The sequence below is a fragment of the Clarias gariepinus genome, chromosome 24 (assembly GCF_024256425.1).
Source record: "Clarias gariepinus isolate MV-2021 ecotype Netherlands chromosome 24, CGAR_prim_01v2, whole genome shotgun sequence".
Taxonomy (NCBI): Eukaryota; Metazoa; Chordata; class Actinopteri; order Siluriformes; family Clariidae; genus Clarias; species Clarias gariepinus.
This window is the reverse complement of record NC_071123.1, coordinates 14317023-14389111: the sequence shown is the minus strand read 5'-3', so window position 1 is coordinate 14389111 and position 72089 is coordinate 14317023. Positions and strand designations below refer to the sequence as shown.

At 37.0% G+C, this 72089-nt stretch overlaps 2 protein-coding genes across 6 annotated transcripts in view; one reads left to right on the top strand and one right to left on the bottom strand.

The window, feature by feature from the left end:
- garnl3 (GTPase activating Rap/RanGAP domain like 3) overlaps nt 1-34673 on the top strand; it is a 102083-nt gene extending 67410 nt beyond the window's left edge. For 2 of the 5 annotated variants that reach the window (XM_053485288.1, XM_053485289.1), the window contains exons 4-31: nt 2493-2592; nt 3390-3508; nt 3927-3991; nt 7276-7339; nt 7504-7530; nt 7608-7683; nt 7838-7936; nt 8074-8177; nt 15515-15623; nt 15740-15785; nt 16280-16386; nt 16660-16775; nt 18103-18225; nt 18416-18490; nt 18771-18885; nt 19295-19321; nt 19578-19682; nt 20605-20721; nt 22270-22445; nt 22935-23093; nt 24012-24078; nt 24393-24500; nt 25005-25123; nt 27510-27645; nt 27883-27942; nt 30029-30247; nt 30451-30568; nt 32521-34673. In XM_053485288.1, coding sequence (XP_053341263.1) covers nt 2493-2592; nt 3390-3508; nt 3927-3991; nt 7276-7339; nt 7504-7530; nt 7608-7683; nt 7838-7936; nt 8074-8177; nt 15515-15623; nt 15740-15785; nt 16280-16386; nt 16660-16775; nt 18103-18225; nt 18416-18490; nt 18771-18885; nt 19295-19321; nt 19578-19682; nt 20605-20721; nt 22270-22445; nt 22935-23093; nt 24012-24078; nt 24393-24500; nt 25005-25123; nt 27510-27645; nt 27883-27942; nt 30029-30247; nt 30451-30568; nt 32521-32671 — 2907 coding nt within the window. In that variant the 3' untranslated portion in view covers nt 32672-34673. The remainder of the gene's footprint in view (nt 1-2492; nt 2593-3389; nt 3509-3926; nt 3992-7275; nt 7340-7503; nt 7531-7607; nt 7684-7837; nt 7937-8073; nt 8178-15514; nt 15624-15739; nt 15786-16279; nt 16387-16659; nt 16776-18102; nt 18226-18415; nt 18491-18770; nt 18886-19294; nt 19322-19577; nt 19683-20604; nt 20722-22269; nt 22446-22934; nt 23094-24011; nt 24079-24392; nt 24501-25004; nt 25124-27509; nt 27646-27882; nt 27943-30028; nt 30248-30450; nt 30569-32520) is intronic. The other 3 variants (XM_053485292.1, XM_053485291.1, XM_053485290.1) reach the window with 2 other exon arrangements.
- Nucleotides 34674-39569: 4896 nt separating this feature from the next.
- On the bottom strand, nt 39570-61859 carry zgc:63972 (protein CutA homolog). Its single transcript, XM_053484725.1, has 6 exons — nt 61634-61859; nt 58256-58404; nt 42290-42349; nt 41715-41760; nt 41479-41528; nt 39570-41359 (listed from the first exon to the last, which is right to left on the bottom strand). The coding sequence occupies exons 1-6, from the start codon at nt 61712-61714 to the stop codon at nt 41257-41259; spliced, it is 489 nt and encodes a 162-aa protein (XP_053340700.1). The 5' UTR covers nt 61715-61859; the 3' UTR covers nt 39570-41256.
- Nucleotides 61860-72089: the final 10230 nt, after the last annotated feature.

Sequence of the window (72089 nt, the reverse complement as noted above, 5' to 3'; positions counted from 1 at the left end):
ATATACCGTACAGGTGTGTTTTTTAAAGATCATTATATGAGTGTGTTGTAGCAGTTGTGGCTTGTTCAGATCTCAGGTCATTACATAAAGAATAAAGTCTACATACCCCAGACTTTTGTTTAATGTGGACAAATAACCCGAGATAAAGCATGTCAGATCCTTTACCACATTTAACTTCATAAGTATCTGCGCTGTAAATACAAAATAAGAAAAGTTGAGAAAACTCAAAAATATTAAGGCAATGTGATGCAATAAAAAAAAAAAAATCTAATTGATCCAACATATTGTTTTACTTTGGAAAGCTAGTTGTTAGATGATCAGCTAACTGTAATTCTTACATTTTGTCAACATGAATAGATTTAATCGCATGACTTAACATTTCATTGTTAGTCAAAAGCCAAACAGAACAAAAATCTTCAAAAAAAAAATTCTCAACAGCACTATTGACCAGCAGCCATGACTGCATAGTGTTGCAGTGGTTAAAGTGAGAATGCAAACTTGCCACCCAATTACCCCTAAATATATACTGGACAGCCAACCCGCTCTACTAGTTGTCAAACTTGCGATCTCCAGATGATAAGGCAGATGCTTTTCTGTTCCACCGGGTATGGGCTGAGACTTATTGACCAGTTCAGTGCAGAGCAAAAGCAAACTAATCACTGTTTTTGTCAGACAGAATAACTTTGAAACAAACAAGCTGTCACGGTTGGGTCCTTGAGCAGAACGTTTAACCTTTAACTGTTCAGTTTTATGCTTTCTCAGTTGTAAGTCACTTTGTGTAGAAGCATGAATCACATGTAGCCGCCAGACCGTCCAGTAGATTGTTAGGTAGTTAGGCATTTTGCTTTTACAGCAGTTGTGTGTCAATATTAAGAAAATTTAGTGTGTGTGTGTGTGCGTTTGTATATTTTGTTTATCCAGAAAGCTATTTGGCTATATGGCTTTATTTAACTTTGTTGTGTTAAATGGCAGTCTTTTATCTCTGCCTCACAGAAAGCTCAATTGCCCCACTGCTGTAACAAACAACTCGCACTAGCAATCAGAGATTCGGTGGTTGCAATCTTTTACTCTATGATACAAATTGACACAGTTAAAAATAAAACCTATGGCTTTTTCGATACATTTTGGGAAGTAAGCCAAATTGAAATTACTATTTGTTTTAAAAAAATTAGACTATTCCATTAGTTTATGTTGGTTAATCTTAATTACATTAGGCATACGATTTAGATAAATTTTATTATTATTTAAAAAACGAGTAATGTAGCATTATCCTCCTTGATGGCTTCCCGGGCTCTCTTTAACAAGTCAGCTGACCCAGCTGCGTCACTGGAATTCCCCTCGCGAGAGTATAATGTGCAACCAAAACACCAAACCTGTGTGTTCATTTTTTTCACACTTTACATTGTATATTTGTGTCAAAGGTGTATAAAACTCACTTTGCTGGACTTACAAACAAATCCAACTTACAAACGTACTCCCAGAATGGAACAAGTTCGTAAGTCTGGGACTACCTGTATCGGAGACAGAAAAAAAAATCTATTCAGTTATGTATCACGATTCTTATGTCTGGCAATTCACATATCGCCACACCGACTTAAATTTGGGATGGTAAAATGCTGTCGTTCTTCTATAATCATGCAGGTGGTATGCTCTAATATATTCAGCACAGCATCCTGAAATTTCTTTTTATAAAATTGTGATACTTACAGAATCGTAATACAAATTACAATAAAATTGAAATAGGTGGTCCCTGGTGACTCCTATCCCTAATAAATGTTTTTATTTATAAATAAATCACCCCCAACCTGTTCTAATGCTGATGACATCTTTGTCTAATCACTGTCTAATTTGCATGTCATACTGGTGCACCAAGACCATCAAAAATGCAACTAAATGGTTTAAGTCTTAAAAAAAAAGATTTTTCAGTACATCTTGCAAGCCTAGTGAAAAGATGATTAATGAAGGAACAGGTATAGTAGCTAAAGTAACCTATAACATTATTTGTCTCTTCTTGTGTGCACTTATGCATTGTTTGATCTTCCCTGTTCTTTATTCTTCACACTCCTTCATGAGAACCAGACATATATACTCATTACTGCCTCCACAAGACAAGTCACCAGTCACAGGAATTGATTTGAAAGTACAATATCACATGTGTGGGCTACAGAAGGGTAAAAAATTAGACTGTCCTCTCTCCAAGAAACTAATTTGTCTTCTGCCACTATTTTCATCACTGTGATTGTCTGTTTATCCTTTATGTGAGTCAGCCTTCTGTACTATAATGCTTAGAACTCTTCTTCGACTGTCCAGTTTACGCAAATTTTAATTAGTCATATGAAGATTACTTAAACCGCTAACAAATTGACTAATTCATTAAGAGTTAGTCATGCAGTTCTTTATGATTAAACCTTTCTCTTTTTTCAACATAAACAAATAACATAAGGACACTTAACAGGAAAAAAACAAAACGTTTATTTATTTTGTTTCGGTAGAGTATGGACTACACACCAGGAACCTGGAGAAGAACCGATGTCCATCTGGAGAATCCAGAATACCACACCAGATGGTTCTTTAAGTACTTCCTGGGGAAAGGTGAGAAAGATATTTCTAACAGTGACGGCGTGTTCCCACTTTAGCGATAAGAATCAGATTATTTTATTATTATTACAGTATTTTAAAAAACGTGTGCCACAGCTGACCTTAATAAAAATGTAACTCTATATGAGCACATCATTACGTTTTGCATTCTATAAACTCCACCATGCTTTGATGTTGTACACGTTTTTAAGTGATTCAATAATTGTTTTTGCAGTAGCATTTGATACACAATTATACAGTAGCTCATACAGTTTGTTGTATTTAATAACATTATTAATACAGTGTGTGAGAAGCCTCATTTTTGCATCAATATTTGCAAAGCATCACTCATTTTACGCACACACACATACACACACACACACACACATACAAAGACGCTTGCCCACACTGTTTCTTCCATCGCACATACATATCCACTGCATGCCCAGAAAGCAGATGCCTGCATTATGTCTTCCTAACTCGTTTAGTGGAGTGCACATACTTTTTAGAGAGTGGGGCTGGAGCTAGGAGAAAGAGATGGAGCGAGAGAATGAATATGTGACACAGGAAGGGTGGGGACAGTGAAACAGAACAGATCCTCAGACTGTAATTGCATTTCAGACTTTTATTCATTTATCTTCTGTCTCCTAACAGCCACCAGTCTGCTTTAATCCAAACGAACTTTGACAAATCTTTAAGCTTTTTAAAGAAATAATGTAGTATATTTTACGTTTGTACAGTAAGTGCGTTTCTGTTATCTCTCAGTCTCAGGTCATTTTATACTGTATGTTTGCTTTTCATTTCGCCTCCAGTCCATCAGAACTATGTTGGTGTGGATGCGGAAAAGAACCCGTTCTACTTATCCGTGGTTCTGTCAGACCAGAACAACCAGAGGGTTCCACAGTACCGAGCCATCCTTTGGCGCAAAACGGTAAGGTAGAATATACAGAATGTATATGTCTGTTTAGTTCAGTGAATCGTATTACTGTATCTACCTGTTTCTAGTCATTCTGCTTAGCCACTGAGAAACGAGTCCTGGAGAACTAATTGGTTTAATATCATTCTTAAGGCTGATTTAATACGTTAAAAGCTTAGGGTGTGTGTGTGTTATGTACACACATTCCCACACCCACCAAATGAATCACTAATTACACCAATTTATTCCACTAGAGAATATTAGTATAAGTCAGATTAATGAAGTACAGCCCGTGCTGCATTCTACATAACGTGATTTTTCTGCTGTGTCCACTTTTATTTCTGCAGAACTTGCAGTATTATTAAATCTTAGTTTTAGCCTAATTACTGTCTGTCTAATGTGTGTATGTGGCAATTTGTGTGTTTTTCTGCAGGGTACTCTTAAGATTAGCCTCCCTTACAGCCCCACTAAAACTTTATCGGTCAAATCTATATTAAGGTAAGCAGCATGCATGTGTCTCAGTGCACTGTCAGTAACACACCAGTTTTACACACATACAAAAGTGTCTTAGGGTGTTTTCACACTCGATTCCTTTCAGCCATCAAAACAAGCTGAGAGCGATTAGTCAGCATTTTTGCGCACTTCAAACGAACTCAGACCCCCATGAACTGAAATGAGATCAAGTCGGCTTAACCTGTGCAACACTGTATGAAGACAAAGCGCTGCAGGTTTTAAAAAAAATAATAATTCCATAGCATTTTAGCCCTCTTGGCTTGCTGTGGACAGATGTTGCAAAAAATATGCTAAAAAATACAGTCTGCATACTGATGAGGGCAAGCCTTTTCTTTCCTTCCCTAATAAGGTTAAGGTGCAAGATAATCTTCAAGATAAGATTTCTTTTTTTAAAGGAAATTTGAAGCTTTTCCTTCTGTGTCTGTGTGTTGTGAGTGGTTTGCACCTTGAAGTAAACTGTCTACAGTACAGTATATGTTTATGAAGGAACTTTTTGATTTTAATAAAGAGATACCTACAGTATTTCCTTTGAAGTAGGTTTGGACTAGGCTAGATGTTGTGAAGGCATTTTCTTCATCACGGAAAAAGGAATTGAATGAATCTAAAGAAAATTGAACGAAAAAAAACCATCAGTCAATTCTTTGATTATGGTAAAAAATGTCTGTAATTCCTAATCAGTCAATAGAACAATATCATTAAACCCCTTGAATTAAAGCTGGAAGCCGTCATTTCAATCACATCTTAATTGCTTTATTTATTTCAAATCCATTGTGATGGTGTACAGAGACGCAAATGCAAAAGTGTAGATCACTGTCCATATATTTATGGATCAGGCTTCTAGAAAATAAAAAAGACCACCATATTTGGAAGGTCGTACTGTATTGTGCTGCAAACCCAGCCCTGACCTGTCGTTTCCACAAGAAGGTGTGTTGTTGAATCCAGCACCAAGGTGTTAGCAGCAGATCCTTTAGGGCCTGTAAGTTGTGAGGTGGTGCCTCAGCACGTCCCACAGATGTTTGATGTTTGACCAGTTTACTGGTTGTCCTTCCATGGACCCACCCTGGCTTCTGTCAACAATTCCGGCTAGTGTAGCTGGTAGTTGGTGTAATAGTGTGGAGAATGTTTTCTTGTCACTCTGCCCCTGTTAATACCAATCGATCATAGCTGCACGATGTCATGAAGTAAAAGTCAGCTCCAAACTAATAGACCAGAATCTCAAAGGAATGATTTCGGCATTTTGTATAATCAAGGCTTTTTCGAGGGAAAACAAAGGTCCTGCCCAGTTTTATTAGTATTAAAGTGTTGTTATTTATTTGGTTGATTGATCCCCACTAACCAGCACCAGGTGAGGTGTATTTGACTATAGGAATTAGCAACTAATTCCTCAATTGATTGATTTCAAGTGGATAGCGCTAAATACGTATGTGCCTGAATGGGGTCAAGTGCATCTTGTGATCCCATCACTCAGGCATCTTGCAGATATGTTCTGGAATGCATATGAACTTATTTGTAGTCTGAACAGCAGTGTGTCTTGGTGCACCCAGAACAAAACTCAACCTAGTTGGTAGGTTTGTGTTTTTTTCAGGAGCAACCATTCGACAAAGCCGCTCATACCGTCCTCAGCATAAGCTCTGCCCTTTACTCTGCAAGTGTAGTATATCTGTGTTAGCAAATTGGTCTATTCATTCTCATAGCTTTTTTTTTATTTATAAAAAATTTATGTAATAATATGCCATAAAAGACCGATAAATGTGTTAAAAACTAAGGCTTGATTTGTGTATGGTGGATAGTGTGGTTGTTCTGTAGTTTCTGATCAGGAGGTTGGGGTTCAAGGACAAACACTACCAAGCTGACCTTGATCAAGGCCCATAACCCAGGCTGTTTTAGGAAGTGCCTCATTATACCAGACCCTGCACTCTGACATTAACTTCCTTACAAGCTGTTATATGAAAAAAAAAAAAGAGAAAAGATTTTCACTGTGGTGTGTAAGTAAAAAATAACGGCTTCTTTTTTATTTTTAGTTAAGCATTATCACACTTAAGTTTGTCCCGTTATGATGAATAACAGCATGGCTGATATTTAGTAAAGCAGGACCAGCTTAGCAGCAGATTATGATTTGTTTATTTAACCAGTTATTCTGCTCTGCCGGCACATAGCGGAACCAACTACTGTAGCCGCGAGCTGGTGACCGACAGTTATCGACTGAAAGTTAATGTCATTAACCAAATAGCGTTACATGGAAACCTAGTGCGCTAAGTTGTACAATCACTTGTTCCTCACACCACGTAGTACCCTTGGTCAGAGGTTATACGGGGATTTGGGATTCAGCCTTGTGTTAGACATTAGTTAGTTTTATACAGTAGCTCGCTGTACTGTAGCTTGCAATCAGATTACTAATCATGGAACAAAGATGGGATAATTTTTGCACGAGTGAAATATTTAAGAGAAATGTTAAGTTTGTCTAAGCTACGTTTGTGAAGGGGTGTTTTTATAAAAAAAATATATTTTCCATTTTCCATGTTCATGCTTTCACAAATAAGTTTTTAATTCCTGTCCTTCTCTCTCTTTTCATTTGTGTGATGGTTGAAAGAACAAGAAACATGATTAGATGAGCAAAATCTGCACAGAATGGAACACAGCCTGATGACTGAATATGAATATAGCTTTTATTAACCCATCAGCGCTCCTGACAGTTTAATTAGAACTAAATATAAGAACTTGGTTTGGTATTCTTTAGTATTTTTAGGGCTTGTTTGTGAAGTGACAGCAGTGTGTTTAGTAGCTACAGGGAAGAAACTGTTGCACAGTCTGGTGCTTGTGGCATGGATTCTCCAGTACCTTTTGCCAGATGACCGAAGGAAGGAAAGTCCGTTATAGTGTCAGAAGGGGGCACGCTTAATGCCAGTGGTCTAAGTGAAAACGTGAAGAATTGCACAGACATTAACCTGTTATGGGGTATAGTTGAATGTGCTAACAATTCAGTGCAGTATTACAAGATTTTTTTTAATACCAGGGTGTGTTTTTTTTATAAATAATTTTTTTTTGTTGTTTTTTTTTAAAGGAAGGTGGCCCTGTTTTTTTTTAATATATTTTATTTTATGAAATGTTAGCACCCAAAAATATGTTTTTTCTTTTCTGTGTAATATAAATGCTGTTGATCCTTAGTTTTCTTGTCGTTGCATCCCATTATAATACCACACTTCTAAATCCATCACATATCTCTAACAGCACAGTGGTCACATTTCCTTCCTTTTTCTCGGTCTCTGCAGTGCTATGAACATGGAGCGCTTCGAGAAGGGCCCTAGGGAGATCCTGAACCCAGAGATCCAAAAGGTGTGAGTCACACTTGTCACCCTTCACCTAGGAGTTTCATTCTGTATGCGGGTGTTTCATAGAAGACGAATACATTTTTAGATGAGATTGTGTGAGAATACCTTTCAATTTGCACTAAACTGAAAATTAAATCATTCTTTAATCAGTGTGTTTAATTTCCACAGGACCTGCTGGTACTGGAAGAGCAAGAGGTAATTTTGGATTCTGGACATACGTATTTCAGAGACATAATGGTACTGATTTAAATCATGTTTGTGTCCTCGTTTAGGGTAGTGTGAACTTTAAATTTGGAGTGCTCTATGCCAAAGATGGACAGTTGACAGATGATGAAATGTTTAGTAACGGTAAACATGCATTGCAGTCTAAATGCTTAAACATTCATTGATATAATTCTATTAGGCACTTTTTACACATCACTGCCAATCAGGCTTATTTTTGTAATATTTCTGATGATGATGTAATGCATCTAATTTCAAGCTTGTCGAACTTTTGTCTTAGAGTCAGGAAGTGAGAACTTTGACAAGTTTTTGAATTTGCTTGGTGACACCATTTGTCTGCAAGGCTGGGCTGGTTATAGAGGAGGCCTGGACACTAAAAGTAACTACCCTACTGTATGCATGATAACATATACAGTTTTTGCATGCCTATTTGCTTATTTAAATTTCCAGAGAAACCAACTGAAAGCAGTTTTTCTGAATTTCACACAACTAATTATGCTTTCTCTTTCTTGCTAGATGACACTACAGGAATAAACTCCATCTATACAGTATATCAGGGTCATGAGCTCATGTTCCACGTATCTACCATGTTACCTTACTCTAAAGAGAATAAGCAACAGGTGGGTCTTATTACAATTGTATGCTATTACTATTGCCACTACTTCATATGGTATTTTTCAAAAAGGCGATAATTAAAATGTAAAGAACAAAACCATCCGGGGTGCTTGTTATAGGACAAAAATAACCAGTAGGTTGGTATGAAGCAGTCAAGCCCTTCTGACCAATGAGGGGAGAGAATTCGACAGCTCTATGGTATAACAACACTTAATAAAGTTTATTATACAACAGTTACTTAGTAAAGGATGTTCAACTATGTACAGTATAACTTGAAAGGGGTGAAAGTAGGTCAGTATGGTCCGCAGGGTTGGAAAACCGGATTCAAAACCAGTTACGGAAAGCACTTTCAGCAAGTAAACACATCTGATAACGTTATGTCATCTTAAGTAGCACTTTATCTTCTTAGTGACTGCTTCTACATCAACCTGAACTGGAACTTTTTCTGACTTGGCTAGAGGCTAGCAAATGCATAGCAGTCGATAAGATGTCAATGACTGTAGTCAATACCAGGGTTTACTTCAAGTTGAAGTACGGTATTGGTCACTTGTTTAAATGAAAGTACGACACCTGCGTGTTTTCTTTGACAAAGCAGATACATTAGATCAGCAAGTCAGTCAAAGCACATACACTGTAAATGATTACAGTGAGACTCATGGGACATTTTAAAAGAGACAGAGTATTTATCGTTTAGAAGCCAGTACATATGGGAGTAGATTAAATGGCCAATAAGGCCAGTACCATGGTCATCATAATGATGTTTATTGTAACTTTCTTCTGCCTGTCTCGGTGTGCTTTCTCTAGGGACACTTTGTATTCTCTGTTAGACACTGACTAATTACTCACCTACAGAGCTCAGCGGTTTGTCTAATTTTGTGCTCCCAGAACATCACCTTCTTTCCTCCCTTTCTCTTAATACTCCTGTACTTTCAACTTAAATTATAGGAAGGACATTATGTCTTTCTGCTGTCTCCGTAAGTGTGAGTCATACTGTAAATGGTCACAGCTACAAGCAACATCAGCTTTATTATTAGATTTGTAGCTTTTTGGAAGATGAAAGATGCTAATGAGTTAGCCACAACACTGACGCCATGATAGCACCTCTTTCATTTGTAAGTATTTGACATCTTCCTCTAGTAATCTGTAAGAAGATTCACAGATAGAGTCAAAGCACAGGGTCTACTCTCATATTAAATAACATGCCGGACTAGTGTAAAGAATGAGAATAATTTGCGCCATCTGTTCCAGGAATCCATTAGCTTATGAGGTTGGATGGGGTCATTAATCAGAATGGCTGATTTTGACAGTGAGTGCATGGTCGGTTGTGGTGTGGTAATGGTTGCCGGAGATTTTGCATTGAGAGAGAATGAGAATAAGTGAGTTCAAATTAAGCTTTTTAAAACCCAGGTAGCAAGCAGTAAGGTTTGTGATGGTGCTTAGATCAGTAATAGTGAAGGCAAAAAGTTTTCTGAATTGAAATGGACATAAGTCAACCGCTCCACTGTTGTAGGCAATTTGCTTATTGATGGGTGCCATAAAAGAAGATGAGGTTAAATAGAATCAGTTCTATTGACAACATGCATGTTGCCATGGTGGTGTAGGGATTAGCACTGTCGCCTTGCACCCTCAGGGTTCGGGCTTCTGTTCCCATCTCTGTGTGCAAGTAGTTTGCATGTTCTCCCTGTGCTTGGTGGGTTTCCTCCGGGTACCCTGGTTTCCTCCCACAGTCTAAAAACATGCATGTTAGGCTAATTGGTGTTTCCAAATTGCTGGTAGTGTGTGTGCCCTCTGATGGATTGGCACTCTGTCCAAGGTATGCCCTGCCTTTTGCCCTAAGCCTCCTGGGATAGGCTCCAGGACCCGTGACCCTGAATGCAGGATAAAGCGGTATAGATGATTAGTGAGGGAGTGAGTGTATTTCCCCAGTTTTTCTTTATGCAGTCCCCCAATTTTTCTTTATGTAGTCATGTTTAATTCCCACCTGTCTTGTTGGGGCATTTTCACATTAGAGACAGCTATCACCCATGGAAGGTGTAAGCTAACATGTGCTTCCCCTGAAAAAGTCGGTAAAGCAACCGACTGCATCTTTTCGTACTGTCGCTCCCTCACTGCGAGAGAGCAGCTTATCACACTTGGAGGAGAGAGCTATCCAATCCATTCCACTTGCATGAGCTTGCCGACAGTCATGATTGGCTTGTGTTGCTTTGATTGATGTGAAAGTGTGAGTGTGCCATCCCTCCCCTGAGAGAGCACGGCCAATATCTTCTCTGGGCTCATAGCATCAACCGGGAACCGAACTTGCAATCTCTGGATGATAGTGGCAAGCACTTTACCGCTCCACCACTCAGGAGCCAACAAGTTTATTAAAAACACATTTTTCCTTTTTTAAATACAAATTGAATATCGATAAGAATACTTGCTGTCGTTCCAGAGCACAGTGTAAACAATTTTTTTTAGAATGCCCCACATCTTGAGCATATGATCAGATACCTCTGCTGCTAATTTTGCTAGTAAGTGACCCTCAAAACTGTATCGTATGTAGAGTGTCTCTTTGAAAAGTTAATATCTGTTGATTTGCTTTTTTTATAAGGCATACTGTATATAGTGATTTCATGTTGATCTCAAACATTATTCATGACTTATACAAAACATAGTACCTTTTTCCTTGGTGAGGGTCACCAATGACCTCCTGGTTGCTGATGATACTGGACTGTTTACAATTCTTGCCTTGCTAGATTTGAATGCAGACATTGACACTCACACACTATTTTATAAAATTTTTAGCTTCTATTGGCATATCTTGACATCTCTCTTGCCTGGTTTACTTCATACACCTTTGACCATACTCAGTTTGCTTAATATAAAAAAAAAAAAATCTCAGCCTTTACCTGTCAGCTGTGGTGTTCCTCAGGGTTCTGTCCTTGGCCCCCTTCTGTTTCTTATCTGTCTTCTCCCGCTTGTCCACTTCTTTACAAAGTTTAGTTTCTAGTGTTTCCCACAGGTCTGAAATGTACTCGCGGTGGTAGCCAGCGAGCGGGCTGGCATTACCTGCTGGCCAAAAAAGCGGTCTACTACACACACCAAACAATAAATACACATGACCTTTAACACAATATTTTGTATTTATTTGATATTTTAGTTAATTTATCATTTCAGAGATCCAACCTACAAAACGTCCCCACTATCTACTAGTAAAAAATTTAAAAAGAAACACTTTTTTAGGTATAAGATGGCACAGTTTGATAGAGAAGGTATGCCTTAAATCCAAAGCATTTTTTTTTGCATTACTACAATTTGGTATGTTTTAATAAATATACAGTACAGTATATGGGAATCGCGAATTGTGAAGTTATCCTTACAGCCATATCCTTTTTTCAACACAACCTAGGCAATATGATGAGTTAAATTTTATTTCGTTTTGATCAGCTATGCACAGACACAGATTTATAAGATGACTCATTTTTATGATTGTTTTTTATTGTTTCTGTTTCTTTTCATTATTATTTAAATAATAATAATAATAATAATAATAATATGCTATGTGGCGGATCCGTGCTGCTTGGTTGTTTTTATCTTTCTGAGTTTTATAAAGAAAAGCCTTTCACCATGTGAAACTATGTGTCGCTGCAGAGCATGCACGACTGTCAGTAAGCCTTTCCTATTCTTTTTATTTTTTCTTCTGCTCTTGCGCTACCACTTGTGTACCTGTTAATTCTGCTAGTGTACATGTACTGCCTGCTACTAATTAATTGATCGCGGATGGCACCATTCTCCCACAAAAAGAGGGTCGGCAAATTATACACAGCGGCCCGTCCAAGCACACTTTATGTATGGGAAAGACTGATTTAAATTGTTGTGCAGATAGTACACACCTGCAGCAATATTCACAAAGGCTGACTATGCTCTTCCACCCTCCTGATTCACAACTTGCCTAAATGAAATAAACACTTGCTTTCTGCAACTTTCTCAAACTCAGAAATAGGACAGAGGTTCTTTTATAGTGTCAAAATGTACACTATCCAAGTCCAACATTTTCTCAATTTTTGCAGGTCAAAAACCTTTGATAGCACTCTATTGTCCTTTGAGTCCCATATTAATAGTGACTGCAGATCATGTTACATCCAGCTCCATAACATTTTTGTCCCCCCCACCCCCCCTTTCCTTATCCCACAACTCCATTGGCACCCTATCAAATACCATATAGAGTTTAAAATTCCCCTCCTTACATTTAATTAAAATTATTAATATTTTTTTTTGTTATAGCGCTTTTACCAATTGTCAATTGTCGCATAGCAGCTTTGCACAATCAAAAGAAAATTATGGAAATTTATATGAAATGTGAAAAATGTGTATCAATCAAAATGATCGTTATTGAAGACTTAGGTAAAATTAAGGAAATTCCAGTCCGGAACTTGTAAAGTGCTCTTTAAGCTGTAAGCTTGCTAATCCTTATTTGTCAGAGCTCCCACAATTTTACATCCCCTCTTGCGCTCTTCGCCCACTTGACCATCATGGACTCTACAGCTTTTAGCCACACAAAACATTCGTAATATGGACTTTCCAACCACATTCAAATCACTTAAGACCCATTTATTTAGAGGCGCTGCTTTTAGGTAATATCCTGTCCATTGTTTTCTTTATTATTGTTTTTGGATGGTGACCTTGGTTGACTAAAAAGGCGCCATATATGATTAAAATTCATTATTATTATAGCTGCCTGTAAAAAAAAAGGGATGAATAATTTCAGTTTTAAATTTTTTTTAAAACATATGTTAGGTTTATCTCTTGCTTTGCCTGAGTCTTGCTTTGCCTGTCTCTCACTTAAGAACGCATTACTTTTTTCATCTTGTCTCTCTGGTTATTTTAACTGGTTATCAGTTCAGACTTTTCCTTTATGCCTTATTCTCTTTTTGTTTATCAGATCAGAGTATAAGTACAGCACTTGAGCCACTTGCAGCTTTCAAAGCTTTCAGAGTTCACAACAGCACGCTTTTGAAAGCACCTGCGCTTGCTCAAGGCCTTACATCCCTTTTACTGAGCACCACTTGAACTCAGACTGTATGTCTGCATTTACCAGAGACGACTGTGAAAAGAGCACATACTACACAAACACGCATGCACACACATTACACTGAACAGGAATGATTCCAGCAAAGTAAAGGTGGGCATATTCTACAGTATGTTGTCTACAGGTTAACCATTTAAAGATACAGATTCATTATCACATCTGGATCCACTGTCAATCCATAAATCCATCAATTCATCACTCAAACAGAGATTCCTAATACTCTAATACCTAATACCTAATAATAATAGTAGTAGTAGTAGTAATAATAATAATAATAAAACTTGCAGTCGTAACCATCAAATTGAGCCACGTCATTATGTCCAAGTTGATTTTACACCCATTAAGATTTGGCAGCTAAACAGTATTTAAAGCATTAGTAACATAGAACGTAATTTAGCAAGTTTGCAGGAATTACCATTATTATCATTTTACCAATGTCATCACTATTTAATTTTTATTATTGGTGCACACATTTTTTAAAAGACGTTTTCAGCCACAAGAGCACTTTCTAGTCTGTTTTTCATGTTTCCTGTGAAAAATAAATAAATAAATAAGCTGAGCATGTGCACTGCGTGTTTGACTCATGATATTTACACAGAATCTTTTTGTTTTTCGACCACGCTACCATGAGACACAAGCATGCCACTAATGTGTACTATATAAAAAAAAAAAATTACATTACAGTAAAATACAGAACACATCATCAGACATATCAGTCATACCAATATCAAAGTAAATATGACCATCCTGGAATTGTGGAGGATAAACACAGTGCGTAATTGTCTTAAACATTACAGTATGCCAGGATTAGGTCTAAATAAACACTTATCAGATATGGAGTGAGTTCAGAAGGCATGCAAGGGAACGTCTGTGAACTACCACAAATGTTCTACAGGGTTTAGGTCTAGATGTTGGCAAGACTTCCAATGAACTTTTGCCCCAGTCTGAGGTTGTATGTACTGGACTGTGGAGCAGGTTTGGCTCAAGGACCTTTTTATATTTTTCATCCTTCTTTTAATTCTGACTAGTCTTCCTTTCCAAGTGGCTGAGACGCATCCCTAATAACCCAATCATGATGCTGGCACAACAGTACTTTACAATAGGAGTGTTATTAACTAGTTGATATGCAGCATCTGTTTTTTGCCAGATGTAGCACTTGGAACTGAGCCCAAATATTTTCCCCAGCATATCAGAGAAACTTTCTCCTTATGGCCAAAGAGAAATTTTAAGTGTTTACCCTTAATGAGTATTTGTCACAAGTTGCCCTTCTGGCAGGTTCTCCCATCTCTCCAGATCTGAAGCCACTGTTTTCTTGGTCACCTCTATAAACAAGGCCCAGCGTTTGGCTGTATGGCCAGCTCTATGATGCACGCTGGTGATTCTGGACTTCAAGTTCAAGTAGGCTTTAAATGTTACATTAGTGGATCTTACTGTGCTTCTGTAAACACTTGAAGCATTAGAAATGGTTTTATACCCTTGCCCCAGATCTATGCCTTGACACAGTTTCAATCTAAAAGGGAAGTTTCTTGGACTTCACAGCTTGGTTTTTGATTTGTGAATTATAAGACCATATACGCTCATGTACAGTACTGTATATGTGCCTTTTTTATTGTATATCAAGTTCAATCAGTTGCAATTGCCACAGGTGGACTTAAGTCAAAGTCTAAAAATATAACAATATTATTAAAGCAAACAGCAAATCTAAGCTCAGTTTGGAGTGCCCGTGCCATTTACCTTAATACTTATATAACAGAGAATTGCCAATTTTAAGACTTTTGTCCAGTGTCCACAGACTTTGGTATAGTTGGTATAGATTTATGGCAATAATTTTTAAAATGTATGAATATTTAATATATGTAATTAAAGCTTACAATGCACCGGGCCCAGCAGGCAAAAAGCACATGGGATGCACCCTTTGATCCATGAAGACCCCACACTGCAACCCGTAGCTCCCAAAGCATCCTCAGACATCCTGGTGCCAGACACCACATACTGTATAATATATTAGATTTGTATTTTTGTGGCTTACCCCAATATTTGTCCTGTGATCACTAGCCTTCAGAATAGTAATTAAAAGTTAGAATAACTCATTTTGATTTGGCATACTATATACTGTACATCCTTCATTCTTTAACATTGGATTGTCCATAAGCAGCAGTCAGAACCAAAAGTGTAAACCATAATAGAGTACGCAATACAGTCACTGAATGAAATATTTTGGTATGAATGTATTTTCTTTTCAAATGGATGTATTTCTACTTTCTATCTGTTTAGGTGGAGAGAAAGAGACATATCGGGAATGACATTGTCACCATCGTATTCCAGGAAGGAGATGACGCCTCACCATCATTTAAGCCCTCCATGATCCGCTCCCATTTCACACGTATCCTTTTCTACAAAACAACCAATTTAAACAAATGGAATATATATAGAACAGAAAATATACTGTTTCTCTATATTACAAAAATGTAATTTGTGTGTCCTTAACTCACTTGGCAGATATCTTTGCCTTAGTTAGATACAACAGTCAGAATGACACATATAGGTGTGTTCCTGAATGAGTTGTTATATTTATAATTTGTTATCAATATTTGTTGAGTTAGTGGTATTTTTAAAAATACAATATAAATTGCACAATAATTTCTGTACATGCAGGGTGGGTATATGAATGAGTTTTAACTCTCATACATCAAAGAGGGAAAGATCACAAATTGCTTAGTATTGCTTAGTACACAAACTGCAAGTAAACAGTTATGAATTACTCTTTATAAAACCACACTTATATACATACATGGAAGCATTCTGACCTCGTTTTGATTTTTAATAATAATATATAATAAAATCGTAAATAGCCTATGCTAATTGAATTTTAAAAGTTAAAAAAAAACAAAAATATTTGTGTAAAACCTAAAGTTTATCTGCATAGAAGTTCAGATGAACAATTTGTGAAAATCACAAGCACACACGACCCCATGTGGTGTTTTGACCCCAAGGTTGAGGAACCATAAAATGAAATAATAAAATATTAATATTTTGCAGGTTGAAGATTTTTTCAGAAGAGAGCGTGCCGTTGTTCGGACCTCCCCTTCCCTCACCGCCAGTATTTACAGACCATCAGGAGTTCAGGGACTTTTTACTAGTCAAATGTTAGTTTTTTTTATTCTATTTGAAATGTTATTAACTACATTTTAGATATCTTTATGTATTTTGTGTTAGCATATGTGTTAAATTAATAAATAGTAAACAGCAAAATAGTAAATAGTGCAAAAAGCAAAACATTATAAATTAGCAGCTAAATAACTAAGCACATTTCAGGATAAGCATATTAGGTCTTTCAGCCTGGAAGTTTCCTTTAATGTCTGTCATGGCTGTTTCGCAGTATTTTTGGCTCTGATTCACACTTACTTTTCATCTCTCAGTAATAAACGGAGAGAAAGCCACTCTTGAGACCCCGACGTTTGCTCAGAAACGTCAGCGGACCCTTGACATGTTGATTAGATCTTTGTATCAAGACCTCATGCCAGACCTGCACAAGGTACATACACTAATTACCAATTATTTAACACTTCTCTTTTTCTGTATGCTGTTCTTAGGGCACAACAGCCTTGCTTTTTTTGTTTATAAGTCCTCATTATCTTGCCTCCTTGCCTGCAGAAGTTCACCTTTCTCTCACTCTGACACTTAATTGATCATTCTTGCACCTAGATTTTCCACTACTTTTGCTCTTTTGCTTTTCAAAAGGTGACAGTAGCATGCACATACTGTATACTGACACATATACACTATATATCTAGTCAAGTCAAGTCGCTTTTATTGTCACATCACATTACTGGTACACTGGTACCGTACATGTGAGTGAAATTCTTATGTGCAAGCTACACAAGCAATAGTGGTGTACAATTATAAGAATAAATATACATATGGATAATACAGTAGTATAAATATTGTGCAAGTATTATTGTAAAAAAAAGAAAGGAAAAAAATGAGTACAAGTATACATACAGGTATATACACATACAGAATATACTCACATATACACATCTATATATACAATATATATACATACATATACACATACATACAGTATATATACATATATCTACATATACACATACACACAGATGCATACATGTACTGTATATACCCATACACACACGATTGTGAGAGTGTGTCTACGTGTATAAATGTATAAGGAATGTCCGCAATGTATGTTGTGCAAAAGGCAATTATGTGCAGTATGGAGTGCATAAAGTGGCTTAGTGACTATAAAGTGACAGTGTGAAAGTGACAGTGTAGTGTCTGTGGAGACCTATTGTTCAGTGTTAAGCAGTCTGATGGCCTGATGATAGAAGCTGTCCCTCAGCCTGCTGGTTCAGGACTGGATGCTTCCATACCTCCTGCCTGACTATATCTATATCTATCTATCTATCTATCTATCTATCTATCTATCTATAGATAGATAGATAGATAGATGGAGAGAGAGAGAGAGATCATAGTGAACAACAGAGTATCTATTATGAGTATCAAAATGACCCCAAAATGATAGGAGGGTTAAATGCTGCTTTTTCAGATTCTATCTAATAAGTGCCAGCAATTTTAAACGCCTATTGCCTATTGTAAAAAACTGCTTCCATAGGTTTTGGCTATTGCCTCTTCTGTCTAAGGTTTATGGGTTTTAATTTTGTTAAAATTTAAATGCTGTTGCCTAACAGTAAGCTCTCTCAGTACCTGCTCTCACGCCTACTGCCTTCCTTCTCCTGCCTTGTTCTCAATTTCTGCTTTTCTTACTTTGGGTACTTTACTGAGACCTTTGTTTGTGTGTGTGTGTGTGTTTGCGCGTGCGTGTGTTACTGCTCCTGTAGGTTCCCTTTTCTCCACAGAACATGTTAAATCGTCGCTCCTTCAGTGACGTGCTGCCTGAATCACCCAAGTCAGCCCGAAAGAAAGAGGAGGCCCGCCAGGCTGAGTTTGTCCGGATAGGGCAGGTAACACACACATAAACCCATATACACATGTACCTAGACACCTAACAAGGACTTAAACAATAAACTTGTTATAAATATCATGTATCTTTTGGATAACTCAGAAAACAAACACTAATTAGCTTTGTGAAAACATTCATTAAATTGCATCCATGGCTTTTTCTGTACTTAAATTATGTGGTTGTCCTTCTAGGCATTAAAGTTGAAGACCATAGTCAGAGGAGATGCTCCTACTAGTTTGGTCAACACTGGACTTTGTAGGAAAGAGGTGAGAAAATGTACAGCATGACAGTGTAAGTTCTCCTTCAACACTTATGCCTTGTTCACTAGCTTGTATAGTACTAAATGCTGTTTACCATATTTGGATTTGTTTCCCAAAAACTTCTCTGCATTTCATTGGTTTTATCTGCAATGAATTGGCTCTGTACATGTACGTTGCACAATGACAATACAGTTGAATCTAATCTAATCTAATGTATGTTACACACCTTTATCATGTTTTTTTCTAATATACTAGTATTACATTAGAGCATTGTCCTTTTTCTCAGCCATGGGAGTCTCAGTCTTTCTGCAGTAGCTTTGCACATGAAATCGTCTGTGGAGATTCCTGGGGGCAGTCGTTACTGGTAGCCACAGAGTCAGCCGGGGTCATGCTGTTAGAGGGTAAGAATATGTCAATATTAGTCACCAGTGGTTCACATGCTGAAAATGTACACATCTACATGTTCATAAGAATAACCTATACAAGACCAGCTATCAAGGCTAGTACAAGGACAGGATTCGCATGTAACGCTTTATTTGTTAAAATAATAATATCTATAAATACTGTTCTTCACAAACACAACCCTACATAGCAAGCGTAATTCAACCAAGAACTGTTGCTTAGATCAGGAAATATAAAGAGAATGTTATTATATATTTTTTATATTAAAAAATATGTAGATTTTTTCGGGAGCTGTACAGGTCACATTGTTTGAAAGTAAAATTGTATATGTTGAATAATCAATTGGCAACCTGATACATAATGTAGTATGATATATGTTTAATTAATCTTGCTTCTTGTTTTTTGTAGCCTCAGATCCCTTGCTATCCAGTGCAGGTAAGAAATTATCAGTACAGCTGCAATATAAGCTACACATGTAACCTCAAATTAATTGCAAGAAATAAGAAATTATAGTTTATTTAGTCCTTGGAAATATAGATTGTTTATGATTATAATGTGGCTGAAACGCAGGATAATTTTTAATACCAAGTTATACAGGATAATATGTTGTTTTTATTATTATTATTAGTAGTAGTAGTAGTATTTTTTAGTCTTAAGTGCTAAATATCTGATGTTTTTCATGGTATGGAAGACTCTCCATCCCTGCCTCCAGTTCAAGTGATTGACAAGACTCTGTCCGTCAAACAGATGCATGTACTTGAACCTCAGGATCTCCTCATCATGAGGGCTGACAAAGGTGTGTGTGTGTGGGATGATGTTGTTTATCACCTCTCTAAAAAAAAATCTAATGGAACAAAACAACCCTATCAAGCATGAAGTACTGTTATTATTAGTTGCCTTGAACATGAATGGTTAAACGGTCCCAGTTTTCTCAGGATGTGCTATAAGTGGTACCTGCGACGGGGCAGCCTGGGTTAAAGACACATGCTCATTAGAATAGATCTGAAAAATAAAATCAGCTGGATCCTCTGTTATAGTTTCGTGTATCAGATAGGAATTGTTAAAAGGGAAATCTTCTGTCCTAATGAGCAACTTAACACCTGTAAAAACAGCACAAGGCAACTTTTCTCACACACATCCACACACAAGGTTTTACAGCATTAACTAGATCCGAAGCTCATTAGAAAGATGCGAGTAGAAATAGTAGACACAAGGCCAAATTTTTAACTTCTAGATTTACTGGTTTTAGTAAAAGCCTGATCAATCAGGCTTTCAACAGGAACCAGGTAACCCCTGTTTACAGTAAGGCAATAAATATTAGCAAGACAAGAAAGTCAAGAACTAGTACTTTCTTTTTTGTCTATAATTTATATACGCTTAATTTATAAGCACAAGTTGAGTGTACAGTATAGAGAGAGGATAAAATGTGAATAGGTGCTAAGCAGTTGTTTTGGCATGTTAACTATTAACTAATAATCAACAGGGCTGTGCCACAGACTGAATACAAATAAATTCAGCTTTCCGTAATGAGGAACTGCTGTGCATTGATTTAACGCCTGGCTGTGCTCGACTCAAAACATGACAGCTGTGTCTCTTCTACAATCAACATCAAATTAAGATAACATCCTGTCATGCCACTGATACAATATTAAATGTTACCACTTCCCATCAGTTTCTCATATCAATGACCCATGTATGTTCTGTTGATTGTTTTTCAGGGAAAGACGCCCGTCTCTATGTGTACAAACTGAGTGCTCTGAAAAGAGGGATAGAGGAGCGACAACTTGTGCGCACCAAGTGTGACAGCAGAGAGAATAAGCTGGAGAAAACCAAGGGTATAAGAGACTTGATTTTTACATAGAGTCAATCTATGAAGAATCTTCTTAATGGTAAAACTTTATTCTAATATGTTATCTGTAATGGGTCTGATGCACGGGCAGCACCACAGACACAAACACGAGGCAAGGTCTCACGGAAAAAGGGTACTTTTGTTAAGAATAATAAGGGGAAGAAATATGTTTAAAGGAGGGAGGGAAGAGAAAAAGGGGAGAAGGTATACTAAAGTCAAACTCCCTGTCTCATTTTTATAAAATGGGGAAAGCTCAAGATCCATTAGCCCCGATCCACTAAGTCGAAGTTGCTACCAACCTCTCCAGACGTCTCCCGATTTAAAATCGGTTCTACAGTAGTTGCGGTCGGTACAAGTTTGGTTTGCATGGGCACCCCACATTAAGCCGTTACCAATCTAAACGAATTTGTAAGGAAATGAAAACAACTTTCAAGCGCCTAATTTAATATGCTCAATAAGGACGTGTTACCGCCATAATAATGTTTCAATAGGAAGCTGTTTAGGAATTAATCAATGTTCTACCAAGCTCTAAATAACTGATTATAAAATTGAATCGTCACTACTGACATAAAGCGAAATTAAAACAACGCTACTGACTATTATGAACTATTACAGAGGTGTTAACAGTATGACTCCAACCTGTAGACATTGTCTATAGACAGATGTCCCACCTAGTCTCTCACATACACAGGTATACTGTAGCTAAAGCACATCATGTCGTCCAGTGCCATGACTCAACTTCCAGATATTATTATAATTAGAAGAAGTAGAATTAGTGCTGTTATTATTATTATTATTATTGTTATTATTATTATTACATTTGCCTTTTGCTTTCCTTCTTCAGTAGTTTTTATTTCTGTTTTTATTTTGTGACTTGATTCTGAGCTTCAGCAAAACAAGTGTATGCTCGAGCCAATTAGGAATAAAAATTTATGGTAAATTTGTAACTAAACCCCAGACATTTTTGAGTAAAATATTTTTATTGTGCATCAGACTTTAACATGTACTATATCTTTTAATTGTGTAATGCATTAACGAGGCATCATTGTTGGGATTGGGCTGCCCAAATTTTTTAAAAAGCTCCAGTTTTCCTCCCGACATTAAGCACGCCGACAAACACGTCAGAATTCATGTCGAGCCCAAAGGAGGCAATAAGCAGTCGTTACAATCCTCTACTTAACTCCCCAGAGGTTGAAAGGAATTTGCATCGGTGTAGCGTTGGGAGCAAATTAGGCTCAGTGGAATAAATCACCATTCGTGCCAATATCTGCGGTTCCTCCCCTTCGCACACACCACATACCGTACAGTATCTCAAATAACATCAGAGGCACACAGAGTGTCCTGCAGGTAAAGGGTCTGTCGGGTTAATGTATTTTACTAATTTCGAGGCTGAACATTTACTAATGACCCAAAACGTGCAATTATGTGCTATTAATTATAAATCATTAATGTTTGTCTGTTGGAAAAAAAAATATATATATAATTATGGATTTTTTTTTTAATACACATTTTTGTGTTGGTTCTGTCGTTCTAGGCTGCCATCTGTATTCTATAAACACACACCATGGAGTGGAGCTACGCATTGTGGCAGCGATTAGAAACAAGCTGCTCCTTATAACAAGGAAACACCCTCGTCTTGACTGCCTCAGCTGTGTCAGCACAAGCATGGGAGCGAGTGATTCTCCAGTTGAGGAGTTCCAGTACATCCGGGTAGGAGAGGATGAGAATGTACCCTAATATAGTGTAGTTTGCTTTCATTTGAACAGATAATCAGATAACCTATACGAAGCAGAAACAAACAAAATCCATTTTTGTGTCCATGCACAAACATTCCTAGACTTTCCAAAAAAAGTCAGCAACATAAATGTATTTCATTTTCAATACAAGTTCCATATAGGCTTTCCTACTGTACCATGGAAGCCTAGTTAGTTCATGCCAGGTTGGTGCTAGCTTTGTGTTACCCATGTGATCAATTGGCGAAATTGGGTGATCTGACCTTGGACAGAAATTCTGGGTTTATTTATGAGGTTTTTAGCTTCCAGATTATTTAAGCACCAGCTGCATGGCATATTAAATACAAATGGTCTGTTATGTAAAAATGAAATTAGCCATAGAGCTGCATATTAGTGAAAGTCCAGCTAGATCTTCAATTCAACTCAACTGATAAGGGTGTGATTCCTGTCTGTTTGTGTTATACAGGAGATCTGCTTATGTGATTCTCCAGTTGTCATGGCACTGGTCGATGGTCCAACAGGAGAGAATGATCATATGATCTGTGTGGCATACAAACACCAGTTTGACCTGATCAATGAGAGCACAGGGGATGCCTACAGGCTGCACCATGTGGATGCCAACCGGGTCAGTACAACACGTATATACACCAATATACCTCAGCCAGCCATAACAATAAAACCACCTGCCTAATATTGTGAAGGTTCCTCTTGTGTCACCAAAACAACTTTGTACCATCAAGACATGCTTTACGAGCACACCGCCATCAGTGAGAACTTGGTCTGCAACAATTATTGGTAGGTTTAGGTGAATACCAGGACGCAGAGTTTTTGCCTGTGCCAGAAGGCTTTTCTTCACATAGAACATCCTAGAGCACAAGTAAGCGAGGGACACGCACCTGGCCATCCACATGATTTAAAATTAAATGTGATCCATTAAACTAGGCCACCTTCTTCCATGGCTTTGGGCTCAAGTTCTGATGTTTACATGCTTTCAGCAGCGGACACGAATCAGTCAGTAGGGGCACTCAGACCAGTCTGTGGCTACGCAGCCACACAAACAGCAAGCTGTGATGCACTGTGGGTGCTAACACCTTCCTATCATAGCCAGAAATAACTTTCTCAGCACATAGTGCTACGGTAGCATTATTTGCTGAGAAAGTTTTCTGTGGGTTTGGCCCAAACAGAGAGGCGACCTTTGGCCTCCCATGGGAATTAATGAGCCTTTGATGCCCATCACTTTGTCACCAGTTCATTGGTTGTCCATCCTTGGATCTTACGTTTGGTAGGTTTAACCAGAGTATATCAGGAACATCCAGGAAGACCTGCCATTTTGGAGATGCTTTAACTCAGCTTTTTCACATTCCCATCGAGAACCGACTGTTAACCTGATGCCTGATATATCACACCCCTTGACTTGTGTCAATGTAATGAGATAATCAGTGTTAATCACTTCATATATAAGTGCTTTTAATGTTATGGCTGGTCGGTGTATATGTAGTGTGTTGCCTGGCACACAGCTGATTGTTCATATGCCTGTTTGCAGGTCAATTTTGTTGCGGCTATAGACGTGTATGAAGATGGCGAGGCTGGGTTACTGCTCTGCTATAACAGTCAGTGTCTGTAAAAATCTAAATCAACTGCCATAATCATTGATCAGTAATAATAATAATAATCTCAAGATAATGTCCACCATATCAGCAGTTTAAAAAAGGGTTAAAGCCAAACTAAACCACATTTGCAGTGTTTGATGTGATAATTATAAACTAGAACTACACACAGCAGCAATATATTGACCATATAATTAGATCTTTCACTTAACACTTGTCCCATTTCTCATTGATGTATATAACTAATCCAGTAAGGAAGACTTACAAACTTCTGCATGATAACATACATTCTGATACTGGCTACATTTTTCCTGTAGACTTCTGTGCCTATAAGAAGGTGTGTCCATTTAATGGTGCCACACCCATGATTCAGCCCAACTCTTCTGACTTTCACTTCAGCTGGAATCAAATGCCTAATGGTATTGGTAAGTTTTATTAGAGGTTTAACTTTTCTTTTAAGCTTTCTTGGTTGAGCTTGGTTGATATTTATGGTTTTTATATGCATTAGATTTATGTAGGCTTTTATGTACGTACATGTGTAGTGTTGTCATGTCTATGCCAGAATCCGAGTACAAATTCCAAAATACAAGGTGACAGACAAACATGACCACCATGTCCGACAACTCACATCTTCATACAAAGTGATTATATTTACCTGACCAATGATTGTGCACAAACGTTCTTACAAAGTCAAACTATAGACATCCTTTCAGTAGGTTTAAACCACTAATGTACTGATTTCTATTACTTTTTTCCTGTTACTGTTCCTTTTATTCCAAGGAGGATTGGTTGGTCCAGTTGGTCCAGTTGGTCATTTATTAAAATCAATCACATAAAAAAGTGCAAAGTTGCTTACTTTTAAAGTTGCTGGGGTATCAGAAAGATTTTGTGAACTCCTTACCACATCACTTCTTTATTTTCCTTTACAGTGTGTGCGTTCCCCTACATTCTGGCCTTCACCACTGACTCCATAGAGATCCGACTGGTGGTCAATGGAAACCTGGTTTACACTGCTGTGGTCCCAGAGCTTCATCTGATTGCATCCAGGGTGAGTGTAACAGCAATAAACTACATGTAATTTAAAATGAGTATTTTAATAATAATAATAATAATAATAATAATAAAAACACAAATAGGATAAATTATACAAGCTAAAAAGTAATAGATTACAATTTTGGTTTATCAGTTCAGAATTTGCTAGTGTGCCTTTAAAAATGGCATAATGGAGATCATGGATTTATTTTATTTTTTAATTTTTGTAAGTATAAAAATCACTTTTTAATGTTCTTTATTTGTTCATTTAACACTGTTAATTCTACAGACTGTTCTGACTACAGTCTGTGACACAAACTCAGAAACCTATTTAATCCCATCAGTCACAATAGTGACCATAAAAATGTTTTTCCAGTCTAAAGGCTTGAAAATATTACAGAATAATGTACACGGCATTTTCAGTAGCTTTTGGAATAACACTGTCCAGGCTGTACTCTGCCTTGTGCCCTTAGTCTCCTGATGATAATGTTGAAATAACGTACAGTATGTGCAGTGTCACATATTAAGTGTAATTTGTCACAAATAAAACTGTGCATCTGTGTATACATTAGGTAACTTACAGTATAAATAAAATGAAATGATGTAGTTGATAAAAATTGAGACATTGGGATTATTTACCGTGACACGCGGCAAAGTCCAGAAAGATAAAAAAAAAAAAATGGTTGTTTTCGTAACAACCTCAACAGCAACCTCATTCCAACAAGTCAGCATCACCAGTATACTAATCACTGGCCTGATCATTTGTCATCATCTCATCTGCACCGGTTTCTCACTGGTTCATGGCTTTAGTTAGATTTATTATTATTCTTGAATGATTGATAAGTCACTGTGAGGCTTAACAAAACACATACCTCTGAAACTGGTCAGGTACAGGGACCAAACTGAAAATGAGATACAAAAACCTGCTAAAAAATAAGAGACAAAAGAACTATTCCTCAAGACTACATTACAATTACAAAAAAATTCTGATTCTTTAGAAGCACAAAATTAATGAATTATTGTTTGCTTGAGACTTTTGCACAGTACTGTTTATACAGTAATGATTGTTCTAAGACAAAAGGTCTTGGCTGACATGGATTTAAACAATTCATAAGAGGTATGCCAAACAATTTTGGTTACAAGCTATCGATCCTTGCCTCAGGGATCTTGCAGGCCAAGCTACAGTAAAGTGCCTAAAGATTGCAAGTTCTTTCATAAACTTTACTTCGCCTGCACTCTTGATTAAATGACGGAGAGGATATGGGAGCTCTGATGCTCTGATGTTCTGATAAAATTGTGCGCATGATGTTCCACTCAAGGCAATGAAGGACTTAATAAAGCTACTGTTTCCCTGGAGAACCTCTGAGGTTCTGCTCCAAGTTAACAAGTTGCTGATCTGTTGTCACAATTTTAACAAACATGGAGAAATTCAGTAAGACCTTCGTCATGGAACATAGAGCAATACAGTCACAAAGCCAGAAGCATTAACCACTACAAATGAGCACATGGGTGGTGTTGACCATCACAACCTAAATATCTCAAACAGGTTCAAGAACTAGTGCTGACCAGTTTTTACATCTCAACAGTGAATTTGTAGAACGCTTTTTCTTTTAGGTTACATGAGGGACCTTTGACATGCTCCCATTCTTACAGCAGCTACGTTCCAGTGTGCATGTTATTATACAATAACATGTTATTATGTTATTATACAATTTCCCTCTGGGATTAATAAAGTTCTAGTTATTATAAAGGAAAAAATTGAAATGTATGGATGGTGTTTGTTCATACAAGTGTTTCACGTATACAGTACAGTATGCCAGGGATATCCCCTTGCAGAGCACTCTGTGCTCATGAGACTTCTGTATCTGTGTTCTGGACTTTTATGATTTTGTATTCTCTATTTTGAGATGTACTTTCATTACAGTTTCCTGTTTCACAATCTTTTTCACAGGTGTCTGACATTGGTGTTATTTGTTTAAGCTCCCGGGGTTCACAGTCAGGATTGTCTTGCATCTGTTTTTATACTGTTTAAGGTCCTGTCTTGATTTTTTTTTTGGTAGTCAGTTTTGGTTTCCAGTTTTGTTTATTTCTTGACTGTGTAGTGATTGAAGTTTTCACCTGCACTTTACCATGTCCGCAACCAACAGTATTAGAGTTTTTGATGTGTAAAATAGTTACACTAGAATCAGCTATTGTATTTTAGTGGCAGTGGCAGACGTTCTATTAATAATTATGGTGGAATATCTAAGAATTACAACCGCATAGAAGAAATGTGTTCATTTACTAAATTGCATAATAAATTAAACTAGAAAGTAAAGTAACCAATGATCAACAGCGACTGTCAACAATCTCATATGCTGTTTCTTTAACGGCTTTTCTTTTTTCCTGTTTTGCCCCTTTAGTCTGACATTTACTTCATATCTTCAGCTCCAGTAAACTCTGCCTCCAACTGTAGCTCCAGAGACACCAGTTCCCAGAGTTCTCCTCAAACTCCAACAGGCTATGAGCTGCCCATTTTCCCCTCACCCCTTGGAGATGGTATGACTCTTTTCATTCATTTTCATATCCTTGACTCAATCGTGGAAAAATCGTTATATATAAAGTGTCTTGTTTGTGAATTTGTCATCGCTGGACAGCGCGTTATTTATGTACCCATGTCAACACTGTGGTGACGAGTGTACGTGTTGTGTGTTTTTTAATGGGTGTCATTTAAATTTTTTCCCAGTTCGAATAATAAATGTGGGTTGGGTTGGTGTCATGCTTTTTTCCGTCCAGATTGTATTCGGATCCCCTACGGCACCAAGCTTTCCCTCTACATGTCTAAAGATTCTGAAGGTACTGAAGGGACTCCAGCTTTCGCCTTCGTTACCCATAATGCCTCACTTATATTCACATCCCAACACACTTGTCCATAGAGATGTGCCATGATCCTGCCTTCATTGTTCATAACCATGTTCTGATTGGGATTTGAGCAGCTCTCTCTCTCTCTCGCTCTCTCTCTCTCACACACACACAGTACATATAAACACACACGCAAAACCCCATCGTAATTAGAGAGGGGCTGTGTCAAAACCCACATCCTGTTAATTTAATCCGTCACCTACAACTGACATTTCTGTCATGATGTGGAAATACAAGAGGAATATGTTGTATATATATATGTACAGTATATTTTGTACAACATATGTCTTCACTCCGGCATTGGGTCAATATATGACTGAGTTTCAAAACTGAAATTGCTAAACTGACTGAAAAGATTTCATAGTGGAAATATTCGTCTATGGTAGATGATCATGTCAGATACATATGGCTATCGTGACCTGATTGATTGATCGATTGATTAATTGAAAATGAAAACAAGAACACTGCCAAAACCTAAAGCTTTGTCCATATTGACTCGCCTGAGCATGTTAAATATATTTTTAATATTCTCCCAGTCCTGATATGTCACAAAATATTTTAAGTCATCCTTATTTTATTATTTCTTTTACATTACTAAGAATTCTACCTTGCCTGTGCATGTGTTAAGAGATGTAAGAGCATCTCCACATGACCTTGGTATTTTAAGGTTCTAAATGGCATATTAATGAGCACCCAAACTCAAGCACCCAAAGATATTATAACATATTAGTCCAGTTTCTTTAAAATCAAATATAACTTTTTTATTAGAATTATTCCTGATGTAGGAAGAAATGGCAGTAGGCCAATCAGGGTATGGTTCATAGTTTTGACGCAGAAGAATAATACATTGGTCAGAAATCTGCTCAACTTCCTGAATGCTTAAAGCATTGTTCAGCGCTAGAGAATGATGTGCGTGCTTCAAAGTCACCAAGCTACTTTCTAACCTTTTATAGTGTAGGATTTTGATGCTCATCCAGAACCTACAGTCAACTCCAGAATTAGTGGCACCATTGTTAAAGATGGGTAAAAAAAAAAAAAAAGGTGAAAAAAAGTTGTTTTTTTATGGTTTAGGAAGACTTTGCATTTGCATGTGTCCCTGAATCAGAAATAATTAGATTGTGGGTAGCACACAGAGTCACTGTGAGATTAGACTGAAAATGATATGAAATAACCAAATCTCCCAGCATGTTCCCTGGAACAATATTTGCCTAATTATCTTCTTAACTAAGAGGCTGATAAAATACAGCTCTGGCTGTTCTAAATTACTGCCTTAACAGTAGATACTGTATGATATGGGTTCATAAGAAATTCTGGAGCTGACTGTTTAAGACTAAGGTCATGATCTCTTCCTGATCATTTTTTTTTTCTCTTTAAGATAAATCAAGCCTTTTTTGTTGGCTTGGTTTGTGTCGTAAACCCATGAATGTGCACCTTTGCATGCTTATATCTCTTTGACTCACACAGTAGAAATATTACTGATGTGTCGCCGTATCTGTACACTGATGTGTGCAGGTCGAGCTGTTCATTTTATAGATTGTTATTATAATTTTTTTTATTTGGTTAATTTTTCTTTTTTTTACATTTTTTTATACCAGTATAGTGCACATTAGTTGACTTCCCAAAGAAAACTTATGTAGTAGCGACATCTAGTGGTACTATAGTGTAATGTAGTTTACAATTTTATGAAATAAAATTAAGAATATAGAAGATTAAGAATTAAATCAGCATTAAATATCTTTATACTATAGCTGTGGCTAAGCTGTAGGGTTTGAGGAAGAATGAGGAAGGATTATGTGTTTGGTGAAGAGATAGGTTTATGATAAACTTTAACCGACAAGCTCTGTGAGAAAGCCCTGGATAAAAGCTTATCGAAGCAGGAAGCCTGTCTAACAATAGAAAAGAATAGACTGAATTTTTAACACATCTACCTTTTGCTGTAGCAGTGAAAAGGGAACGACAGTGTCTTATTTCTTTGTCTCTTTTACTACATTTTTCTCTCTTTTGTTCTCTCATATTCCAGGGGAAGCTCCCTCCAAACACATCTATAAGATTCCACTCTGTAACCTAGTAGGGCGAAGCATAGAGAGGCCACTTAAGTCTCCATTAGTCAGTAAGATGCTTATGGGTGCAGCACCTGGAGTGATTGGCCCCGCCTCCGTGATCTCGACCACACCCTCTCTCTCACTGTCTCGCATGGAGATCAAAGAGATCGCCAGCCGAACGAGGAAAGAACTCCTGGGTGAGGTCTCTTTGAATACGTGTGGGTGTGTCTTTGCAGTACTAAGTCTTGGGCTGGTACAGTCAGGTCTTTAAAAAAAACATTTTTAGCTTCTTAGCTGTCTTTTTAGTTTCATTTTTGTTAGAAGATGGTAAATAAAGTCTGCATACAGTTATGTATGTGTATGCATAGTCAGCTTGTTTGATCGTCTTTTATTGTTTCAGGTTTAGCTGAAGAACCCAGCACCAAGTCGGACAGCGGCTCGATGAAACAGAGGAAAACAAGCAGGAAAACGAAGGAGGAAGAGAAAAGGAGACCAGCAGGGGTCGCAAGCACTGAGCAGTAAGTTACAGTGCTGAGATTATGGGTGGAGCAAGTTAAATAAAGTTACATTAGGTACCTAAAGGTTAAATTTGTGAAGGTAAACAATATCTTTTTTACTTTTTACTCATGTACACAAAGCTCTGCCCCCAAACACATGGTGAAAACATTAGCAAGGATTGCCATGACATCACTTCCAAATGCACACGGACATTCAACTGCTTGAAATCCAAGTTAGAACCCTATAAACATCATACAGCATAGTACAGTACATGTATTGTTCATATTATTTGCACTAGAAATAAACACAAAAATATTGACCTTTTCATGTTTTAGAATCAGTGGGAGATCTACTGATATTTTTAGGTAAACAGCCAACTGGCTTGTTATGGCCTGTGTAGTATACTGGACACTATCTGGCTATGCTACAGTGGGTAGGTGTAATAACTAGCCATGTTTTAAGGCAACATGAATATTTATTATGAATAGGGTGATATCAGTTAAAGGGATGTTGCTAATTTGGTGATTATGTTCTACATAGTAATCTGGACAATACAGTATGTTTTTATTTGGTACAATAATACTGTAGCTGTGTACACTAGAAACCTCAATAGCTGATGACCTCATTCTGTCTCAGTTTCTTTTCTTCGTGCTGTAAAATGAGTGGTTGTCTAGGGACATAAACTTATTTCCCAATTCTCCGCTAAAATGCCTTGCAGAAGTATTCAGCCCCACCACTTTAACTCTTCCACAGCTTTTAATTGTTACATACTAAAACTGGAACAAATTGAACTGAGCTTATAAAAAATAACATTTAAACCATTAGAAGGTAAAGTGAATAACATTCTTTGACCAGGACAGAATTGTGACTAGGTCAGCTAGGTCAGAGCATCTCCAAACAGCAGGTCAATATTTCAAAGGCAGGAAATGTAGTGAACCAGTTACAGAGTTATGGGCAGTCAGGTGTCACTTGATGGGAATTTGGGAGGGGGCGAGCTCTTACAATGGGCATGTGAGCATCAGAACTCAACAGAAGTTCAACGGAAGAATGTTTAATAAATCATATTTACTTTTACATCATGTGAACCGTGAACTGGGTTACCTGTGAAAGAGATAACACCAGGATGCACTATAGGAAGAAGGCGAGCCAGCAGAGGCGGTGTGATGCTCTGAGCAATGTTCTGAAATCTTTGAGGATTTTATTTTGACACATACTGTATTACCTGCATAGAGATTTTTGCAGACCACATACCCCGTTCATTGCAACAGCATTCCCTAATCCTCATTCAGCAGGATAATAAACTGCCTCCCTGCAAACATTGTTCAGGAATGGTTTGAGAAACTTGACAAAGATTTCCAGGTGTTACAGTAAATTGGTCTTTGGTTTCCTCAGATCTCTGATCAAACTTCTTTAGGATGTGCTGGACAAATAATCCATAAAGCCACTTTAGAGTTCTTTTCAAGCCTCGATGGCTTAGAGCTGGTTTGGGATCACAAGGGGAACCTATATGATATTAGACAGGTGGTTTTAATGTTCTGATTGGTTGGTACTGTATGTATTAAGAATCAATACAAAACAGCCAATAATAAAGAATGTTGAACAATGTAAATGTTGTGGTTGCATGAGTATTCACAACTGCTGCTGTAAAACCTCTGATTTAGTTTGTGTTTATCCAGCTACCCTTAGAATTCACCTGTGTGCAAATAAAGTGTCAATTGATATCAGTATAAATAAACTGTTTCCTGAAGTGTGTTAGAGAACATCTCCTCTAATCTCGCTCATCAACCAGTCATTTTTGCAAGTAGAACCGCTAATAGCTGAATGTCGCTTTTAATTTTTGGCACCATTTAGTTTTAATTCCAGAGATCGTTGAGTGAAAATTGACTAAAGATTTTATTTTTTAAGTCTTTTTGACTTTTGCATTCTGCTGCTGCCAGATAAAAAGTCACTTGTTGTGTTTTAAACCCTTCAGAGTCGGTTTGGAGTGTGTTGATGGCGACATTGACATTCAACGGCATTGTTCTTCTGGCTCAGAGGCGGAGCCTTATGAGGGCAGCCCACCCCTGACCAGCACTTTAACTCTGTCTGCATCTTTTGAAGAGGACATCCTGGACCTGAAGTGATGACAATCCTGTAGTGTGTTTCTTGTAGCCCCTTCTCAACTCCACCTGCGCTTTATTTGTTTTGTTTTTTTCTTCTTTTTGTTTGTTTGTTTTTTTTATTTGATTTTTTTTCTATTTACATTTTATGGTATTTGAATATTTTTTTACTTTTGTATCTGTTCTCATCTACACTGATGTAGAAGTGGAATCACAAAGCTTTGCACCTGAGTGAGTTTACAGTAACCAGTGTGATAAGAAGGATACAATGCACTTGTGCGTGCGTGTGTATGCGTGTGTTGTGTGCATGCGTTACTATCTGTCCTGTTCAGTGAGGTTCAAGCTGAACTTAGCAACCGTCATGATATCAAAATACTGTAAGAGAAAGAAAAACGTGAATGAGCCCTGAGATGAGTAAGTCAGAGGGCCTCAATCAGGTTTTGATGACATGGAACTTATAGGATACATTTTAATGCTAATGTAGCTATGAGATTAGAATTTAAGGGCATAGCTTATATTTTCAGGTCGAATGATATGATCCAAAGCATAGCAACAAAGTCTGAATGTAAATCTAAGTCAGTTTATCTGTTTTAAATCATGTTGTAATGTAAGTGATTTATCTGTCAATTGCACATTGTAATTATTTCAGAGTTTAATAATATTATAATCTATATAGACTCAGATCTCAGGCTGTGGCTGCACACGTGAAAATAAATATGTACACCAAGATAAATAAATTTAGTGATGAAACTTTATTAAAGAGTATAGATAAGTTAACCGTGATGCTACACCCAATGCTAACAATCTCGATCTGCACACCTTTGGCAAACAGGGCAGAAGTCTCCCACAAGTGCCATTTTCCTACAACTCCCAGCAACTGCATTAGATCAGACCGGACAGGCATTACATTTCTCATGAGGCAAGTAGTTACAAAAAAAAAAAAAAAACACTACCTATAGCTCTTTCATTAAACGGACACGACATCGGCACATGCGCCTCAGCTCATGATGCCTGACGTAATAACTATGTAAAAGTGCACTCTTTTAAGAAGATGTTTTTTGTCTCTGGATTAAAAGGGCTCCCAAACACCTGCATGCCTCCCTTCAATCATATTACAAATTAAAAAGGGATTTTCTACTAAAACTTTAGAATTAGGATTTGATACCTTAACAAGTCAAAGGCAGTTTACATTGAATGAAAAAATAAATACAAATGTCAGCTAAGGGTTTGAATACAGTCTGCAGATTAAGTTCCAGTTCATAAGGCCAAAGTGAGTAAAGTAGCCAATAGTGAAATAGTTTTCACTCATTGAGATCTCACGAATTGAGAAACAGAATAAAAATATTGGCATGTACAGAGTAAGATAAGGATGACAGATATGGCATCATATGACACTAAATGCATGCCTAGTGAATTCTTTCCTAACCATTCTTCAACACTAGTAGAAGCTTGAGTGATAAACTAAATTGTGGGAATTCAGTATATTTTTTCAGTGTATCATCGTTGCACTGAAGTTTTTATCATTAATTAAAAGGAGTGTGTGGTGCTGGTGACTGATGGAAGACATTTATAATTTTACACTTTCGTTCTTTTCGCCTCTCATCCCTCTGTTCGCTCGATCCTCGTTGTTTTCCGCAGTGGTTTTTGTATTTGAATCAATATTAACTGTTTAGACTGTCGCTTAAACTGTTGCTGATATTAAAATTAAAAATATAAAAGGAAAAAAAAGAGGAAAAAAAATACACCAAGTGTCTTAAAAATTGTATTGCCATTGTTTTTAATGCCAAGTACTACTTGTAAATGGTTGTGTTTCAGATGTGGCCTCAAACAAAACTATTATTATTATTATTATTATTATTATTATTTGAGCAAGTGCTGTAGATCACTGCTGTAGTTCGTATTGTACATTGATATTAAATAAATATTTATGAAATTTCAATGGTTAAATTCATGTGTTAGCAGGTTTCATCCTATTGAACTGACACTCGATTTGACAAGACTATGGAAGAATGCAGATATTTGCTTTTTTTTCAACGTTTACTTGATTTTCATATTACATCATATTATGTTAGTAACCCTAGGAAATAAAATGTGCTGGTTTTAAAGTATTTTGGTTTCCAGGACATAATAAAACAAAAATCAGCAAGAAACAGAAATCATTCCAAGTGTACATAGGAATTTTTAGTAAAATCACAAGGACCTTATGCTTATACTGTATATTCAGGTGCTGTGAATTGTGTTGGTTTTGATCTTCAATTTGTATAAAGCTAACTTGTTATGCTTGTGAAACCTAATGTAGATAATGCATTTGCTATTTGACATGCGTCTGCATGGTCGCCGTATCACTGCATTAGAAAGGTGAGTATCCAGAACACTTGGAAGAATGCCACCAGAATGTGTTTCATTTGGCAAACTTCACTTCAGAAGAACATTTAAAAACATGTATTTTTACAAGTAAGTGGCAATTCCACTATACAGTATTTTACTAATATTTCAGTTATTTAATGTGTAATATTGCTTGTGAATATCCAGACAATTCAAATTTTATTTGTCACATACAAAGTCATACACAGTACGATATGCAGTGAAATGCTTAGACAACTGCTTGTGACCTTAAAATAAAAGACTATGGAAACAGAGGACATGGGAAATAAATATGAAAAATAAAATAAAAGGTAAATTTAACTTGGAAAGAATAAAATACAATAAAAGTTAAAATAAAATAACTACAACAAAAATACACAATATAGAAAATATATGAAGAATATATAAAGAAATATAGACCAATAAGAACAGCTGTACAAAGTAGGTATAGATTTATGTCATTTTTGTGTAGAATGAAGTTAATTATAAATGGTAATTAAAAAAAGTGGTAATGCCCAGGGTTGTGCAATCCACATATTTAAAGTACCTGTGTCTTGTGCAGTGCAAAAATGTCTTGATAGTGTCATCATAATGTCTACAAAACAAAAGCAATGCTACTGAATAGGCAAATTGGTTAAGAACTAACATTATAAGGGGCAGTGGTGGCTCAGAGGGCTAAGGCACTCAGTTATTGATTGGCAGATTGTTTGATTCCCAGCTTCACCAGGTTGCCACTGTTGTATATACCTCGATAAAATAGAGCTGTTGTCACAAGTAGGTCCTGCATAATATTCAGTGGTTATAATGTTAGGGATGATTGGTTTACAATGCAAAAAAATAAGTTTACCACCACTGAAGTATTTTCCTTCAACACAGTAGTTTAGGGGCTAAAATTTCTTTCACAGTTTATGGTTGTATTATTTAACCATGACCCTGATTTACCCCTACTAAGTCTAAAATGGACATAAATGGTGTTCTCAGACACTCTTCTGGATTCTCAGGTTAAATATTAAAGCATGAATATATATGTACAGTGAGGTCAATAAGTATTTGATCACGCTGTGATTTTGCAAGGTTTCTTACCTAGAAATCATGGAAGGGTCTACAATTTTCAGCATAGGTGCATTTCCACTGTGGGAGCCAGAATCCGGAAATCACATTGTATGATTTTTTTAATAATTTATTTGTGAATTACTGTGTCTTATAAATATTTAATCACTTGAGTCAAAATTTTTTTATATTTGGTACGGAAGCATTTGTTTACAATTACAGATGTCAAACGGTTCCTGTAGTTTTTCACCAGGTTTTCACACACTGCAGGTGGAATTTTGGCCCACTTCTCCATACAGAACTTCTCTAGCTCTGTCAGGTTTAGGGGCAATCGCTGAGCATATATATATATACTGTATATATACTGGAATATTTCAGAACGTGGTTCTACATGTCTAAAATGAATGATCTCCTAAATTGACTAGGCAGAGTTTTTTGTTGCTACACTTCTGTTAGTGTAAATACTTTCAAATGTGATGTTTTTACATGACACTCATAATCAATATATATAACTGTGACACCTCCTCCCCTGCCAGTTAGATGAGGCTGAGGTATATAATTATAATCTGGAGGACTTGTTTCAGTTAATGATACATGCTTATTTGGTTTAATTCACATTTTAACTCACATTCAATTCAGTACATTAAACTCGTCTTCATAAAGTTGTAACTGCAAACGGTAGAAAAAACTGCATAAATGCTGATACAGGCAAGAAATCCAAAGCAAATCAATGATAATGCAAAAAAATATAGCAGAAAACACCAACTTTCTTTGAACTAAATAAAGTTTAATAATAAAAGAGAAACATGACATTGGTGTGTATGCAGTTGCTTGCACATAGTACAAATATTACAGGCAACTTATATTTTCCCAAAATTAACATGACAATCTTGTTACACATGCAGCCTGTGTTTTGCTATTAAAATGGATTTTTCAGTCATTTGCACCGACATCACTGGCTGGAAATTTTGGTAACATTTTATGACAGGCAATCCCAGAATACATATCAACTTTAAGTTTAAGGCCTAAAAAAATGGTACTGTAGCTCTTGTACTGCTAGAAAATAATGTAACTTAATAAATCAGATTTGTATCAAAATTTGTATTATTAACAATTACTAACTAATTTATTAATATCAACACTTCAACAACCTGCATAGGTCCTTGGCTGCATTTAATAACTCACACATATCAGAAAGCACACAGAGCCTCCCATAGCTGTGTTTCCTAACTGATAAGACAAGGTAATGTCCACCACACAGTGCAGTGTCAGGGTAAAAGATGTGTCCTCAAAAAAGGCGGGGTCCAAAGAAAGTGTTTTGAGTATGAAGGGTGTAGTAATGTCCTGGAAAAGCTCGAGCTGTCTTAGTAAATTACTTCTCTTAACTCTGCTTCTCTCTGCCTTGTGGCATTGCACATGCTGTCTACTGTAGACTGTGTACTGTATGGCGCGATAACTTGATAGTGATACTGTACCAGCTACATAATCACTCAAAATTATTTCAGAAAAAGAGTGAAAACCCTGCATAGAATTGTCCTTAAGCCCAGGACACTGACTTCCTGCACAGGAGGTGATGGACTTTGGACATCTAGAATAAGACAATAAAAAAAAAATGAAATTACATCCTGTCATAGGACATTCTAAAGGAACTTAAATATATTCAAGAATTTCGTTCACTTGTAAAGCTGTCAATTTTTGCGTGTGGAATGGTAGTCTTATTTTGAAAATTACTGGTCTTTATGGGAGAGGAAACTTCTATATGGCCATTATGGCCAAGTTCCAAGGTGTCTTTCAGCACCCAGCAACCACACCCCTGATTAATATCTATATCTACAGTATGGGTAACCGCACTCAACTTCAACGGTCATGATTTTTTTCTGTGTCATGGCTTGGGTCATCTCTGACTCCAAAATAGATTTTATATTTACCAACCACACAGGATATTGTAAACAGAGTGATTGTCTTTTTGAGCTTCAAGTATAACCTTCTCAGAAATCTGCAACCAGGAATAAAACAATGAAAACGTTGAACATGGCTATACTGTACATAGCAACAATTAATTTTTTTTTAATTATCTTAAGTTTTACTGTATACTTAAGTGTTTGTTTGGATAAATCAACACATCTACTCATCTTATGTATGGTTGTGGGGGGCTTAAAGGCCATCCAAAAAAGCCTACAGAGACACCCAAGGGATACCCCTGGCAAACCAGAAAATGTGGGGTTGCACTCGTCTGGAAACCCACAATGCATGGGGAACATGCAAACTCCACTGCTGGAGGGAAACTTTGAACCCCAGCCCTGGTATTTGCAAGGCAACAGTGCTAACCTGTTGTTCAGCGTCCAACAGTGGCAGCTTGATGGGATATAAAAAAGTCATGATGTTTTATATATATATATATATATATATATATATATATATATATATATTAGGGATGCACCGAAATTTCGGCCGCCGAAAATTTTCGGCCGAAATAGCATTATCGGTTTCGGCCGAAACGTAAGAAAGCGCCGAAAATAAAAGCCGAAATTGTCGCCACGCCTCTCCCATCCTCCCGTCTCGTTCGCGCTGTCATTACGCATCAAACAGGGAGTATGTCGGCGGTTTGGAAGCACTTCAAAGTTTCAGATGAGGACAGCAAAGTTGCAATATGCAAATTTTTTTTAATACAAACAAAAAGAAAATATTTTAAACATGTTTTTTAATGAAGCCATTTTCGGTTTCGGTATCGGTTTTCGGCCAAGGGCATCCAAAAATTTCGGTTTCGTTTTCGGCCCAGAATTTTCATTTCGGTGCATCCCTAATATATATATATATATTAGTGCTGTCAAAATTAGTGCGTTAACGCATGCGATTAATTTGAAATATTTAATGCATTAAAAAAATTTAACGCAATTAACGCGGTTGCAGTTTTTTTTGTTTCCTGTTGTGGCCGACGTGTGTTCAACGTGCAAAGAAGTATGGATAAGACCAAGAAAGGACTTTTAGACAGAAAGTTTCAGTATAAAACTCTGCCGGATGGTTCTGTGGATAAAACAAAAGTAATCTGTACATTTTGCAAAGCCGAATTTAAATACCAGAGAAGTAATTCGTCTTTGACATATCACTTAAAAGCAAAACACCCCACCGAAACAATCTCTACAGGGCCTCGCCAATGTAAATTGCATTGATTGTTTTGAAATTCAAATGACACAAATAGCACATACCTGTGTTTTTATTTCTGTAATAAATATGGCTTTCAAGCCAACAGTTAATTTGGAGAATATTGATGGTTTATTGCAGGTATGTTGTTTACATGAGAAAATCTGTGTTACAAGTTAAACAAAAATTCCAATAAACAATCATATTTGAATTTAAATAGTTTCATTGTCTTGAGTTTACATTAATTATTTACATTTACATATTCAAAAAGTTTCAGTCTTTTAATTGTGATTAATCACGATTAATTGCAAAAAATTGTGCGATTAATTAGTTAATTTTTTTTAATCGATTGACAGCACTAATATATATATATGCAATAGTCTAACATCTTAATCAATGATCTTACTTAATGATGTCCCCAACGAATACTAAGAAAGAATTAAAAAATTATTTTGTCCTGATCTGAAAATTTCCACATTGTGTTGCTAGATAATTTGGTGGGTAAAAAGAAAATTAATTTTTAAACGTTGTCCCTTTCTAAAGATTTTTGATTGCAGTAGGTCAGCTTCAGGCAAGCCCAAGGCAGATGCTAATAAAATCACTCGGCCATGCTCACTACTCAGCATAATGAGCTAGGATTTAGTTAGCAATCCACTCCACCACATTTATACACTTCTCATACATTGTAATACCCCTGAGAGCTCTTTTAAGAGAATATGATCAGGTTTGGAGGAAAAGCCTAACCTGTAACTCTGACCATACAGTAGTCACAAGCATACAGTAAAGTAGACTAAATAAAAATCTCTTCATATGTGTACAAAGGCGAGAGGAATTAAAGGGAATTCTAAGCCATTTAAGGGTGTCATACGTTCATGGCATGATACGCTAAAAATGCTGCCTTTGCCATAAATTCTGAAAACACACACAAAAAAAATCTCAATCTTGGTAAAATCTGCATTTATGTAAATTCCTGAGCTGCTCATAATCATGAGTCATGAGTGATTTTCTTGATAATCCTATAATAGTAATTCACAAAAAGTGCTACAGTATGTCGGGTGTTTGTAAAATCCTATCCTGACTTAACATTAGGTATTAATCAAGTCTGCTAACACACTAAGAGGCTGAGATATAAACCAATGAAAATACAAAGAGTAAGAAAAAGGAAAGTTAAATGGATTCAGGAGTGGTGAAGTTTTTTTATCATTATTGTTATTCTTTCTGAACTGTGAATGCATTTATTTGTTTTTTTCTGCAGAAATTTGGGAATAATAACTATCAGCTTTATCCTTGCTGTCAAATTATACTGTCATTCACACCTAAAGTTGCATAAGATAAAGAGATACTGATAACGGGATGGTGATAGCTAGTTACATTTATTGTGTTTCTCTGTATACTGTATGTGTATGCTTTAGTCAGTGTGAAGTACACTAAAGAATGTTTTACAGTAGTTTCATTACTGTAACTAGGGTTTAAATAATAAAGTTGATCACTCACTTATCTCACCTATCTCACTCAAGTGCAGGTCATTTTTATTCATGTAATCTTTGGTTACCAAGTAATTTATATGTATGTTTAATATCATGCATTCTTAAATTCTCCCATGTTTAATTTTTTATCCAGTTTTCTTCCAACTTAGTCATAGCATGAGCGTTAATATTTGGTAGTTATTAAAGAACAGTTCTTAAATGCTTAGAGTCCTGTAAGACAGAGAAAGCTTGCACAACATTTTAAACTTCTGCTCATGCAAAGTCACTGGGCAGCTGAACATGCTTGAGCGTGCAGAGCCAACTGCGCTCTCTTTTATGGCCACACATGGCCATGGTTTGAACCCGTGATCTCACAAAGATAGGGCAAAACTCTTTCCTACTGCACCACTTTGCTTTCACTTAGCCATTTGCTGATAGGTTCATCTTTTTTTTTTTTTTTTTTTTATTTAACTGCCAGCTTGACCAAAATTTCTTTATCCAGGAAATAGCACCTGTTGTAACGACCAGTGCTAAATGTTGTCCAACCAGTAGGAAAGTACGTTTATATGATGATAGACAATGATTGAGTTATACATCAGGAACTGCATCATCTATCCATTTCAAGTAAGAGTGACTTCCATCTTGCATGGGAAAACTGAAGATTTCTGGAGTTTCATATGGATGTATGGTTCTACAGACAGAAACAGACTGGCATGAGAATCTAAAATTATATTTTGAATGAATATTTTGAAATTCTTGTAACAGATTTTGTATTAATGCATGCTTTTAATTCATATGAAATTCACTTACTTAACAAAATCAGACAGCCGCTGAATCACAGAAGTTCTGGTCCTCACAAGCTGAACAACAGGAATGTAGATATGTATACTTGTACTTTTGTAATAATATTTGTCTATTTTTTATTTATTTTATTACGCATTTATTTTGAATGATCAACATTATTTTGTTTCATGTTATGGGCAGTGGAACCTTTCCACCATCATCACAACATGAATCTCAAAAGATTTATTAAAAAGTTTACATACCAGAAGAGTTTCAGATGATTCTTGAATTGCCCCTTTCCAGTAAAACCTTATGAACACAAATAATATTTAGCATTTAGCACCACTAAATTTTTTCAAGGTTGATTTTATATGATATAAGGGCCTTTTCCATTTGAATTTCAAAGTAGCATATCTTCTCTTTCCATGGGCCGACTGCGATAAAACAGCCTATATGTTATCTCAAGCTAAATGCAACTGTGAAAACCCCACTGGAATTTGTTCAAGGGTTTTTACATGATGCGAGTTCTTTCAAAGATATAGTGGATTTGGTTTAAATTGAACCCTTTTCTTTCCTGGATGGCCATATAGCCAGTTCCATTTTTTTTTTTTTAAACAAAAAAATATTTTTTAAAACTGAGATAGCTAATGCACACCTGTGCTTCCTAATAAAGGTTCTGTTTAGTGAAGTGGCGAAGTTGTGGATACAGAGAAAAGTGTAATGATGACACATGCTGACGTGAGACGATCCTGATGTTTTTGTCAAAGCTTCACATTTGGTTCACTTACAGCTGGGGTGTGTACCGTAGGTTTATGTAAAAACAACAGTTTAATCTTACATGGTGGATGTGCGGGGGAGAATATTCACAGATGCTGCCATTCTTTTCTCCATGATGTATCTGAGAGAGAAATAAGAATAATTTATTAATTTATCCTTGATATTTACTATAATCCTGATGCTGAGTACCCACAGCAAGTCCACAACAGGCCACAAAACACACACACACAAAATATATATACTGTACACACATACAGTGCTTCCAGAAAGTATTCACAGCGCATAACTTTTTCTACATTTTTTGATTACTGCGCACACACTAACGTAAACACTGTTTTATCGGGAAAATAAATATGAAATCTCTCTAATGGGTGAGTGCAGACTAACTGAATCACTGATGTAAAGTAAAAATAAAACAAATTAACCTGCACTTTACCTTTAAAAAGAATCGCGACGAGGCAGTGTTTCCATTAGAGAGAGAGAGAGAGAGAGAGAGAGAGCGAAAGTGTGTGTGTAAAGGCGAAGAGGAGATGTGTGTGTGTGTGTGTGTGTGTGTGTGTGTGTGTGTGTGTGTGTGTGTGTGAGAGAGAGAAGGCGAGAGGAGGAGGAGTGTGTGTGTGAACGGGCACAAAGAGCAGACTGATACAGAGAGAGAAAATGGATTTTTAACCTCTCTAATGAGACTTGCTTTTGCTTTACACACGCTGTATACACACACATACAAACACAAAATAAAATAATGTTCTACATGCACACACATGTGGTCACAGTGTTATAGTGAACAGTACATGCATTCACGGATGTTGATTATACCAGTAAGAGATGCGCACTAAGACCCAGCAGGGGAGACGATTACCCACAATTCCGCAGTGCAAGAGGGAGAAAAACTGTTGGCTCAGTTGTGATCACGTGGCGCTCGGCGGCAAAACAAGAAGTGCATGCATGATACATGATACTCGGTAGTGGTAAACCAAGACTTGCTTATTTTTCAAGTCAAAATTTATTACATATCTTTGCTCGTCTTGCGGAACACTCGCAAACCGCGTTACTCGCATTTCGAGGTTCCACTGTACAAATAAAACTGAACGTAGTTGAATTGAATCTTGTGTGCCTCTAGCCTGTCTAACCCCACACAGGAGGCCATTTATTTAATTGTCAGCTCCTAGTTTCCAGACAAAACAGTTATCAACCATCTTCTATATGGTTTTACAAAGACAACGGTCTGTACTTAGTAAAGGTCAGTAATTGCTGGGATCACTATACTCCATGCTTTGCCTGAACATAATCATGAGTGTGGTATGTTTCCTAATGCAAAAACAGAACTATATGGGGGTAGTGTATTATGAACTGATGATAAATCTTGTCTGTCCTGTCAGAAGTATCAATGGACTTGCTCTTCCTGTTGGGAAGGGCTGGTATATATGGTTTTGTATTATCAGAGTGCAACTTTAGTGGTTTTTCGTGATGTTTTGCTTGAAATTTAGGAAGGCAAGTTTTGTGGCAAGTAGAGTGCTTAAGTAGAGTTTGTCCCCCTTGTCCTTCATTTTATGCATCATATCCCAAAACTTTGCTTTTACAAATCTGTTTCTTTGTTTCACTAAGGACTCTTTGAACCTGTGCACTACATAGTGAGAGCTTAAGGAGATCTGCTGTTGGTGGGTGTTGGCTAGGGAATAAAGTTCTCTATTGTCCTACAGTTCTGCTTCTAGTGGCTGCGTTCCCATAGGGAGTTGTTGCTGTTGAAAATTACCCATTTGAAGTGATATATAAGGTCTTGTAATGTCATAGAGCCGTCAGCTGTTACATAGATAGAACACAGTGTGATGTGTTTGTGAAGTTTGATTAGAGTGTATTACTGTTGCCTATACACTCACCTAAAGGATTTTTAGGAACACCATACTAATACAGTGTTTGACTCTCTTCTGTCTCAAAACTGCCTTAATTCTACGTGACATTGATTTAGCAGGGTTGAATCTTTAAAAATGTCGGCCCATATTGATAGGATAGCATCTTGCAGTTGATGGAGATTTATCCCGTTCCACCACATCCCAAAGATGCTCTATTGGGTTGAGATCTGGTGACTGTGAGGGCCATTTTAGTACAGTGAACTCACTGTCATGTTCAAGAAACCAGTTTGAAATGATTCGAGCTTTGTGATATGGTCCATTATCCTGCTGGAAGTAGCCATCAGAGGATGGGTACATGGTGGTCATAAAAAGATGGACATGGTCAGAAACAATGCTCAGGTAGCCCGTGGCATTTAAACGATGCCCAATTGGAACTAAGGGGCCTAAAGTTTGCCAAGAAAACATCGCCCACACCATTACACCACCAGCACCAGCCTGCACAGTGGTAACAAGGCATGATGGATCCATGTTCTCATTCTGTTTACGCCAAATTATAACTCTACTATTTGAATGTCTCAACAGAAATCGAGACTCATCAGACCAGGCAACATTTTTCCAGTCTTCAACTGTCCAATTTTGGTGAGCTTGTGCAAATTGTAGCCTCTTTTTCCTATTTGTAGTGGAGATGAGTGGTACCCGGTGGGGTCTTCTGCTGTTGTAGCCCATCCGCCTGAAGGTTGTGCGTGTTGTGGCTTCACAAATGCTTTGCTGCATACCTCGGTTGTAACGAGTGGTTATTTCTGTCAAAGTTGCTCTTTTATCAGCTTGAATCAGTTGGCCTATTCTCCTCTGACCTCTAGCATCAACAAGGCATTTTCGCCCACAGGACTGCCGCATACTGGATGTTTTTCCCCTTTCACACCATTCTTTGTAAACCCTAAAAATGGTTGTGCATAAAAATCCCAGTAACTGAGCAGATTGTGAAATACGCAGACCAGCCCGTCTGGCACGAACAACCATGCCACACTCAAAATTACTTAAATCACCTTTCTTTCTTTCTTAATTGCATTAATAAGAATTTGAACAGGTGTTCCTAATAATCCTTAAGGTGAGTGTAGATTGGTTTCGTCTGCAGTGGGGCTATAAATTGTATCATGTCTGTACCGCCAGAAGGATTTGTGTTTGCGTCATACAGTGGTTAATCAATCGGACTGTAGGTCCTACCGTCGCCGCGCTCGGCGGTACCGTTTGGCTTTGTGCGTTTGCTGGCTTTTACCGTTGAGTGGCGCTATATAACTACAGACTGACGCCTCATGCGAGTTTTAGAACTGCACGTAGTAGCGGATAAAATCAAGTAAAACATTGTAGTTAAACAAATTTATAATCACAGAACTAAAATGACGATACAAATGTAGAATTTAAATTAAATTAAATCTTATTAGGATCAAATTTAAACAAAATAAATGTTAACACAGTGAGCCTTTAAATTTTATCACGTGTAATTAGAAAAGACGCGTGTAGGGTTTTGTGTCGTCTTATATCTTGTGTTCTTTAAATTTATAGTAGATTTATTAACTAAAATAAATGACCATAAAAATTATAACATTGTCAGGACGTTCTACTGCGTCAGCTGATGTTGGTCATTCAGCCCCGCTTGTGTTTGTGCGTTATTATAAGAATGAAATGCAGTAGACTGTTATGATCTGTAACGGATTCGACCCATGTTGCACGGGCGGCACCATAAAGCACGGACACGAGGAGAGGTCTTACGGGAAAAGGGTAATTTATTTAGGCAAAATGGGAAAGGAAAGTGTTGAAGGAGGGAGAATGGAAAGAATGGGATAAAGGTTGTGCATGTGCAGTTCCGGGGGCTGTGCCACACTGGCATGCGGGCACACAGCTGACGATAAGTGTTGGTGCGAGTGGCAGAACTGAGCACGCGGAGGCAGCGCTCCTGCACGCTCCCTCGTGACGGCGCTTCTCCCGCTGTCGATGGCCGGCGCGAGTTCTCGCTGACGCAAAAACCTAACCACACTTTTCCTCTTCGGCAGCGGGGCTGCGAGGGCGGGCGCGGTGCGGGAGTGAAGATGCCGCGGGAGCTCGCGCAGCTCTTTCTCGCGCTGTCCTCAGCGCGGAGATCAAAGGGCGGAATTCTAATGTCCTTGTTTAAAGTCCCCGGGGCGCGTCACATCTCCCCACTGACATGCTTCTTTCATATTCTCCATTACATCACGTACTTCCCAGACCTCAGACAAACCTCCGCGCCTTGCTTTTATAATGCGGAGCAAGCCCGAGATCATATTAACGTTAATTATCGCCAGCCGGCACAAATAGGCGGCTCCCGTCCCTTTGGTGCCTATTCAGGGAGCCTACGGAGTGAGGGAGTAGTTATAGTAGATTTGGGCGTACACCCATCACACGCGCACGCCGTGGCAGATCATCATAATTGTCCTAAACTTGTATTTCATAAGGTTTTCCGAGCGGTGGTACAGCGCAACGGGGGTCATTATTTACTATTAAACATTAAACGAATTTACAAAACTTAATGCGTGCGATTAAGCGCTGATTCCACGTAGGAAAGTAAAGAAGAGGATCCTGATGCTCAACATTCCGGAGACCAAACCCCATTTAAATTAAATTAACAAATATTGCATGTAAATAACAATAGCCCACGTTTAAAACAGCATTTTATTTAGATTATAAAAAAATAATCCTGCATCTGTTTTAGGTGTTCCAGCTGCCACTGTTCTAGAATTTAAATTAAATCAAATCTTATTAGGATCAAATTTAAGCACAATAAATGTTAACACAGTGAGCCTTTTGATTCTATCACTTGTAATTAGAAAAAAAGCGTGTATGGATTTGTGTCATCTTATTTCTTGTGTTCTTTAAATTTATAGTAGATTTATTAACTGAAATAAATTACCATAAAATTAAAACAGTGTTAGGACGTTCTACTGCGTCAGCTGATGTCGGTCATTCCGCCCTGCTTGTGTTTTTGCGTTATTATAAGAATGAAATGCAATAGACTGTTATGATTTGTAACGGGTTCGACCCATGTTACTCAAACAACTCAGTTCAGGTGTAAGTTAATGTCTGTGCTGTTTGGGGGAGGGACGTGCTAATGATTTGGTCGGCTCTGTGTGTGTGTGTGTGAGAGAGAGAGGGGGTTGTCGCGGTGGTTGATTATTCAGTGAAACAAAGGCTCAGCTGAAAAATGTTAGGCACATCAGTCACTTAACCCCCAATAAAAGGTATTTGAGTGTTATGATAGTTGTAATATAACAGATGCGCACTGAATACTAAACCAGGCACGGAGATTAATGAACCAAGATAGCCCCCATACCCGTTTAAAAAATAAATAAATAAATAAATAAATAAATACCAAATAATATTATTGTGTATAGACTGATTAAAAACAATGCAATTTATGCTATCATAAGGAAAATAACAAGTTCTTCCATTCCAATGATTAAAAAAGGTAACAATGTCAACTTTAGAATCTAGAATCCAGGAGATTAAAATTACACAAATTGAAATCACTGAAAGTCTCCAGAAGAGCCTCAGATTCAAGTGGTTTTTAAAGTGTGGAGAGGTCCATTACAGTTTCTCTGAATGTATAGGTGAGAACAGCCGATTCACACCTGGGGAGGGTGAATCATTTGTATTTGAATGTTGTCTGGCATTGTAAAGCACTATAGTGACACTAAAAGAACAACCCAGGATTAATAGGAATTCTTATACTGCATAAACATTATTTAGCACAAAAAAATTCCTCGCGCTCGGGAAAACTATGCGTGCGGTTGAGCGCTGGTTAGACTATAGGAAATTAAATCGGAGGGTTTTTATTTAGACTATTAAAAAAATAACCTGCGTCTATTTTTAGGCGTGCCAGCTGCCACTTTTTAGTTAGAAGTTTTCAATACAAAGCTTATAATGCCCACATGACATGACGGAATAAGGCACGGCTGGTGATGATTGGGGTTTGTTGGGTTACAGTGGATTTTACTACGCGGTGTGAGTGCAATGGCCATCCGTCTGCTCGCGCTGACTCTGCTCTCCGCGGATGGCCCCCTCCCACCTCTCGCTCCTTTGAAGTCCCCGGGCGCGTTCCATTTGCCCTGCTTGCATGCCGCACTTCCGCGTTGTTGCACGCGCGCTGCATACACAGCGCGTAGTAAAATCCACTGTAGCCCAACAAACCCTTTTATAGCGCGGGGTGCAAGCCCGGGCAACCATAGTAACGATAGCTCACCAGTCATGTGTAATTCTGCGGTCCCGCTGCTTCGCATGTCTGAAGGGGAGGCCGCCTAACTAGTGAGCGAGGAGCGATATTGATTTGGGCGCACGCCGTGACAGGCTGAAAAAACTGCTGTCAGATTAATGTGCAAAAACTATATAATAAAACTATATAAGACTACATGCCTTTATAAGACTTAACTTTTATTTAAGCGCACTCACAATAACGAAAAAACGTTGTGATTTTGTAAGTGTTGTGATTTTGTAAGTGTTGTAAGCTGTGCTGCTCTGTATTGTTTTTGGTGAACTTGAGCACGTCAGAAAATGAACGCAAACGTTTTTTTTTTAAAGTCTGCTTGCTGTTTTCCCGACGCGTTCATAATCATTAGTCTACTTCTGCCGGTGCGCTCTGGAAAACATAATGCATGCGGCTGAGCGCTGATTAAAACTATGGAGTAAATTAAAGAGGAGAATCACGATTCTGAAGTCCTGAGCCCAAACCTCATTTAAATTAAATCAACAAATACTATAAGTAAAAAAAAAACAATAGCCCACGTTTAGAAACCGTTTATAAATTCTTTCCGACATGAGTTGGTCCGGTGTTATGCGCAGAGCGCCGGGAGATTTCCTGAAGCTCAGAAATCACTGGGCATTTTTTCTAAATAGCCGCTATCTTTAATAACTGATGGAGGTTTTGAGCTGTATACACAGGCATTCCTGCCTAAACAACTCTTAAAACTACACCTGTGACACAATAACAGTAATATTTCAAACATTCTGCAGGCTGATATTTGGAGAAAGGAAAGAATAATGAATAAACCAGTTGTTGGGTCAAAATAACCCAACCAGGTGTTCATTTGTAAACTACATCTCATATGAGCCAACATGAGCAACCCAACAATGTGTTTAAAGTACCTGAAATAATCCAGAACTTAAATAACAATAAACAGATACAGAGATACGCTGTATAACGGTCACTGTTGTATTTACGGCAACGAGCGAAAATGTCACTTTGCGCCACCTGGCGGCCATTTTACGAATGACTTTGAAATGCAACTAATTTATTTTGGCCGCTGACGTTTTCACGCGGCGGTGAGCGCGACGGTAATAACCATTCCAATTGATCAACTACTGTAAGCACTGAATATTGCAAACAGTAAAAAAAAAAAAACAGAAGCTATGTGCTGCAAGACCTCAACAAGTTCAATAAATAACATTAATTCACATCAGGTGGATAGTACCTGTACCACCCTACTCTGTGTGTCACATCCTATCTGTCACAGCTTGTTGTGCCATTTCAGCCTCATCAGAGGTGTGGACTCGAGTCATGTGACTTGGACTCGAGACAGACTCGAGTCATGAATTTGATGACTTTAGACTCGACTTGACAAAATATAAAAAAACTTGCAACTCGACTTGGACTTTAACATAAATAACTCGGACTTTCACTTGGACTTGCGCCTATTGACTTGTAAAGACTTGCTACTTCCCATAAAAAGCCCAAAGATAAAAAATATGTTAACACGGTCCGCTCTATCTCTGTTTATGTGTCTGTGCGCGTGTGTGTGACAGAGAGCATGTGCGCATTCGGCACGACATCCAATCAAAGTACCGTAGATTCTTTTGATTTGACAGCATCCAACGTGACAACAACGTGCACGCGCCAGTTCGCGAAATGATACCGAAGGTAGCTTCGTTTGGCTATGAAAAAAATGGCTATATGCGCGGACCACTGAGCTTCTACGGAACGCAGTAAAGGCCAAAACATGTCAATACATGCGCTGTATTGTTTATATTTAATCACTGGTAGACACTACCCATGATTTGCTGATTTTTTTCATATGCAGTTTGGGTTTATTCAAATAATGTGACCTAGTGAATTGACATCACACGGATAAAATGCTTATTATCTCGCATAATAATAATAATAATAATTATTATTATTATTATAATTATTACTGTATTATTATATAATATTTAATTATAATAATACTTATTATTATTTAATATTATAATATAATTTTTTATATATAATTATAATTATTATTACTATTATTATTAATGTCTTGAGACTGTATCTGACGGCTCTCTATTTTGGCATTATGGTTTTGCTGAAAAGGCATATTTGATATGAAATATCAGACAAAATACTGACATGTTTACAGCCTACAAGTGACTCAGCCGAGGTTCATTATTCTAAATATGTCCAAGATAACAAGGGAAACACATCCTGTTGGCTAGAGTTCGTCAGGGATTAAAAAACACTAACTGTCCTTTTTATTCTTTACCGCACTCCGTAGAATCTCAGTGGTCCGCGCATAACCCTTCGCGGGCGAGCCTTCTCCTAAATGCGCGTTCCCTGTGGCCTTATCACGGGGGTGGGGCTAAAAAAACGCCTCCTGATGGGGGAGCCAACTTCGACACAGCACCAGATTGTTTGTATGAGGTAGCCTACGTAAGTGTATCACACAAGGTAGGGAGCAAAGTTCTTTAATGTTATGTGAAGAAAACAACGGTATTGTTTGTATGAAGTAGCCTACTTCATTGAGAATATGTGCTACCATTTTACATTGCTACTAGCATTTACTAACATTTGTATTTTTATGTATCTGAGCAATGTTCTTTCATAAAAAAGGTTTGTTTAATAAATACAGATCTTACAACCATACATAATCTGTATACATTTTATTTTTCTGATAATAAGACTTGAAAAGACTCGAAAGTCAAACCGTAGGACTTTGGACTTGACTTGAGACTTGTTGGCTTTGACTTGGGACTTGACTCGGGACTTGCCTGTCTCGACTCGGGACTTGACTCGGGACTTGAGGGCAATGAATTGAGACTTACTTGTGACTTGCCAAACAATGACTTTGTCCCACCTTTGAGCCTCATCCATTTTCTTTAGCTCTCTTTTGCAAATTACTCTTTTACTGCTGTTCAATGGTGGATAAGAAAATCCCTTTATGCAGGTATTCAGTGGTACATAAAATATTCTTTGCTTGTTCCTTCTGTGAGAATCTGTCCAGACCTCAACTGTTTGGCACCCTGATGTAGTATTAATAATACTACCGGATTTTTGACAAATCTCCATTTCCTCCGGTTACTGCCAGTCAGGCTTGTGCACAATTTAGAATTGAATTGGGAATGACTCCTAAATTCCAATTCAGTTCTTGAATTTGAATTGAATTTGAATTGATGTCAAAAACAGGATCTAGAATTACAATTTAAAATTGAATTAAAATAAGGAGAATTACAAATTTAAAGAAATTCATATACGTAAGTGAAGTGTTTAACAATGAAGCTTTACAATATATGTCAGGTATGATTTCATTACATATTCTATAAATGATATTAGTTTGAACTACTTTCACAGATTACAGGAAATGTTTTCCCCAGCAATGTATGTTAAAAGCTCTAGTCACAGAACACATTAAGTTTGATTTATTGTAATTGTAATTTTGTGAAACACAATGGAACGTGACTCCATATCCCAGAATGCTTTGCTTTAACCAATTATTTAAAATGGTTGCCGAACAATTTGAGGTGGACATTTGTTTGAAAGCTTCTTTTCTACACAATTTGATGGTCAACACTGGACTTTTTAAGTTTCAGAAGTTCCTTACAACTTTAGATTACAAACGTTTATAGATTTAACACCTGTAATAACAGCAACATGGAAAATAATAGCAGGCCCAAAAGGTTATTTAGTACATTTTGAAGAACCAATTCCAACACCAGGAATCTACAGAGCCATATGCAAGCACTGCAGTGCTCCAGTCTGTGGCTCCATCAGGGCTACTTCAAATTTTAAAAGCCATCTACAAGTAAGTTAACAGACAGACAGTGTTTTATTTTGAAAACCATCTTTTGATGGTATTATGCTACTGATATTTGATATTATCAGTGTTGGGGTCACTACTCAAGAATGTGTAATACACATCATTCAATTAAAAAAACATAATGCATCATCTTACTTGTTATTCTCTATGGATAGTAACTTAACTTTAGTTTGCCTATCAGCCGTTCATGGGAGTCGATGACGCCATAATACACCTGCTACATCGTACCTACTCTCACCTTGACAAGCCTAGGACCACAGTAAGGATGATGTTCTTTGACTTCTCTAGTGCCTTCAACACCATCCAACCGGCAGTACTGGGGGAGAAACTAATGAACATAAACATTGACACCCGCTTGGTTTCCTGGATCATGGACTATCTGACCTGCCGTCCCCAGTATGTCCGACTACAGAACTGTGTGTCCGAGACTTTGATCTGCAGCACTGGAGCTCCACAGGGGACGGTACTGTCTCCGTTTCTTTTCACCCTATATACATCTGACTTTAGATATAACTCAGAGTCATGCCACCTGCAGAAGTTCTCTGACGACTCTGTGGTTGTTGGGTGTGTAAAGGAGGGTGACACCTCTGAGTACCAGTCTGTGGTGGATGACTTCGTTTCCTGGTGTGAGCGTAACCACCTACAACTAAACATCAGGAAAACAAAGGAGATGGTTGTAGACTTTAGGAGAAGCAAGACCCCTGTGACTCCTATATCTGTAAAGGGAGAGACAGTGGACATAGTCTCTGAATACAAATATCTCGAAGTCCATCTGGACAACAAACTTGACTGGTCACTCAACACAACGACACTCTACAAGAAAGGACAGAGTCGGTTGTATTTTCTTCGAAGGCTCAGGTCTTTTAACGTCTGTAACACCATTCTGCGGATGTTCTATGAAACCGTTGTGGCGAGTGTCATTTTTTATGCTGTGGTCTGTTGGGGTGGTAACATTAGGGTGTCTGATAAGAACAAACTGGACAAGTCAATTAAAAAGGCCGGATCGGTGCTAGGCATGGAGCTTGACTCTGTGGATGTAGTAGCAAAGAGGAGGATTCTATCCAAAGTACAATCCATTTTGAACAATCCTTCTCACCCGCTACACAGTGTCTTTGCTGAACAGAGGAGCAGTTTCAGCCAGAGACTGATTACTATCAAGTGTTCCACAGAGCGCCACAGAAGATCATTTCTCCCAACGGCCATAAAAATTTACAACTCTTTCCTGTAACTCATACACACATGTATGTGGATTTTTTACTAACTGTTACACAACAGGACATTACCACATACCATATTAATAATATAACTACTGCAATACTACTTCCCAATAAAATATGTAATACAAGATTACATACAATAATACAGTATTACATAAACAATACTAGATTACTGTGCAATACTTACAAGTGGCCCTGAGTCATATTCTTATGGTACTTACTGTTTTAAGAACTTTTTTTTAAAGATTATTATTATTATTATTTATTACCTTTATTCTTTATTACCTTTCTTAGTTAACAACTGTGAGCACCTGTAACCGAGCATAAGCAATTTCCCTCTGGGATTAATAAAGTTATTTGAATCTTGAATCTTGAATCTTGAATTACTCTACTCATTACAGTAGTGCAATATAACAAGAGCCTGGCATATACTACTAGCTCATAAATGCCTTAAACACACCTCAATTTACAACACAACAGTAACATTAATGTGTTACATAACTCAGTTACAGCCAAATGTGATTATATTGTGTTATACCCAAGTTACCCCCAACACTGGATATGTGTTCAAAAGCATGCAAGCACGCTTTCTTTTTTCTTATGACTTTTTGTAAATTAAGAAAATTTGTTCCCTTAAAGATTGATCTGAGGGACTTTTTTTTTTTTACAGAAGAAACATCCGGAAATCTTGATGGACTTTAAAACCAACAGTTACACAATCCAGCCAAACCAGAGTGAAGATCATGGTAATCCTTTTAAAACAGGGAGTTCCAGCTAAGTGGTCACCAACCAATAGACAACAAGTTGCTCTGACTGACAGTGTTGTTACATATATTGCAAATGGTCTCCTCCCTCTCTACACTGTTGAAAATAAGTATTTTGTTAATATTTAGCATTTGGCCCAACCCTCCTTCACAATGCTCTCCCGAAGAGCTCTCAGCCAGGATCTTATCCCTCAGTGCTTAGCTACTACTATATAAAATCTCATCTGATTAATCTGATGAAAAAACGGGTATATTTGCCTGACAGTAGATCTTTGGTCAGACCGATCAATGAAATCATTTTTAGAAATGACTAGCCATTTCATTATAGATTTCATGTTGCAAAGTGTAATGCTGAGCTGTCAGCGTTTTAAAGGGAGGCATACAAAATTACATTAAGTTCTTCAAAATTACAATATTCAGAACAAAATCTCATTCAATGTGACTGATAATGCCTCCAACATGGTAAAGGCATTCACCTTCTTCCCATCAATACAAGTTGCTTGGTAAAGAAGAAGACCCGGATGACACATCTGATTTTAAAGTGGTGAATGTTGAAGAGGAGATGGTCTACTTCCCACCAGAGAGAAGCTCATGCTTTGTCCACACCCTTTAGCTTGTGGTTCGTGATGCCATGGATGAGGCTGGCTCCATAAAAAACTTATTGGGCAAGGTCCAAAAACTTGTTTCTTTTTGTCACAAGTCCACACTGGCTACTGACGCCCTAGAGGGAGGGCACAAACTTCAGCCTGCAAATGCCACACGCTGGAATAGCTAGTTAGAGATGCTGAGGTCTGTTCTCAATGTCCCAAGTGATGTACTTGCTGAGCTCCATTGCCCCATCCAGCTGACATTGTATGAGCTGAAAATAATCCATGAGCTTTGTGAGGTATTGGAACCCTTTGTGAGGAGGCTACAGACAATGGCCTGGCTGAGAAAATAGTAACCTCCAGCCTCATCATCCCTTATGTCAGGGGCTTAAGGCATGCTATCAAAAACATGAAGATGACCGGTAATAAAAAGTTTGTGTCAACTGTACAATCCTCACTTGACAGCCATTTAACAAAATTTAAAGAGATGGAATGCTTCCAGGTGGCTGCCACACTCGATCCAAAGGTTTAAGCTGGACTGGTGCATTGGTGAAGAGCAGGTAATAATCAAAAATCTTTTCAATGCAAAAGTTGAGTCTGCCTCCCCAAAAGGGAATGCAACCATGAATGGCAGTGCTCAACCAAAGAAACACCCAAAATTGTTTTCCTACATGGAAAGCCAATCATCTGCTATGCCAGCTGACACAGCCCCACATGAGGTCCCTGTGTACTTCAGTACCCCTTGTCTTACAGAGGATACTGATCCTTTGGTCTATTGGAAAGAAAACCAAAGCTGTTTTCCAACCCTAGCTCAACTTGCATGTAAATATCTTGCCATACCAGCTTCCTCTGCACCTGTTAAGAGAATCTTTAGTGTTGCAGATATTACAACAAAGGAGTTTCGGCATTTAGGTTTCTTGTACTGTAATATCCAACTGTGGACCAGAGTCAGTCACATTCAGAACAGAGTATAATCCATAGAGCAACCCAAACTTATAAATGGTGGTGTGGCAATACTACCCAAGTCCAGAAATGTTGATTACTTTGCCAAGCCTAAGGCCCCTTAGCTTACTATAGTCATGACTAACCTGGTTGCTGCCCTCATAAAAGAGTTTGTTTGACAGCAATCATTGGATTGACCAACACATAGAACAATGGGACCATCCAAGGACTGCAACTAGACTGCAACTATATTTGAGGATGAAAAACTGTGTGGAAATCTGTCCCCTTCACGTCATGATTCCAATGTGATAAAAGCTACTGTATATACTTGTGTCTTTCGCCTGTCTAAACCTCTGCCCTCTCATTGTTGTTTTCCTCTGCTGTGTCCAGCTGTTATCAGGGTGACTCAGTGAATATGTGTAGTCTCATGCCTGTTTGCTTCTTTTACAACTCTGGATTAACCGATATTTAAATGTTGCCTTCCTGTGCTACTTTACCATCATAAAGTAAACACTTCTGTTTTGTCCTTGTGTGTCAGTTGAGAGGTTTTGTAGCCATCAGGCAGAAATGTAACTGCAAAATTTATTTTACTACTTACAAATACAGGAAACAGGCTAAATTCCTTATTATACATTAATCATTTATATGAACACTGTGATCGCTTTTAGTGTCTGTGTCTAAGTAGGGAGGGTATTTACCAATTCTAAATGCCTTCCCAGCATTTGGCATGCAACTACATCTCACGTCAAAGACACCAGTGTTCTCTCTCTCTCTCTCTCTCTACACACACACACACACACACACACACACACACACACGCACACGCACACGCACACACACACACCTCATTTACAGGTACACATCATGAAATATCATTTGTATGCGCATGGTATAGCTTGAGAATGAACACAATGATGCAAGAGAAATTGGAAAATTACTTAAAATTCTATTTATGTTCTTGAGGTTTCATTACTGTCTTCAATCTGATTTTTTAATTGGTTAATCATTTTCATGATTAGTTTTGTACCTAATAGCTAATAGCCTCTTAGTATCAATAGATAATGTGCTGAAAACCAAAATAAACAAATAAGGTATTTTTTAATTGAAGATTTTTTTCTGCCATTCATTCTTTTGCTAAGTGAAGTTTGGCAGGACAATAAAAATATTTGATATACAGTAAGTATAATCAATTAATAAGTAAGCAAGTCTTAACCCACCCCTCATTTCTTAACGTTAAATGAAATCAAATTTTGTAGATTAAATAAAAAAAATGGGAACAAAGGTTTTACTGTTGCAGGCTGCGAAGTACCCAAAAATACACTGTAAAAGTTGGGTTGTTTATGTAACAACCTGAGCAGCCACTTCATTTGCCCTCCTTTCTGTTCCAACCACTCAGGATTTAGCATCACCAGTATACTAATAACCGGCCTGATCATCTGTCATCATCTGCAACTGTTTCTCACTAGTTCATGCCTTAAGTTAAATGTTATTTTATACTATCCTTACTTATGAACTTTTAAATGGTTCATTAGTTACCTTTCTGGCTTAATAAACAAAAAGCAGTCCTCTGAAACTGCTCAGGTACAGGACTAGACTGAAAATCTGAGTCAAAAACTGACAAAAATGTCAACCAAAAAGTCTTTCAGGAAGCCAGAAAAACTATTCCTCAAGAAAGTCTGGCACTTTGAAAATAAAATATAAAGAAATAAGAGGTGGCTCAAGACTTTTGCACAGTACTGTACATGATCAAAAAATATGCCAGTCTGTTAGTCTTCAGACCAAATAAAACATTAACAACACTATATGGCTAATTAGGTGCTAAGCACACAGAATATGAGACAGTTTGATGAGGAAAAAAAAGGAAACTATAGCCACTGATTTTGCATGCTTCAGTGCATTGTTCTGTCTTCCATGTAAAAACACCTGCATGGTAAAACCCCAAAATTTGATGTTTTCACATGCTGTTTTAGTACTTTGTCTAGCACTTGTCTTTCACATTGTTTAGCACTTGTTACTTAAAGTGCTTACAGATCGAAAGTATCATAATGATGTGTTGTCGTTTTTACATTTGAAATAGCTTTACCAAATCATGTAGCAGTATAAATCGTTGAATAAATTATGCTTACTTAAGCTGCTGGCATGCAAACATTTAAACGGTTGACAATGGCTTTTGAACGATGCTAATAAAATTTCGCTTTATAGGCTAAATAAACATGGCTTCAGTATTTGACAATTCATTAACCCATGGTTCATTTTGCTTTTCTTTGCTACTGGGATAACTTAATTCACCCTAATGAAGCAAATACGTGTGTGCTTAAAGTGTGCTTACACACTTGAATAATCTCTGTGCAGGGATTCTTTGATTTTATAAAATCTAAGGTACCATTTTATAATTCTATCATGAAGCATTTAGGTATCACTGTTCTCTTTTGTCCTTGTGTTTTGCTTGCCAGTTTCACTTCGCATCTGCTAGTAAATTATCCAATTAATATATTTAATATATTTGTTATTATAAACTGATTAATTCAATTACAGTATGTTAGATAATGGTCATCCGTGTCTGACCCAATCTATCCACATATGTCTGTGTACCTGCCAATGTCTTTAGCGGTTTGCTCAGAAGGACAGTTGATGATCAATACAGAATGATGTCCAGCGAGGTAACTGCCACTCAGGGCTGTGTACATCTGAATAGCTAACATTGACATCACTGGGTACAGCATCATGGTCAGGATCATTGTCTGAAACAAATGATACCAAATGGATTATAATATACAGTACATTGTTCATTTTTCAGGAAAGAACGTCAACAAAGAACATTGGTTATGGTGTAAAAAGGTGTAAAAAATACTTTTTAACATAACTTTATATGCCTTTTTTTTTTTTTAACATATTTTATAGCTTTACAGGAACAAAGAAAAAATTGGAGAATGAGAATTAGCAAACTGTTTGTAGGAATTATACTTGCTGAAAGCAATACACAACAAGAACAACAAGCAATACAAGACAACTAAATTAAAGGACGTGCAGAGCATCCCTATTGAAGAAACTTAGCATCTAGTGATGTGAATCATCTCTGTGCAGGGACTCTTTGCTTTTATAAAATCTGTGATGTATAATTTTATAATCCTATTATGAAATATTCAGGTATCACAGTTTTGTCCTTGTGTGTCGCTTGAAAGTTTCAGACTTCAGGCAGTTTTTTTACTGCAAAAATAAATTGCAACCCACAAATTAAATGACTATTAAGGTCTGTTTATTGTATGATGACATTAATTTGCCCAATTAATTTCAGTCCTTTTAGGCGGGTGGGGATTCAATATATTCATTATTTAACTCCAAACCAGTATACCGTGGATGACAGCCTGTTTTCTTACATGACGCTCAGTGCAAGAGCTGCTGCTTAAGCATTATCTCACTTGAGGTGTCCTAAATGTCTGTATGGCTGTGATAGAGCCGTGGGCATGAGGGCTTTTAGGGTAAAAACTATTTAATCTGAAAAGTTGTCAGTAGCCTTTTAGCAGCATAGTAAGGATAGCAATGTTGCTAGATAACTTAACCAAGCCTCTGTTTAGCTGTTGGAACAGCTGAATGGTAGATTTTTCTGGAAATAAAACATAGAAAACATTGAAAACCGTAAATAAAAGCCTGCACTTAGTATTGTAAATAAACATGACCTTTGTCTGCAGTGACACTTTACTTTAGAACTGAGGTTTTGAAATGCTTCATTTACTCAGCACAAGAGAGTTAAGTAAATCATTAAAAAAAAAAACATTGTGTTCCTTGTTTGCCTATATTGCTTAATTGGTCACTAATTAAAACCTACTACATCTATGGTATAATCTAACGTTGTAATAAGCTAGATGTTTGGATGACTGTCATGTACAGTAATGTTCCCAACATGATCCGCCTGGCTAACATTTGATCCTGTGGTCAGTTATAGATGACTAAAGGATATCAGATTCCCATCAGAGGAAGTATGTTTACTTAGTTCTCATTTGCTTTTTAATTTTTTAAATTAATAAATAAATAACATTACAGGAGAATATATGCATGGCTGTAAAGAAAGAAATATCGTACAAGACAAACCAGTTTTCAGATGCAAACAAAAAAACCCAATGTACGCTCCTGAGATTTGCATAAAAATAGTAAGGAGTGAGTGTGACAAATTTACCAGAAAAACTCATATTCTCCAACAAGCTCAGTAAAACCTAACAACTGATTTTAAGCAATGAGTTTTCACTTTATTGTGTTACTGTTTATTGCCCTTTATAGAAGTTTCTTTTATGCAGAAATGGTTTCAAAAGCATCTGTTGCTTATGCCATATTTTTGTATGTGCCCAAGATTTTTGCAAAGTACTATAAGTAAAATAGTTGTTAGGTTTTACTGAGCATGCTGTACATGAATTAGTACATAATTATGCAGACATGATAAACATACACTATATAACAAAATTGGTACAGCATATAATATGGTGCCCAAGACTTTTGCACAGTACCGTATATACACACTGTATACACATACTGTATGCGCATGCGCACCTCAAGTGCACTCCGGTACCCAAACAAACAACACTAACCTAACAAACAACACAGAACATTATTGCGGTGATTTGGAACACTTCTACAGTATATCAATAATCTATATTAATAAAAGAAAGATTTTGTCTGTACATTGGACATCAGACGTTTCGTTGATTTATTTGTCTTTTGTTTATTTTTAACATCAAAGTACAATGGTTGTTACAGTTTCTTGCATAAATCCACTGTAGTCACGACAAGTCGCTTGCTGTGTTCTGTAGCTTCGATAGATTACAGTTACAACCACTCATTTTACTGTATTCCTTTTAGCTTACTGTCTCACGATCAAAAGCTTGTGTGCTCCACACCTTTCTGTATCCTTCCGTGTCTTAACAACAACTAACAACTAATGTGCGTGATAGACATGCAACTACATAACTGTGAGATGATGTCACAGAACAACTCATGAAATGATGTCACAATACAAATTATAAGTATGATACTTAGTGCTTAATGCTTAACTAATAGACTGAAATAAAATAAACACAACAACAAATCACAAGAATGAAATATGGCCCTTACAAGCAGTTATCTGGTGTATTTAATAATCTTAAACAAACTAACACCTGCACCAACAGATAATAATTATAACAATTAACTTTATTTTAAGAATTTCACCGCTGAAATAACAGCACTAAAAAGTGAATTTTAACATGCTTGAGTAGTTTTAAAGATGAAGACTTTATTGTCATTGTTGTGATACAACAGAATTTGTTTGGTACTGTAGTTCTCAGAGACCAGCAGCAATAAGAAATGTAAAAATGAACAAAAGAATGAACAAAAGATAACTGCACTAAAATGTACAGAAAGACAGGCAGACAAGTACATGGGCTTCAACCTGAAATAATGATATCACTGGTTATAGTAAAGCTAATAATGTTATTATTGGCTTTATCCTATTACCTTTGTCTACACACTTTTTGTCCGACAACAGGTACTAACTCTAGTTTATTATAACAACAAGTGTGGGAATAAATCTGGTGTCTACGAGGTTCTGCCATTACATAAGGATGTCATAGTGAGGTAGTTTTTGTTAATATATAATATTTTATGCATGTTTTAATTATGCTATGTTTAGTAGATTTATTTTAACCTTTGGAAATGTTACTATTCAACTTAAGTAATGAATTAAAATACCTTCCTGTGTATTGTGTATTAGGTGAACTGAATATATTAAAGGTGGTCAAATAACAGAGTCTGTTACACAACTGTGTACAGAGCAGTGCTGAAAATGCACTGTCACTTATTCATTTATTTATTTATTTATACATTTAATTCCTGAGAATGAAAAAGAGCCATTCGAATATTATCTCAAAAGCTGATTCATCCTTACACTTTCGCCCTGCGCTAACACAAGCCGTCATGGGAAAGAAGTTGGGAATCACTCACCCAGAAAATGACAAGAACTCGAGCTCTAGTGGTGCTGTGGGAAATCTGATCCGTGTGCCACCGAGGACAAAACCAGTCCATTCCGTAAACTTTAGCGACACACTGCAGGACCAGCTAACCTTCCAGCGACGGAAGAAAAAAAAAACGGCTAAATAAAAGAAACAGACTAGTACAGCTGTGCACGCGACATTTCTGTTGAAACCTTGAAGCGGCGCTAACAGTTTCAGTTACTGTTACCTCACTGACCGGCAGGTGGATGAAGACTCGAAGCTGATTGGATCGCAGATCTTAAACCGGAAGTCAACGCGCACAAAAACATTTCAGCGCTGATGAACAGTGTAAACCTTCTCACTGCAAAATAAAGATAAAAAAAAAATTCCTGATATACTCTGGTGGTATTATAAAGTGTTAATCTTACGCCAGAGTTTAGGGAACAGTGTGTAGTGTATAGTTATGCAGTCTGAGAATCCTGCAGCACTACCTACAGTACAGTAGGGTTGTAGTGCTAAATCATTATCATATATACAGAATATACAGAACATGTATTCCCATGTAATCAGTATGGAGGAAATGTATAGGAAGACCTTCTTATATACAAGTCCTCCTATGGTTTTCCTCCATTCTGATTTATACATACTGTGTGTTCACACACACACACAGTGATTACATTAGTTATGTAATGTGATGCCCAGCAGATGGTGATGTTTACTTTCTAGTTTACCCTTTTTCTTTCTGTGTGTGTACAGTATGTGTGTGTGTAAGAGAGAGAGAGAGAGAGAGAGAGAGAGAGAGAGATGATGATGGGTAAAAAATGATGAGTGAACAAACCACTAGATCTGTCCACTGAACTTTGACACAAGTGCAATCAGCCTGGACAGGGTGGCTGATCAAAAGAGACATAACAGTGTCACGTTTAGGCTATATTACTACATCAAAGAGCACGAGTCATTCACATGTTCTATACCATATATGGAATGATAAAGAGCAAATAAACAATAAAAGAGCAGGGGCAAGTTACCACAGTCAGTCAAATGTGTGTGTGTGTGTATAATAATAATAATAATAATAATTATTATTATTATTAGTAGTAGTAGTAGTAGTAGTAGTATATATAGTAGTGTGCTACATTTTAATAAAATTTTTTCGGCAAATGAAATTTTGAGTAATTAAAATTCAAATTAAGTTTTAGCTTAATTGTTTTGTGTGCTAATTAGATACTGTAAGTATAATTGGTAAAGTTTTTGTCATTTTTTATTTCGTGTAGGTCAGTTTATTGTCTATTTGCTATGGGGAATGTTGGCGTTTATCATTTTGAATATGTTTAGGCATTATTTATTGAATATCCGATTTTAGCATTTTCTTATTATATATATATATATATTGTTAAATAAACTAAACTTGTTCATTCGACAGCAAAAGTTTTAGAATTTAAGGGTCTTAATTATATAATTAGCACATTGTGGAATATCTGGAATTTAGCATTTTCACTTTTGGTCATCACCATCATTGTCTTTACCGCTTTATCCTGTATACAGGGTCCCACAGGGCCTGAAACCTATCCCAGGAGACTATCAAAAACCTTGCCAGTTAGAAAAACCGGCTATTGGCTACTGTTCAGACAGGCTATTGTAGAAATAAATGTATGTAAACTAATTTGGTAAGACTAAAAATAAATAAACAGAGCATGGTTAGTCTTGGGAAACAATAAAGTCTGCACTGGAAGATTTTGTGATATATTTATCTTCGAAAGGAGTGCCCATCAGTAAGCAGAGTAAAAAATGGGCAGCCAAGACTAAAGGCATTTCTAAGTGACCAGAAATTGCTTTTGACCACTTATGCATAGCAGAAGTTAAAAAGTTTATGAAACAGAAACATCTCAACCCAGGAAAGGCTGATAAAAAGTAAAAAAGTTTTATAATTCTGGAAAAATAAGCTAAAGGAAATTTAATGGAGTCCTTGAAACCAGCTGCACTGACAGGAATGCGTTACATGCCCCCACCTTGTTATAAAGACATCTACAGTATCCACTGAGAAAAAGAAGAAGAGGGACTAGAACTTAAAAAAGATTTGGCATGTAAAGGCATGGTAAGAACTGTTTAAGGGTATGCACCCAGAATTAAAGGATGAAATTCAGTAGCATACAAACCTACCCCAAGTAACTGGTTAGTGAGAGGAGGAGCACAGGGTGACATGAGGTCAAAAAGAAAACAACTCCCACTATTATTATCTTTTGGAGCAGGGAGGACAGAATGTCAGCTGCAGAGATACTACTGTGTGAATATGTTATCCAAGAGCAACCACATGATGGCAACAGTGACATGGACTACAGGTTATAGAGAGATTGAAGCAACACTCAGTTCTGCAAAAACTGTAGAAATATATGCATTGAGAGGCTGTAGACTTTACATATGGTAAAACTGTCCCAACCAGGCTCAGTCCATATCTTATCCAGACAGTTCCACCATTCTGCTTTTAAAATTCTACTGAATAATCAGAAGTCTCTACTAGTGCCGCTGTAATATTGGGCAAATAAAAAAAAAATGCAGATAAATTTGAAAAAAAAAAACCTTTTAAATTACATATTGGTGCTGAGCACACCTGCTGCAGCATAACGTTTAACTGGTGCACATAGAAATGAACAAATTAGCATTTGGGTAAAACTGTAAAGTTAAACCTCACTGACACAGCCACTTATGCACCATCGTAAGCTTGCTCAATTAATTAATTTTAAACGTGAAGTAAATCTCCAAAAGGCCTCTTCAACTGACATTCCAGTCTTGTAAAGCAGCTTAGCACAATTACCATCTTTGATTTACAGTACAGATTCATTGTCTTGTCGCAGTCAGCATTAAAGTCACCTTCTTGGTAACCTTCATCTTGTATACACTGAACATGCGTTCCAAAATTACAAATTAAAATTCTTAATAAAAGCTAAGATTCATTTGAAATAGGGTTTAGAATTGTTATGCCGTCCGAGCCTGAAATCACCCTCAAATCATTTCAAAAATGCCCTTAAAAATGCCTGGGTTTAGTGAAGCTGACGATTCTTTACAATCCTGCAGAAAAGTTACTCATTTAACATACACGTTTTACACATTATTATTCTACTAAAAACATACAGTACTTGTTGTTCTCTGTTTGCTAATAGTGAAAGTCAATGGAACCTTTGTGAACAGCAAAAATCAAAGTTGCTATGTTGGTCATTCCAAGCTAGCCTAATTTTCCCCATGTGTTTGGCAAGTTGTTCTAAAGGATGCTTCAGATCCTTGCATTCTGTGGTGGTCCAAGTGGTCTCCTCACCTGGAAAGAGCAGACAATAAAAGCAGAGAGTGACTTTTGGCAACAATTGCACTTATCCATGTTTTTCGTTTAAAGAAGTCTGGATTAAAGGAGCAGATATTGACCTTGGCAACTAATCCAGAAAACAGCTGCATGTTCTGTTATCAATCTTCTTACACTATGTTCCCCCACATTTCCTTTATCACTTTGCTCTCTTCATTGGCTTTCTGTTGCCTCCTACTTCAGATTTACAACATGGGCCAGTACCCACTTACTTCAATGCACTTATCACACCCCACTTACTGTACACCCTGCTCCCTCTAATCATCTATCACTGGTCCTACCATTTCTTAGAGTACAAAGAAGGCATGCATCTGGACTCTGGAATGAACTTACTCTAGGTGTATGAACGTTGCTGAGGGTTTTTAGTGACCTGTCGAATTCCCTCCCCCTCCCCAGGAAATAAAACCTCTGATGTGCTTTTCTGATCAGCTGGGTGATGTTTAATGTCCAAGTGAGGTCGTCATTGATGATCTCAAGCTTGCAGGCGATCAGCACACCACATGACTTGCCACCTCACTCCTATATGCTATTTTGTAATAAGTCCAATGGCTGTGGTGTCATCAGAAATTTTTAGGATGATGTTGTTCTTATGAGAACCAACACAGTCACTTGTGAAGAGTAGGACTGTAGCCTGCCAGTGAGGAAATCTAGCAGCCTGTCAAAAAGTGAAAGGTTGAGTTCATGTTTAAGGTTTGAGTCCCATATCCTGAGAAAAAATGCCTTTTGCTTTGGGAGGGGTGGGGCTCTGGGCCAACCCAAGGTAATTGTAATTGTACAGGTGGAAGTAAAGTATAATTTTATCATTTGTTTTGTGGGCACAGCCACAATTTGATTAAAATGCAGTGATTGAGGCCTGTGATTCTGGTGCTGGCTAGCTATCATTGTAGGTTCATGGCTAACTATTCGGACGTCATCAGCTCTCTGACTGAGAGAAGGAGCCAAGCCGAGCAGCACAGAGTTATATAAAGATAAACTTGCAATATGGGTGATGCGTCTAGTCCTGGTGTTTTACAATGATCTTCCTTCGGACAATGTTTGTCTAGCTAAATAAACAAAACTAGATTTGATTTTTAACAACAAAAAAATATTTTAACTAGCCAAACAAAATTATTGGGTCGCCAAAGATCCTGCACTGTGGTCAGCTCTAGCTTAGTGGTCAGTGTTACTGTAGCTCTAGGGACCAACTTCTTTCATTGATCAGGTTTGTATTTATAAAGGTTTCTTGCTAATTTTGAGAGGTTTTGGTTTTTCTTCTTATCCACAAACCTATGTGTGAGCTGGAACAAATTTTCCACAACAAATTTATTTATCAGGGCCAACGTTTGCTAAGATATACCATACATTTGCTAAGATATACCATAAACACCAATCACTGACCAGAAAATAATAACAAATATTGCAGCTGTTTAGCAATGACTCAAGGCCCTCTTCCTAAGAGACAATGAACATCATGTCTCTGGCCACTCTGATCTAAGATGTATAAATAAGTGGTATTCTTCTTCTTCTTCTTTTTAAATAAAAATTTGAAGGAATAGAAATAAAGTTCAAAGTTAAAATGTTGAACATTCTTCCTCATCTTTTTTTTGTTGTTGTTTGTTGTCTTGTTGACTTTGGGTACAGCATTTCTACAGTACTTGATCCTACTGTAGTAAAGAATTTGGAACTTATTGGACAATCCATAATGTATGATGATGCTAATCAACTGAATGCAATTTAAATAATTTTTGCAAATATTTTCAAGAAGATAAGAGTCTATGACAATAAATCTAATATATGACATGGTGAAAGACGTTTCTCTTGTGAATACCTGTTAAAATTTGGATCTGCAGTCTTTTTTTTTTAAACAGTAAATAAACATTTAATGCTACTTTCTTGGAAAATTTTTAATTTGAAGTCCTAATTACACTAATCCGAAAGATGATATTCTATTCCCAAAACAGTGATTTGGAGAACATCCAAGAATCTTAAAAGAAAGTTGGGACTGAATCTATAGAGGGCAAGAGTTTAGTTTCATTAAAATCACTGAAAGTATTACATGGGTAGCAGACTATTAAATGGGGTAAAGCACAAGAGAGGGCTGAATACTTGAGCTAATGCTACATAATTAGTTGGGGAGACAGATCCTAGATAATCACTGTAAGGGGTTTTAAAAGATAATCAATAGTTATTAGCTTGCACAGTGCTGTACGCAGTAGCTTTATTATAAATTGCTGTAATTCTCTTCAAAATGTAAAGATTAACTGAATCCTGAACAGATTGGTTAAATATATATATATATATATATATATATATATATATATATATATATATATATATATATATATATATATATAGCCTATATAATATTTTTATGATCTATGTATTAATTTTTTTTCTTTTAAACTTTTCCCCCCACTTTAAAGTGTTGGGTTTATTACTATTAACCCTATTAAACTATTAAATGGTTTTCTGCTTATTATCATTACACATACATAAAAATGTACAAGGGCTATACTTGAAGTAGGGAAAAAGTGTGCATAAGTTTTTTATGAACAAACACAGGTTGTTTAAATTACACATGCTGGTACCTTAAAGTTTGTACTCAACATAGTCTCTATCAGAAGTGATGCATTTGCTGTTTGTGGAGTCTGTTCCAGAGAGGAAATCACAACAATTTGTTATTATTCATATATTATTTTATTAGGTAGCCCTGTGTGATCCCAGCACCAGGACAGAGAAGGGTCTATGCAAATTACTGAGACTGAGTCAAGCAGAGGTTACACAAAGGTATATTCAGATGGAAAAAGGAGGAAAGGATGGAAAATGATACCTTATTTTGTGTGTCTTCAAACAGTGGAGACATATGTCTAAAAAATGTGAATTTTAATTAATTGTTGACCTTTAATATGTTGAGCAGGGTCTGGCCAGGACATGGGTCTTCTTTGGGAATGCTGTCCAAAATTTATTGAACAGTGCATTCTTGCTTATCTTGCTCAGATGCACTGATTGTCCACATGATGAGTAAAAAAATCTCTCACTCTCTTAAAAGGGCTGAAACTTGCACCCACCTGCCAACTACTAAAATTTTACTGAACATCTCAAACATAAACATATCCTTTCCATTCAAGAGTATACAGTTCAATAAACAAGACCAAAACACATGCTTAATATATGTAGCTTACCTTGTTATTTTTACTTTAGAGGTTGTGAGAGCAGAATTTTTTTTTTTAGTTTTACCTGAAAACCCTTCCTGCCCTACAGTTTTTATGTGGGCTTGCGACTCACACTAGGTAGCATGGGATAAGAAGACTGGCATTGTGCCACCCATGCCCCTCTTATTTTATCATTGTAATTGGTAAATATTACATTTATATGTACAATACTTCCAGTTTTGGAGATGCTCTGACTCCTTTAGCCATCACAATTTGGCTCTTAACAAAGTCAGGAAACTTCAGGAAAAAAATGGTCTATAAAATATCCCACCCACCTCCAGTTGCTATTGTAACGAAATATTATACTGTATCTGCATCATTATATACTGTATCTGCAATATAAATTGTGACGTCTAGCCAACTGGGGCAAAGCAACACTTTGAAAATGCAGCTCTTGTAGGATGTCCCAAGTTAGGCCCAGTGGTCAGGTGCCAAGGCTTACTGATGCACCTGAGGATTAAGGCTAGAAGTATTTAGGAAAAGGTTAATGCTGATTCAAATAGGAAGATGGTGAAGCCAAATAAGCTGTCTGAGTAAATCAAAAGTGCTCTTATTAAGAAACACAAGGCTTCCATCTCCAATGACATTGGTATCACTGTTACAACAGTGCACAATGTTATTAAGAAGATTGCGAAGCATGAAACTGTCAAGAACCCCAATGGACATGAGAGAAAGAGGAAATATGACAAGAGAACTCTTTGAAGGTTGTTAAACATCTAACATTCAAAAATCTGTAAGCCAACCTGGAACGGTCTGGGGTCATGGTTTTAACAAGTACTAAACGCTGCACACTAAACCAAGCAGGGCTTTATAGGCAAAGGCCAAGGAAGACACCACTGCAAAACCACAATCCTTCTGGAAAAATGTTCTGTGGACAGTTGAAACAAAAATAGAGCTTTTTGGCAATGCCCATCAACAGTTTGTTTAGAGACAGCACAATGAAGCTTATATAGAAAGGAACACCATGCCAACAGTTAAGCATGGTGGAGGATCCATAATGCTGAGGGGCTGCTTTGCTGCGACTGGTACAAGAGGCCTCATCACAGAATGATGAAATCCAGGAATTACCAAGAGATTTTGGAGTAAAATGTCATACCTAGTGTAAGAAAACTTGCTTTGAGTCAGGGATCATGGGTTGTCCATCAAGACAAAAAGACTCAAAGCACACATCAAAAAGCATGCAGCAATGGTTGAAAAGAACAAAATGGGCTGTTTTTAAACAACCAGCAATGAGTCCTGATCTTAATCCCACTGAAAATCTTTGGGGTGAGCTAGAATCTGACACTGGGGAAAAGAAATCCACAAACATTCAAGAGCTTAAACAAATTGCAAAGGAAGAGTGGGAGCAGAAAAATACCCGCAGAGAAATGCAAGAAGCTTATAAATGGCTGCAAGATACGTTTGGAGGCTGCCATTGCTGCGAAGGGTTTCCATTATTCAAAAAAAAAGAAAAACAACAGCCCTTTATTTTTTCATGTATTTTGTTTTTTGTTTATTAACATTTCTTTAAGTAATTGCATTTGACCATAGCTGTTAAAATGTGTAGTTAACATGTTGACCACATGATGGCACTGTGGGTTCATGGTTTAAAACAACAACAACAACAACAAAAAAAAACCCCAATCAAATATTTTATGTCTTGTTTGCCTCCACCCTACAATACACAAGAAAGAGCTCTGTTTTAGTTGGCTGATGTTCGTGCTTTCCATGAAAATAAACAAGTGAGAGAGAAAATTTGCTTGTTGAAATGAAGTACACTGAAAATGAGTGGTCACTCAGACTGAATTGCCTAAACATTTTGAACACATCCCGTAAAAGCATTACCCTCAATCTAAGACCACTGCGACTGTAGAGCACAGTAGCTATTTAGGAACCAAGGGGACATATCCTGTATTATCATTTTCTTCTTTCTTACATGCTCTTGTCTGGTATGTCCGTGCAAATGTCCAAAATAAAGGACAGATACAAAGTGATATATTTAATAAAATGATATAAAGATGGAACATAATGGAAAAGAGAGCAAATGAGACAGAGACGCAAAAAGATGGGGTTTTAATCCATCATCTAACAAACTTAAGAGGCCGGATTTAAAAGTGACTTTCTTAGGATCAGCAGCTCTAGAAAGGAAATGCACATTAACCTTTAGTCCAGCATGCTTTTAAATATTTTTTTTTTTACGTTTAAAAAATTCTGAAATGCATATCAGAACCAGCAAGAAAAAAGATTTGCCATTTTTGGAGAAGAGAGTTTTTATTAGAGATAACCAGAGTGCAGGGGAGAAATCAGTACTCCTTTCTCATGGTTTGTTGATTTATTTGATTCCATAGCTGTACTTCAATGCCTAATTTACATTTCTTTTTAACTTAAATGCACAGTGCTTGAAAGAAAAAAAAAAGAAATGAAAAGAATGACAGGACAGAGAGGAGAGAGAACGCAAAAGAGAAGGTAGCATTAGCAACAAGAGAATGTTAGAGAAAAAGTAAGACCTGCAGAGTAAAGGAGAAGATAAAATGTAAGAAAATTAGTGAAAGAAAAATGAAGCCTTGGGAGCATGAAAGACAAAGAGAGACAGGAACAAAGATGGCGAATGGCAGGGACAGGGACGGTAAAAGAGAGAAAAAAATAATCAAAGGATGACAAAATATGAGAGAGAATAAAAAGGAAAAGGGGGAACAAAAAATAGGTTAGGTAATGGAGGCCAGAGAGGGAGGGAGAGATGTGAAGATAGCTTTTCACTGTGTACCTGTCATGTGTGAGTATAAATTTTTCACAAAGCTGGTGGTCGGTCTGTGGTGGTACATTGGCTATCTATATATTTTAATATCTATGAATACATGGAGCATAATATTCCACTAATAATCAGAATAATAGCCTAGTTGGAATACAATTGCATCCTGTTTCATTGTTCCATCCACAGCAGGAACAATCTGAAGCCGATACTAAACAAAGAATTTTCTTTTTTGGCACTTTCTCTGTCTTGACACTTGATGGAATCTTCTTTGGAGCCATTTATAAATGTCTGAAATGTTTTATTCTGATTAAAAACTTTGCATATGTAAAAACACATCATGACAGCAGATCTCTAATTGTATTGATTTAATTCAGATTGGTGAAATATTAGGCATTTAAACAGAGTTAATTAGACAATAATCTTATTCACACCTGGAACCTGGAACCTGAACCACAGAGATTGTCACAGAGACAGAATAAAAAACACATTTTTATTAGATTTATTACATTTAGCAACTTTTTTGTCAATTTGATGGCAAGATACAATTTGTTCCCAAAGTTTAGATATGTGGATATCAGAGGATTTAAAAGGAATGGAGAAAGGTGAATCAGGTAAACCATATGAGTCTGTGCAAACAAACAAACAAAAAACAATACAAAAAAAACTCAAATTTTACTGTAGTTGCTGAGACTGGCACAATAAATGCATATGCGTAATCACTCATAAAAAAATTACAAAATTATTAATCATTAATAAAATAAATGCTGAATATAGTAAATGGAAATGAATTTTGCAACACGTTATATATTCTGCAGAACTGACTACTATAAGTTTGGAATATTTTTACACTATTGCCCAGATACTACACTTTTAAGATACTTCCTATTTTGACTCTTTTATATTAAAATGATAATTTATATATATATATATATATATATATATATATATATATATATATATATATATATATATATATATAATTAATATACTCCAGAGAAATGAAAAATACACACTTTGTGCTATTTCCCTTTTTATTTCTAGAGAAATAAAAGCATAAAATTGACTTTGCAGTGAATACTCCAAAATAAAGCCAACTTTACTGTGGTTGTACTTTACTTCTTAAAGTACTCTACTAATAATGTGGATGATGTACCAGAAAATGGACTATTAATAACTTGTTACACTTACAAGA

Excerpts from the sequence above, each read along its gene's own strand:
- zgc:63972 (XM_053484725.1), bottom strand. The coding sequence starts at position 61,714 with ATGGACTGGTTTTGTCCTCGGTGGCACACGGATCAGATTTCCCACAGC. Across the intron at positions 58,405-61,633 it reads GAGTTCTTGTCATTTTCTGG|ACAATGATCCTGACCATGAT; the intron begins GTGAGTGATTCC and ends CATTTGTTTCAG. Across the intron at positions 41,761-42,289 it reads CTCCCCCGCACATCCACCAT|GTTTTACTGGAAAGGGGCAA; the intron begins GTAAGATTAAAC and ends TGTGTTCATAAG.